The sequence below is a fragment of the Triticum aestivum genome, chromosome 2D (assembly GCF_018294505.1).
Source record: "Triticum aestivum cultivar Chinese Spring chromosome 2D, IWGSC CS RefSeq v2.1, whole genome shotgun sequence".
NCBI classification, from domain to species: domain Eukaryota; kingdom Viridiplantae; phylum Streptophyta; class Magnoliopsida; order Poales; family Poaceae; genus Triticum; species Triticum aestivum.
In genome coordinates this window covers 579343129-579414225 of record NC_057799.1, presented here as the reverse complement: position 1 = coordinate 579414225, position 71097 = coordinate 579343129, and the positions used below count along the sequence as shown (strand labels likewise).

The 71097-nt window shown below is 49.1% G+C and overlaps 4 protein-coding genes across 4 annotated transcripts; all 4 read right to left on the bottom strand.

Annotated features, from left to right (window-relative positions):
* Nucleotides 1-14901: 14901 nt before the first annotated feature.
* On the bottom strand, nt 14902-16183 carry LOC123050117 (BTB/POZ and MATH domain-containing protein 2-like). Its single transcript, XM_044472954.1, has one exon. The coding sequence runs from the start codon at nt 16128-16130 to the stop codon at nt 15060-15062; it is 1071 nt and encodes a 356-aa protein (XP_044328889.1). The 5' UTR covers nt 16131-16183; the 3' UTR covers nt 14902-15059.
* Nucleotides 16184-30094: 13911 nt separating this feature from the next.
* On the bottom strand, nt 30095-32257 carry LOC123050116 (BTB/POZ and MATH domain-containing protein 1-like). Its single transcript, XM_044472953.1, has 2 exons — nt 31311-32257; nt 30095-30396 (listed from the first exon to the last, which is right to left on the bottom strand). The coding sequence occupies exons 1-2, from the start codon at nt 32191-32193 to the stop codon at nt 30149-30151; spliced, it is 1131 nt and encodes a 376-aa protein (XP_044328888.1). The 5' UTR covers nt 32194-32257; the 3' UTR covers nt 30095-30148.
* Nucleotides 32258-38259: 6002 nt separating this feature from the next.
* Nucleotides 38260-49512, bottom strand: LOC123055965 (BTB/POZ and MATH domain-containing protein 2-like). Its single transcript, XM_044479756.1, has 3 exons — nt 49169-49512; nt 48661-49048; nt 38260-38325 (listed from the first exon to the last, which is right to left on the bottom strand). Exons 1-3 carry the CDS (start codon nt 49510-49512, stop codon nt 38260-38262), a joined length of 798 nt encoding a protein of 265 aa, XP_044335691.1.
* A 6164-nt stretch (nt 49513-55676) lies between these two features.
* Nucleotides 55677-67077, bottom strand: LOC123055964 (BTB/POZ and MATH domain-containing protein 1-like). Its single transcript, XM_044479755.1, has 2 exons — nt 66132-67077; nt 55677-55742 (listed from the first exon to the last, which is right to left on the bottom strand). Exons 1-2 carry the CDS (start codon nt 67011-67013, stop codon nt 55677-55679), a joined length of 948 nt encoding a protein of 315 aa, XP_044335690.1. The 5' UTR covers nt 67014-67077.
* Between the last annotated feature and the right edge of the window lie 4020 nt (nt 67078-71097).

Sequence of the window (71097 nt, the reverse complement as noted above, 5' to 3'; positions counted from 1 at the left end):
TTATAGTTACGTTGGAGACATATCAGTGGGCGCGTACACGAGTGACTCCATCGCCATGCCTATTACCGTCCACATTTGTCTTGAGAAGACGCACTGAAGAAGTAGGTGGTTGATTGTCTCATCTTGTTGATCATAGATTGGGCACTTGTCCTGGCGGGGGAGACCTCTTCGTGCTAGGCGGTCTGCCATTCAACATCTATTTTTGATGGCTAACGAGGAGAAAAATTTGCACCGGAGGGTGGCTCGCGATTTCCATCTAAAGCTTGCAGTCGGGGAAACTTCCTTTCCCCAGAACTTGGCGGCATGTGCTGATCTTATTGAGAAACATTTGTCCTTCTCCCATGCCCAAGATACTGTGTCTGGGATCTCGTCGTGTAGCTGCACCATGGCCGTGCGGTCCCATATATCAAAGAACTCGAGCAGCTGCTCCTCCGTCAACTTGAGGCCAAAGTCATGTGCCCAGGACCCCTGCGCTAGCGCGTCTTGTACGGTTCTCGTCTTTCTAATTCTGTTCGGCACGCCGCCGTAAATCCCTGGCGCAAGTTCTTGCACCCGGTACCCCTGCAGCCAACGATCCTCCCAGAACAAGGCCGTGTGTCCATTCCAAATAGTAGTGCTGGCAGCCGCCCTGAACAATTCCGTGGATTCCTTGGGCACTTTGATTGGGAATTCGCTCCAAGGCTGCGATGGGTCTATATGTTGCAACCACGGCCATCTTGCCTGCATAGCACAGTTTAACCATCCGAGGTTTGGTAGTCCTGGTCCTCCTGCCCACTTGGGTGTGCATACGGTGTCCCAAGCCACCGCGCAGTTTCCACCATTGGCCTTGCCTTTTCCACACCACAAGAATCCTCTGCATAGTTTCGTCATTTCCATAAGCGTTTTTGGCAGGATGTCCAGTGCCATCATCGCATGGATCGGGATTGCGCACAAGATTGACTGCACCAACAGCAAACGTCCACTTTTGGGTAGGGATGATGCATGCCAAGTGGGCAAGCGCGCGGCTAGATGGTCCACTAGATCATGCAGCTGCGATGTTGTTTGCTTCCTGAGTGTTAATGGTAAACCGAGGTACTTGCATGGGAAGGATCCAATTTGGCATCTCATGGTGTTTTGGACTGCCGCTACGTCATCACCTGAGCAGCGAATTGGAATTTCCGCACTCTTCAGTAGATTGACCTTGAGGCCCGATGCTTCCCCAAACATCTTCAATATTCTCGAGCAAGTCCTTAATTCCACTTCATGCGGCTTGATGAAGATCATCACATCGTCTGTGAACATAGATACCCTTTTCCTTGCCAGGGGGACAGTAGGCCTCGTGTCGTGGCAAGGTCAAACATTTTCTTGAGGGGCTCCATGATCATGATGAAAAGCATTGGGGATACCAGATCACCATGGCGTACCCCTTGACAGTTGTAGATATTCCTCCCTAGTATACCATTGACTGTGATCTTAGTGGTTGTGGTTACTAGCAGTCCACAGATCCACGATACCCATCTACCACCAAAGCCAAGTTGTGTCATTGTCTCGATGAGGAATGGCCATTGTACCGAGTCAAATGCCTTGGTGATGTCCAGCTTTACCATTACTGAGGATTGGCTCATAGCATGTAACTTACTTGTCATGCTTTGGATCAACGTGAAGTTGTCATGCAGTAGTCTTCCTTTGACGAAAGCGCTCTGATGTGTTCCCATGATGGATGGCATATCTTCCACAAGTCTTTCCGCAAGTACCTTGTGGAGATCTTGATGGCCCTGTGGACTAGGCCCACCAGCCGGAAGTCCTTTAGTTCTGTGGCGCCATCCCTCTTGGGTAGTAAAGTGACTATGGCTTTGTTAATTGTGCCTAGGCCTCCCACGTTAGTGCGCTGGAACATGTCCATAGCGCACATGAAATCATCCTTGATGATGTGGCAACATGTAGCATAAAACCGACCGGTGAATCCATCCGGCCCTGGCGCCTTGTCAAGTGGCATCGCTTTTACTGCCCCCTCCACTTCTTGTGCCAGAAACGGCCTCTCCAGGTGCTCTAGTTCCTTGCATGGCATATCCAGCTTGTCTAGGTCCAAGGAATGCGCCCTCACCGACACGTGTCCGAAGAGGTTGTCGTAGAAATTGTCCACCACTTCGGTCAGCTCCTCCTGGCTCGTGATGATCCGGTCATTGTGTTTGAGAGTGAGAATCATGTTTTCCTGGTCCAGTGGCATGCATGCAGTTGGAAGAATGAAGTATTGGCATCCCCCTCACGCAGATCAAGCAATCTAGATCGCTGCCGTGCAATGGAGCGCTCCAGCGAGCACAAGCCGAGTAGTTTGTGCTTCAATGTTCTCCTTAATGCGATTTCCCCAGCCGTCAGTTGCCGCAAGTCCATGGCCACGTCCAGTCGCGCGATAATCTCTAAAGCTATGGAGATTTGTACTTTGATGTTGCCGATCCACCTATCGCTCCAGCTTTGCAGTTTCTTGGTTGTCGCTCTTAGCTTGTTATCCAGCACAATAAATGGGTTTCCAACAGAAGGGATGGAATTCCACGCTTTTGTGACCGTGTCAAAGAAGCCCTCGTCCTTGGTCCAGCAAGCCTCGAAGCGAAAGCACTTGCCGAATCTGAAGTCTGCGTCGATGTCTAGGAGGAGAGGGCAGTGGTCAGATATCGCAGATCCCAATGCTGCTAGAAAACTCAAGGGATGGTCCTCCTCCCAAGAATTGGTGCAAAAAATATGATCAATCTTCTCAAGGGTCGGCCTCTCCCTTTCGTTCGACCATGTGAATTTAGGCCCACTTAGATGAATCTCCTTGGGCTCAAGCTAGTTTAGTTTTGTACGGAATTTGGACATCATCCGCCTAATGATTGTCGCGTTGTTCTTCGTTAACCATGAGGTTAAAGTCCCCCACGAGCACCCAAGGGCATGCCAGCAGTTCACGCACCTCCACGATGTCCTGGAGGAACTCGATATTCTCTCTATCGCCCTGCGGGCTGATGGCAGCTGGAACTACGTCGGTATTTCCCCAGAGAGGGAGGGATGATACAGCACAGTGGTGGTAGGTATTTCCCTCAGTTATGAAACCAAGGTTATCGAACTAGTAGGAGAACCAAGCAACACAACGTAAACAGCCCCTGCACACAAATAACAACACCTCGCAACCCGACGTGTTAAAGGGGTTGTCAATCCCTTTCGGGTAATGGCGCCAGAAATTGGTGCGTGACGATAAAAAGGTTGTAATAGATTGGATAAATAGATCACAAATAAAATAAAGTGCAGCAAGGTATTTTTGTATTATTGGTTTAATAGATCTGAAAATAAAAGCAAGGAAAAAGTAGATCGCAAAGGCAAATATATATGAGAAATAAGACCCGGGGCCGTAGGTTTCACTAGTGGCTTCTCTCAAGAAAAATAGCAAACAGTGGGTAAAAAAATTACTGTTGGGCAATTGATAGAACTTCAAATAATTATGACGATATCCAGGCAATGATTATTACATAGGCATCACGTCCAAGATTAGTAGACCGACTCCTGCCTGCATCTACTACTATTACTCCACACATCGACCGCTATCCAGCATGCATCTAGTGTATTAAGTTCATGGGAAAACGGAGTAATGCAATAAGAATGATGACAAGATGTAGACAAGATCCGTTTATCTATATGGCGGTAGATATAGTTCTTGTCTTTTTATCCTTAGTAGCAATGATACATACGTGTCAGTTCCCTTTCTGTCACTGGGATCAAGCACCGTAAGATCGAACCCACTACCGGGCACCTCATCACATTGCAAGATAAATAGATCGAGTTGGCCAGACAAAACCCAAATATCGGAGAAGAAATACGAGGCTATAAGAGATCATGCATAAAAGAGATCAAAGAAACTCAAATACTTTCATGGATATAAAAACATAGATCTGATCATAAACTCGAAGTTCATCGATCCCAACAAACACACCGCAAAAGAGTTACATCATATGGATCTCCAAGAGACAATTATATTGAGAATCAAGAGAGAGAGAGAGATGAAGCCATCTAGCTATTAATAACAGACCCGAAGGTCTACAAAGAACTACTGACGCATCGTCGGAGAGGCACCAATGGAAGTGGTGAACCCCTCCGTGATGGTGTCTAGATTGGATCTGGTGTTTCTGGACTCTGCGGCGGCTGGATGAATATTTCGATGACTCCCCTAGGGTTCTGGGATTTTTGGGGTATTTATAGAGCAAAGAGATGGTCCGGGGGGTACCCGAGGTGGGCACAACCCACCAGGGCGTGCCAGGAGGCCCTGGCGCGCCCTGGTGGGTTGTGCCCACCTCGGGTACCCCCCCCCCCCAGGTGCAACGAGGGCCCATCTGCTTCCTTTTGGCCCATAAAAAATCAAAAATTATAGATATGTTGGAGATGTATCAGCATCCCCAAGCTTAACTCCTACTCGTCCTCGAGTAGGTAAGTGATAAAAATAGAATTTTTGATGTGGAGTGCTGTTCATCTAGTCATATCATATTCTTTTATTTATAGCATGGACATTTGGACTTTTATGTGATTCAAAGCAATAGTATAGTTTTGACATAAGAATTTAGATACTCAAGCATATCAACAAGCAACCATGTCTTTCAAAATATTAATGCTAAAATAAGTTATCCCTAGCCCATCATGCTCAAACATTGATCCATTCATGAAACACACTCAAATATTAACTACACCCAATACTTGAGCATGATCATATTGCCTCCTAGTTGGTGCTTTTTATGAGAGAAGATGGAGACTCAAATTTCAAAAAATAAAAATTGTATAAAGTAAAAGAAAGGCCCTTCGCAGAGGGAAGTAGGGATTTGTAGAGGTGCCAGAGCTCAAAGCGAAAAATTAGAGATAAAAACATTTTGGGAGGTGTATCCATCCCACCAACGAAAACGACTTAGAGTTTTGAACACTTTCCATGCTAGATATGCCATAGGCGGTTCCCAAACAGAAAATAAAGTTTATTCCTTTTTCCACCATAACTTGCACTTTCCATGGCTAACCGTATCCACGGGTGCCCTTCATACCAACACTTTCCAACGAATTTATTATTTAACAACATAAAGTAAATTCATTTCTTTCTTTTTTGCATTTAGGGACTGGGCATCCCTAGTACCTTTGCCTTACTCTCGTGCAATGACAAGTGAATAAACACTCATCTTGATAATAACACATCTAGCATGGAAAATATTTGCCACCCTCACCGCTCCGCGAGCGAAACAAACACACAAAAGAGAAGTTTATTTTAAAAATTAGAGATGGCACATGCAAATTTGCTTAGAATGGCAAAAGAATACCGCATATAGGTAGATATAGTGGACTCATGTGGCAAAACTGGTTTAAAGGATTTTGGATGCACAAGTAGAAGTCATACTTAGTGCAAAATGAAGGCTAGCAAAAGATTGGGAAGCGACCAACCAAGAAATGAGTAATCTCATAAGAAAGCATTAAGCATAATTAACACTGAATAATGCACCACAAGTAGGATATAATTTTCATTGCATGACTATTGACTTTCGTACTTGCATAGGGAATTACAAACCTTAACACCATATTCTTACTAGACCACAATTACTCATCAACATAACTCACATATCACATCATCATATCTCAAAACTATTACTAAGAATCAAGTTTATTTTGTCCAATGATCTTCATGACATTTTCTTTACTTTATCCTTCTTGGATATCTATCACTTTGGACTAATTTTCATGAGTTGCTTTTCATAAGCTCGAACAAATATAATTGAAGGTCATGAGCATAACAAATTTCTTTCTCTCAAAATAATTTAAGTGAAGCAAGAGAGAATTTCTTCAAAATTTTACTAACTCTCAAACAAATCTAAGTGAAGCAAGAGAGCATTTCTTCAAAAATAACAAAGCACGCCATGCTCAAAAAGATATAAGTGAAGCACTAGAGCAAGTCCTAGCTCATAAAAGATTTAAGTGAAGCATAGAGAGGAATTCTAACAAGTCATGACATAATTTTGGCTCTCTCAAATAGGTGTGTCCAGCAAGGATTGATAACTTAAAACACAAAATAAAACAAGCAAAGACACAGATCATACAAGACGCTCCAAGAAAAACACATATCATGTGACGAATAAAAATATAGTCTCGAGTAAAATACCGATAGTTGTTGGAAGAAAGCGGGGATGCCACTCGGGGGCATCCCCAAGCTTAGTTGGTTGCTCATTCTTGGATAATAGCTTGGGATGCCGGGGCATCCTCAAGCTTAGGCTCTTACATCCTTCCTTCATCCATCGTAAGATAACCCAAAACTTGAAAACTTCAATCACACAAAACTCAACAAAGCCTTCGTGAGATCCATTAGTATAAGAATAATAAACCACTACTATAAGTGTTGTATCAACCAATTCATATTTTGTTTTTGTATTATATCTACTGTATACCAACTTTTCTATGGCAAAAACTCATCAAAGAAAACCATAGAGCCATCAAAATAAGCACACAACACAAAGAAAACAGAATCTGTAAAAACAGAACAGTCTTTAGCAATCTGACTATTTTGATACTTCTGTAACTCCAAAAACTCTGAAAATTTAGGACGACCTGAAAAATTTGTATATTAATCTACTGCAAGTGGAATGGTTATTTTATTGCTCTCTGGTAAAAAATGAAAATTAATTTCGTGAGCATAAAAGTTTCTGTTTTCTTCAGCAAGATCAAACAACTGTTTCCCAAGAAGATCCTAAAGGCTTTATTTGGCACAAACACTAATTAAAACATAAATAACACAATCATAACAGTAGCATAATTGTGTAAACACACAAGAACAGGAAGCAAAAAGCAAAAATAAATTGTATTCATTGGGTTGCCTCCCAACAAGCGCTATAGTTTTACGCCCTAAGCTAGGCATATAGCGAGGATCTAAGTTTTTTCATCTTTGGTTCGAGATCCATAAGATGCCCTCATGATTGATTCATAAGGTGGCTTAATTCTAGTACTAGGAAAGTGTTCCATACCCTTACTCAAAGGAAATTGGAACTTAATATTGCCTTCTTTCATATCAATCACGGCACCAATAGTGCGCAAAAACGGTCTACCAAGAATAGTAGGACAAGACGGATTGCAATCAATATCAAGAACAATAAAATCTATGGGCACATAATTCATATTTGCAAGAATAAGAACATCATTAATTCTTCTCATAGGCTTTTTAATATTAGAATCCGCCAAGCGCAAATTCAAGGAACATTCTTCAAGATTGGTAAGACCAAGCACATCACATAAAGATTTCGGAATTGTGGAAACACTAGCACCCAAGTCACACAAAGCAAAACACTAATAATTTTTAATCTTGACTTTGATAGTAGGTTCCCATTCATCATACAATTTTCTAGGAATTGATACTTCTAATTCCAATTTTTCTTCAAGAGCTTTCATCATAGGATCAACAGTATGTTTAGTAAAAGCTTTGTTTTGTTCATAAACATGGGGTGAAGTCATCATGGATTGCAACAAAGAAATACAATCAATCAAAGAGCAACTATCATAATTAAAGTCTTTGTAATCCAAAATAGTGGGTGCATCACTAGCTAAAGTTTTGACCTCTTCAAACCCACTTTCACCAATTTTTTAACAAGATTTTCACCCTCCGAAATATTGGGACGCCTTCTACTTAAAGTTGACTCTTCTCCAGTCCCTTTTTCATCATTCTTAATTTTAGTAAACAAGGAATCAATAGAAGAAACACCAATCATTTTAAGATCTTCATCACTTTTATCTTCTGAAGAGATTGGTTTAGCAGCCATTTGATTTACTAAAGCAGCTTGTGCATCGGATATTTTTCCTAGCAAACTTTCAGCAAAAGCATACTTAGATTGGAGATCTCAAACTTCTCTACTAATATCATCAAGTTGTTTTGTGATAGCATCTAGCACAACAAAGTGCTCCTTAAGTTCTTCAGTAAAATACTTGTTATGCTCAAATTGTGTAGTCATATACTCCTTAGTACTTTTCTCAATTTCAAGCAAAATATTGGGGTAAGGAATATCATAATATTTTCTTTGAGTCATCATGACTACGCAAACAAGCAAGCACACAAAAATAGATCCGGCAAGAAAACGGCAAATGGAAAAAAATGAGGCGAATAAAACGGCAAATATTGTGAAGTGAGGGAGAGGAAAACGAGAGGCAAATGTCAAATAATGTAAATTGCAAGGAGATGAGATTTGTGATTAGGAACCTAGTTATGATGAAGATCCTCCTCGGTAACGGCGCCAGAAATTGCGTGTTGACCGGAGGCTATCTTGACTTGATTCTCCCCGGCAACGGCGCCAGAAACTCTCCTTGATGGAAGCTGGAACTACGTCGGTATTTCCCCGGAAAGGGAGGGCTGATGCAACACAGCGGTGGTAGGTATTTCCCTCAGTTATGAAACCAAGGTTATCGAACCAGTAGGAGAACCAAGCAACACACCGTAAACAGCCCCTGCACACAAATAACAACACCTCGCAACCCGACGTGTTAACGGGGTTGTCAATCCCTTTCGGGTAACGGCGCCAGAAATTGGTGCGTGACGGTAAAAAGGTTGTAATAGATTGGATAAATAGACCGCAAATAAAATAAAGTGCAGCAAAGTATTTTTGTATTTTTGGTTTAATAGATCTGAAAATAAAAGCAAGGAAAAAGTAGATTGCAAAGGCAAATATATATGAGAAATAAGACCCGGGGACCGTAGGTTTCACTAGTGGCTTCTCTCAAGAAAAATAGCAAATGGTGGGTAAACAAATTACTGTTGGGCAATTGATAGAACTTCAAATAATTATGACAATATTCACGCAATGATCATTACATAGGCATCACGTCCAAGATTAGTAGACCAATCCTGCCTGCATCTACTACTATTACTCCACACATCGACCGCTATCCAGCATGCATCTAGTGTATTAAGTTCATGGAAAAATGGAGTAATGCAATAAGAACGATGACATGATGTAGACAAGATCCGTTTATCTATATGGTGGTAGATATAGATCTCGTCTTTTTATCCTTAGTAGCAACGATACATACGTGTCGGTTCCCTTTCTGTCACTGGGATCAAGCACCGTAAGATCGAACCCACTATCGGGCACCCCATCCCATTGCAAGATAAATAGATCGAGTTGGCTAGACAAAACCCAAATATCGAAGAAGAAATACGAGGCTATAAGAGATCATGCATAAAAGAGATCAAAGAAACTCAAATACTTTCATGGATATAAAAACATAGATCTGATCATAAACTCAAAGTTCATCGATCCCAACAAACACACCGCAAAAGAGTTACATCATATGGATCTCCAAGAGACCATTGTATTGAGAATCAAGAGAGAGAGAGAGAGATGAAGCCATCTAGCTACTAACTACGGACCCGAAGGTCTACAAAGAACTACTCACGCATCATCGGAGAGGCACCAATGGAAGTGGTGAACCCCTCCGTGATGGTGTCCAGATTGGATCTTGTGTTTCTGGACTCTGTGGCGGCTGGATGAATATTTCGATGACTCCCCTAGGGTTCTAGGATTTTTGAGGTATTTATAGAGGAAAGAGGCGGTCCGGGCGGTACCTGACGTGGGCACAACCCACCAGGGCGCGCCAGCGCCCTGGTGGGTTGTCCCCTCCTCGGAACTCACCCCAGGTGCAACCAGGGCCCATCTGCTTCCTTTTGGCCTATAAAAAATCATCGTAAAGTTCCGTTCCATTTGGACTCCGTTTGATATTGATTTCCTGCGATGTAAAAAACATGGAAAAAACAGGAACTGGCACTGGGCACTATGTCAATAGGTTAGTACCAAAAAATGATATAAAATGATTGTAAAACATCCAAGATTGATAATAAAATAGCATGGAACAATCAAAAATTATAGATAAGTTGGAGACGTACCACGGGTCGTATACCCCGGTGATCCACCATTCCGGGCCTTCCACAGGTTTGACCACCGCTGTTAGCGTGTTAGTTGTGGTGTGTGGGTTTGATAACTATACTACTTAGCATCCCAAGCAAGGAGGATGCCGCCTCTAGTACCCACCGCGGGCAAATAGTAAAAACTTTCGAATTTATTTCCAAGACATTGCCTTACAAGTTCCACATTGATGTTCTTCATCTTAGTCTCCTGGAAGCATATAATGCTAGGACTTGTCGAAAGTACCACTTGGTAGATAAAATGCCTACGCACCAGAGAGTTTAGTCCCCGGACGTTCCACACCAGTAACTTAAGGGGTTGTATTGCCATGGGTAAGGCCCACAGATCCACCATCCTTTGTAGGCACTAGGGGCCTAGCTCCACTCCGGCCGGCAGCTCCATGAGTGGCAGCACCGATGGTTCCCATCCAAACAGTGCTAGGATCGCTGCTATGTGGGAATCCGAAAGGGGTTTCTTGAAGAGCTCGACGTACGCTTCCAGGGCCTGATCGCCGATGATCTCTCCTTCATTGGCCAAGCAGAGTCTCTTGATGATTATTGATTGCTGCTTCGTGGCCTGTGACCCCCTGCCCTTTGCAAGACTCACACTTCTTCTTGGGTTAGAGACAGCAGCTCTTTTCTGTTGGGGCCTTCTGGATTGTGCAGGTGGCGTACGTGTGACCAGCCCATGCAGAATCGGAGCTAGCTCGCGTGTGATTTCAGTGCAGAATTCCTCCACCTGGGGGTGTACTGGTTGTTGTGGAGCACCTGACGTTTCCGCTGTGAGGCTCACCGCTACCATTCCCTCGTCGTGCATGGTCGCGTCGGCATCCTGCATGCGATGTGGGCCCTCTAAGCCCAATCCCGATAAGGAACTGAAATCCCCATCCAATCCACAGTCCTCAATATGCGCGGCATGCGGGGACAGGGGTGTGGAATCCACCTGCCCAGCATTCTTTTCTCCCCCACGTTCCTCGGGCCACGCGACAGAAAGGGCCAAGGGGGTGGGGCTGCGCGCTGGGCCTTGTTGTACTTGTTTTTTAATGCTGGCTAGGTTCGTATTTCTCTCTCTCCATGTAACACTGTCTAATACAGCCATTTTTTTTAATCAACAGTGTGTTCTTGTAAAAAAACAGTGTGTTCGTTTCTTGTGGGAAACACCGGAGTTGGGTTGCGTGAAACGAAACACAAAAAATAGGATGGAAATAGACATTAAAATGTTCTATAGAATGGGGAAAATGATAGAAAATCTACATATGTGATGCTAAGATAAAAAATAGACAAGTAGTAAACCGTTCATGCTCCCTATTTGCAGTCGCTTTGTGCACATATAGTTGCAGTCGGGTTACTATGTTTGCAGTTACATGTATTGTGATGGACATGCCATTAGACCAACAACTCTCCTTTTGACCTTAATTGCAGCCGCTTTGTGTCCGTGCATTTGGGGTAGAATGATTGCCATTGCATGTTCAGGGGTGAACATACAATTAACCCCAACAACTCCCCTCCCCACCCAGTAGTGGTCGCTTTGTGCATCTGCAGTTGCATGTCTAGTGGCGGGCATGCAACTGGAACGCCAACCCTCTTCCCCTACCTCAGTTGCAGTCACTTTGTGCCCATGTAGTTGCAGTCGGGTTACAACGCTTGTAGTTGCATGTCTACTGGTGAACATGCAACTAGCCGGACAACCCCCTCCCGACCCCAGTTGCAGTCACTTTGTGCCCATGCAGTTGCAGTCGGGTTACAACGCTTGCAATTGCATGTCTAGTGGTGGACATGCAACTAGTACAACAACCCCTCCTGACCCCAATTGCAATCGCTTTGTGCCAATGCAGTTGCAGTCGGGTTACAATGCCTGCAGTAGCATGTCTACTGGTCAACATGCAACTGGTGTAAGGGCATATTTCTCCCTAAGTTGTTTTGGTGATTGATGACAATGCATTTGCGGACTAATCGTGCGCAATGAGCATTTCAGATATCTCATGTATATGCACTAGATGATTGAATGCCCCTCGGAGACTTTCAAAGACAGCGGTTCTCTCTACGTTTCCTTTCGGTGGATTTGAGTCGTATGAAAGCCATACTATTAAGAGGGACTCCGCTTTGGAAAGGTATGGGTGGAATCAACACGTACACAGCCCCATATGCACCCACAACCTCCTTCCATCTCCGGAGCCTTTCCAATGTTTTCTGTGGTGTTTACAGCATCTTGCCAGCGGTAGTACCGCCAGTGTCCATGGTAGCACCGCATATGCGGTTGTACCGCTGGTACTTCCGTGGCGCTGCCGCTTAGTGCTTCCCTGAGCTTGCAACTTTCGGTTGTCTGTTTGTAATTCACGGTAGTAGTGCGGTAGTACCGCTCCGGCGGTACTACAGCCCGTACTACCGTCTCCACTACCGCTTGCGGGATTTTCTTTTGTGCAAGGTTCTGTTCCCACTTTCCCTCAAGCGGTAGTAGAGAGGCACTAGGACGGTAGTACCGCTTGGCACGGTACTGCCGCCCCTAGCACCCTCTACTACCGCTGCCTCTCTAGGACTAAAACCCAAGGCGGTAGTACCGCTCGGGTCAGCAGTAGTACCGCTCCAGCGGCACTACTGTAGGTGCACTCTATGTAGTCTTAGGCGTGTGCGGAGTAGTACCGCCTAAGCGGTAGTACCGCTCCTATGAGCAGTAGTACCGCTTAGCTGCGGGGTTGGGCAGAAGATAGTTGAATTTTGGTTCCCCTATATAAAGGGGGGGTCTTCTTCTTCCTAGGGTTGACCTCTTCCCCCGAAGCTCCATTGCCATTCAAAAGCTCATTCTTGCCCGATCTCTCTCCCTAGCCACTCAAACATGTTGATTTTTTTAGGGATTGGTGAGAAGGCCCCGATCTAAACTCCCACCAGGAGAAATTTGATCCCCCCCCACTAATCCCTCGCGGATCTTGTTACTCTTGGGTGTTTGAGCACCCTAGACGGTTGAGGTCACCTCGGAGCCATATTCCATTGTGGTGAAGCTTCGTGGTTTCGTTGGGAGCCTCCAATTCGGTTGTGGAGAGAGCCCCAACCTTGTTTGTAAAGATTTGGTCGCCGCCTTCAAGGGCACCAATAGTGGAATCACGGTTTCTCGCATCGTCTGAGGGCGTGAGGAGAATACGGTGGCCCTAGTGGCTTCTTGGGGAGCATTGTGCCTCCACACCGCTCCAACGGAGACGTACTTCCTCTCAAAGGGAAGGAATTTTGGTAACACATCCTCGTCTCCACCGGTTCCTCTCTTGGTTATCTCTTACCTTTACTTGTGCAAGCTTATATTGTGTTGTATCCCTTGCTTGCTTGTGTGCTTTTTGTTGTTGCATCATTTAGGTTGCTCACCTAGTTGCATATCTAGAAAACCTATTTTGATGCTAAATTTAATTTGGTAAAGAAAAGCTAAAATTGTTAGTTGCATATTCACCCCCCCCCCCTCTAGCCAACCATATCGATCAACTGGCCACGACAAGCCTCCTCCCTTCTGACCCCAGTTGCAGTCACTTTGTGCCCACGCAGTTGCGGTCGGGTTACAATGCTTGAAGTCATATGTCTGGTGGACATGCAACTTCCTAGGACAACCCTACCTCCGTGACCTCAGTTGGAGTCGCTTTATGCCCATGCAGTTGCGGTCGCTTTGTACTCATGCAGTTGCACTCAAATTACAACGCTTGCAGTTGCATGTCTAGTGGTGGACATGCAACTAGCCCAACAACCCCCTCGTGACCCCTGTTGCAGTGGCATTGTGCCCATGTAGTTGTAGTCGGGTTACAACCCTTGCAATTGCATGCCTAGTGATGGACATGCAACTGCCACGACAACCCATCCTCCCTTTAGACCCTAGTTGCAGTCGTTTTGTGCCCGTGCAGTTGCGGTCAGGTTACAATTCTTGCCGTCGCACAGATGTAAAAAACTGAACAACTCAACAAAAAAATTAGTGAGACAATACAGAAAACGCACAGGCCGACAAGGCGAGAAAGCAAGAATGTGAAAGTGTGAGCTAGCACGCGGGGCACATGAAAAAAACAAGCAACATATGCCCTAGGGTAGGTGTTGTTGCATCTCGTTGAAAGGTTGCAGTTGCGACCCATTTGAAAACTTGTAGTTACGATTTGTGAATACATGTAGTTGTGATCCCATTTGAAACTTCTTGCTGCGATTCCTTTTGAAAACTTGCAGTTGCGATCTATTTTTAAAGACTTGCGGTCGTGACCCGAGAAAACAAAAATGAAATGAAAAATAGATTTATCTAGTTGTACATTCCAAAATTAACAAAATCTCATCCAACTAGAATTAGTCACAAGTGTTTGCATATAAGAATGAAAAAACTAACAAAAACCAAATAAACAAATAAATAAAAAGGAGATCAAATGATAACAACAGAAAAAATGCAGCCAAAAAAAGAAAGAAAGAAAGATTAGTCACGAGAGTGAGGAACGACATGGTCGCTTTCCTATTAACACATAGACATAAAAAAGGTGACAAAAAGATAGACATGGGTGTGGTAATTTTTTTTTTGAGGCAATGGACTGTGGTAACTGGGTAGTGCGTTGGTGCATGTCGCTACAGCGTGGACAAGCGGGCCGACAAAACAAAACAACTTGGGCTGCCGTGCCCGCGTCGCTGCATGCAAAAAAACAGCACGCACGAGTTACTCAAAAGGGAAAAAATAAACAGCACGGACGAATCTCCGCACGTTTAGATCGGATGGCCAGGTGCGTGAATGAGACCAATTTGTTTCTCATCTAGCTGAGTTTTAGCAAAACTGTTCTTTAAATGTGCATGTACATCTTCGGGTTCTTTTGTTGTGTGCAATTTTCTGTGGAGAAACGACAAATATTGCGACATTGGGTTAAAATGGCAGATTTTTTCCATTTCGATGATTTCGGCCAGGAAAGAGCTTTTCGCACAAGGGTTCTGAATATGGTTATTATTTTCTTTCAACACCCAAAGGATCCAAGGAGAAATGCAATGGCTTGTATGCAGATTTCATAAGAAGGCAAACATAAACCTTCCACCAGTATCTTGTAAACAAATACCAAGGTTTTAGTACATCAATGTTCAGACATTTTCGGCTCACAAACGTTGAGGCACTTTTGGAATGGTTCAAAATGTTCATTGTGCATGCAGAAAAGAAAACCAACATCTATTTTGTACGAGTCCTTTTGAATTTCCTGCTGTGATCAACTTCTTCCTCTTCATGACCCCCCTCCAATGGCAATGGTCGGCAACGTGTCATGAAGCTCACGTAGGTCTCGAGGATGGCGGCCAACACTTCTTTTGACGACATAAATTCTACGCACGCATCCTTGAGTCGATTACAGTGGTGCTGATTCGCCAGCTCGTACGTGCTCATAACGGTCGCGGCATCCATAGTCTTGCACAGCTCATCTTCACACATGAGCTTCAGCCTCTCCAGCCCATACATGTCTGCCGCGACCATCAGGTGCTGCATCGCCGCGACGCTGTAGCCTTCAGCGGGCGGCGGCGGCAGCTTGTCTGTATAAAGGTAGCGAAGCATCATCTGGAAGATGGCTGGCTCCACGCCGACGACCTTGACGCGCGGCTTGTCCTTCTCCGCCATGGGGCCATAGAATTGAGCTCTGAACACCGGCGACTGCGCGGCCAGAACGCACCTGTGCCCGAGGAACTTGTGGCTGCCCACGCGGAACGAGACGTCGGCGCCTCTCCCGTCCTCGAGCATGCCCACGAGGTTGCTGGACAGTTGGCTGGGCAGCTCCGGAAAGGGCGACTCGTCGGTGACGACGGTGAGGACACACCGTATGGTGAAGCAGCCGTCCCCGAGTTGCGACAGCGCTTCCAGCTTGGACCTCTCCACGAATTTGTGGTGGCCACATGGCAAATTTGCAGCGAAGACGCGCCTCACCGCATCGAAGTTGGCTACGTTTGCCTGGCTCCTTTTCTCTCGGATGCTCAGCGTGAAGCTGCCGGTCACACCCGGATCCGTGTCCTTGCTGTGACGGTAGAGAAACGCCGAGGCGTGGTCGCCACAGTCCTCCTCGGCCCCACCCGGGTAGAACATGATGTCCCAACTGTAGCCGCCGACTTCAAGGGCGGGCGAAGCAACGAACTGGCCGACACCCATGCCCTTAAGCTGCAGGTAACTGGTCATCTCGAAATTCAGCGTTTCGGTCTGCTCCCAGATCCTGACACATCTCGACGTGATCTCCGGTGAGGTCGAGCTGCTGTTTGCCATGGCCGGCAGCCGTGGAGAACAGACGGGGCGTTAATTGGTGTTGAACTACTAAATAAAGTAGAACCGAATTTGCACCAGCCTACGTACCGTACCTTGGCGTCTTATATTGGATGATGAAGGGGAAATCCGAGTCCCGATGGGGAGCAGGATTTCGATGGCGTCCGACTTTGGAGAGGAATCGAAGAAAGGAAGAAGTTTGTTATCGGCCATGGAAAACAAACGATAATCCTACACCTACATAGTGCCTACGAAGGCCTACGTAATTTTCCATACAACTAACTCAGTTGACTTAGACTTCGCGAAGTCTAAGTCGACTGATGTCAGCATCCTGCAGATGCCCCGATCAATTTCCTTGTCATTCATTTGTTTTTCTTTGGGCTTGTTTAACTTGCACGGGGCTGCTTTTAGATGAGCTGTTTTTGTCCTTTGTTTTGAGAAATCACTAATTGAGGAGTACTCGTTGCAAAGATCACTCCAATTTCTCTGGCTGCTACAAGTGGCGCACATGCAGCGCGTCATTTGTCGCAACCCTGGAGTTTTTCCTTTTTTCGTAGATCCGTTTATTCAAAACGTTATATCTCTCAAACCGTGCGTCCAAATCTCGAACCGCTTTCACCGTTGGATTCCTCGCATTGAGATCTTCAAAACTAGATACCATGTTGATAGGTTTTGACAAACTTTTTTTTCACGAAAAAAACCGGACGACAAAACCGAACCGGGAGCACGAGTTTTTTCCCTTTTCGAAAGAGGCATGCCCGTGCCTCTCACGAAATCACAACCGTGCCTCTCGCGGAAGCAAAACCGTGACTCTCGCGGAAGGAAAGAAAAAAGAGAAAACGCGTTTTTTTTCGTTTCCGAGGAGGCACGACCGTGACTCTCGTGAAGCACACTCATGCCTCTTGCGGAAGCAAAACCGTGACTCTCGCGAAAGAAAAAAACAGAAAACGCGTTTTTTCATTCCGAGAGGCACCGCCGTGACTCTCCCGAAAGCACAACCGTGCCTCTCGCGGAAGCAAAACCGTGATTCTCGCGAAAAAATAGAAAACGCGTTTTTTTTGTTTTCGAGAGGCACGGTCGTCACTCTCGCGAAAGCACACCCGTGCCTCTCGCGGAAGCAAAACCGTGACTCTCGCGAAAATTAAAAAACAAAAAATGCGTTTTTTTCGTTTTCGAAGAGGCACGACCGTGACTCTCGCGAAAGCAAAACCGTGCCTCTCGCGGAAGCAAAACCGTGACTCTCGCGAAAGGGAAAAAAAAGAAAACGCATTTTTTCGCGTAATTTTTTTTTATTTTCTTTGATTGAAAAGCTAAGGAAGACCCGTGGAAAACCAAAACGTCGAAAAAGACCGGAAAAAAACCGTTTAAAAAACCGAAAACGCGTGCGGAAAAATTAAAAAAAAAAAACAAAATACGGAGGGAGCACCCAAAGCGCGACACGTGGCAAATGGCTGAGAGCGCGCCAAGGGGCGATGATCGTTTCAAGGCTCCCGAAGTTAACTAGTTGCTCTCTTTGTTTTGTTCTTGCAAATTGCTTGTCTCTTGTTAGTTTTTCTTTTCTTGCTTGTACGTGTGCAGCCTCCTATTGTTTTCTGTTGTTTTTCTTATAGATTGGTTTTTTTTCTTTGTTTGTATTTGGGTTGTCAAATATATGGGTGCCTGTGTCAGCTCTCCCAGCCGATTTGTACTGTAGTGTGTCTCAAACGAACATAATGCATAAAAAAGTGTACTTCTAAAAAAATGTAGTGTGTTTGTATTTCTTTAAGCACATATTTTTTACACAAAAAAGAAGGTAAACAAATTAAGAAAAAATGTGTGGTCGACGTGTGCGCAAAATCGAGTGGCATTATTTTTTAGATAAATATCCAAAACATCACTAATTTAGAAAAGAAACAAATAACACAAATCCAAAATACAAAAATAAATAGAAAAAAAAACAAAAACTACAAAAACAAAAATGAAAGATTGAAAATTGAAAATAAATTCACATACTGGAGTCTGGAGGGGCGCCCGCGTCGCCGAGCATCTCGTCGCCCGCGACTTCCGCCGCGGAAATCTTCGATGTGCCCGCCCCCGTGATGCGGCTTCCTTCCTCGCCCGTTCTCTGTCTTTGCTTGTCCCTCAGTTCAAACAGTACTGTTAGGGTGGCCTCTAGAAAGATGTTGAGCATGGGTCCACGTTCCAAAGACTTCAAACAGAAAAAAGAGAGCAGCACACCATCTATCGATACTGCATTCCACCACAACAAACATTTTATGTGTCCCTGGGTCTAGGCAAAAGTGATTGTTTCGGCTTTAATTTGCTCTTTTTTTTTCACAAAACAAATTAATATTTTTTTCTGGTTCCTTGGGAAAACAAAATCTTTTCGATGCAAAAATTTTTGTATATGATTTTTAAAAAACAATAAAAAGACCAAAATATCTTGAAACTGTCCACTCCCCGTTGTGAGAAAATAACAAAGCTAGTTGTGAGATTAGTTGCATGGCTATAGTTGGACATGCTTCTCTCTTGCCGCCGTCCCCTCCGGCAAAACAAAGGCGCTTACAAAATGCAACCAAGTTAAAAGACATGCAGTTGCGTGCCTATTCTGCGACATGCAACTCGCCCCTCACCTCATCCGACAAAAAAACAAAAAGGTCGTGTTGCAACCAAGTTAGAAGACACGTAGTTGCGACCATGTTGGAAGACATGCAATTGCATGATTACAATTGGGCCCCCCACTCTCTTGCAGCCGCCACCTCCGACAAAACAAAGGCGCTTACAAAAATGCAACCAGGTTAGAAAATGACATGCAGTTGCGTGCCTATTCTACGACATGCAACTGGCCCCTCACCTCATACGACAAAAAACAAAAAAGGTCGAGTTGCAGCCAACTTATAAGACATGCAGTTGTGACCATGCTCGTAGACATGCAGTTCTGTGCCTGGTGTGGGCCATGCAACTGGGCCCCCCTCTCTCTCTCTCTCTCTCTCTCTCTCTCTCTCTCTCTCTCTCTCTCTCTCTCTCTCTCTCTCTCTCTCTCTCTCTCTCTCTCTCTCTCTCTCGACGCCGTCCTCTCTGAGAAAACAAAGGTCCCCAGTTGCGACCAAGTTAGAAGACATGCAGTTGCATGCCTAGTGCGGGACATGCAACTGACGCCTCTCCCCGTACAACCAAAATGGAAGTCGAGTTGCAACCAAGTTATAAGACATGCAGTTTCGACCAAGGTAGAAGACATGCAGTTGCATGCCTAGCGTGGAACATGCAACTGGCCCCATATCTCTCGACGACGCCCCCACCGACAAAACAAAGGCGAAACTACTACATGTACGACTATGGCTTGTCCGATTTGGTACGATGCAACATCCAGCCGTCGCTGGACTTCGAGTCCAACTGACCTACGGTTTGATCTGCTCCATCGACATAATTCATATGTGAATTGTCGTACGTATAGTACGGTTGCAGTCCCCCCACTTGCGGCCAAGTTAGAAGACATGCAGTTGTGTGCCTAGTGTGGGACATGCAACTAGCGTCTATATCCGGACAAAAAATGGAAGTCGAGTTGCAAGGAAGTTATAAGACATGCAGTTGCGACCAAGTTAGAAGACATGCAGTTGTGTGCCTAGTGTGGGGCATGCAACTGGCCCCATCTCTCCCTCTCTCGCCGCCGTCCCCTCCAACAAAACAAAGGTCCTTAGTTGCGACAAAGTTAGAAGACATGTAGTTGCATGCCTAGTGTGGGACATGCAACTGGCGCCTCTCCCCGTACAACAAAATTAGAAGTCGAGTTGCAACCAAGTTATAAGACATGCAGTTGCGACCAAATCTAGAAGACATGTAGTTGCATGCCTAGCGTGGGACATGCAACTGGGCCCCATATCTCTCGACGCCGCCCCTCCGACAAAACAAAGGTACCCCCAGTTGCGACCAAGTTAGAAGACATGCAGTTGCGTGCCTAGTGTGGGACATGCAACAAGCATCTATATCCATACAAAAAAATTGGAAGTCGAGTTGCAAGAAAGTTATAAGACATGCACTTGTGACCAAGGTAGAAGACAAGCAGATGAATGCCTAGTGTGGGGCATGCAACTGGCCCCTCTTCTCTCGATGTCGCCCCCTCCGACAAAACAAAGGTCCCTAGTTGCGACGAAGTTAGAAGAGATGCAGTTGTGTGCCTAGTGTGGGACATTCAACTGGCCCCCTCTCTCTTGATGTCGCCCCCTTTAATACAACAAATGCCCCCCAGGTGTGACCAAAGTTAGAAGAGATGTAGTTGCGTGCCTAGTGTGGGGCATGCAGCTGGCCCCATCTCTCTTGATGCCGCCCTCTTCGACAAAAACAAAGGTCACTCATTGTGACTAAGTTAGAGAGACGTGCGGTTGCAACTGGCCCCTCTCCCCGTGCAACAAAAAATGAAAGTCGAGTTGCGACCAAGTTGTAAGACATGCAATTGCGACCATGCTGGAAAAAGACCTGCATTTGCGTGCATACAGTTGATCATGCACCTGGGCCGCTCTCTCTTGACACCACCTCCTTCGACAAAACAAAGCCCCCCCCCCCTAGCTGCGACCAAGTTAGAAGACATGCAGTTGCGTGCTTGTTGCGGTACATGGAACTGGGCCCCTCTATCTCGATGCCGCCACCTCCGACAAAACAAAGATCCCTCAGTTGCTCTTCTCTCCTTTAATATGCTCCCTTTTTCAGAAAATGAGCTCCTCTGTCAGAATTAGATACAAAAAACAAATTGATTTTTTCTTAATCCTTGGGAAAACAAAACAAATGCAAGAAGAAAAAGGGGGAAATGTATATTATTTTTTAAAAAAAATAAGAAAAAAGAAAAAAACTAATGGAACTACAAAAACCTCTAAAAAATGAACAGCACACATATGCATTGTTATTTTCGTTTCTAAACATCATCTGTGATTTGTTTCTCTTGTTCGTGTGGGCGTTTAGAAAAACTAATGAAACTACAAAACATAATAAATGCACATAAAAAGATATAAAAAAAGAAGATATAAATACAGACTTAAATATAGATGCTTCATCATTGGGGAAAGAAAAAAAAGATTTCAGACATGGATAGAAAAATACACATAGTTTTCCCACGAAAAGCATAACAAAGCATAGAGTGGGCATTAAAACATAAACACATAACATTGGATCTTGACATACAAGTTAACTAACAAAGAGTTCAACATAGCGTAAAAAAAGGGTATGTCGGGTCTTGACATATCATAGATGTACTTTTTTTCTTCCCCCTGGTCAAAGAGTGCCTAGCCAAGAATCTTGATCCTGAGCAAGACATCAACACCGACAGTTATGCTCTCCTTAAATCCAATGAGAACAACTGAATTGACCGCAAGGCCCCTGTTAGCTCCGAAGTCCTTCCACTTCTTGTTGTCCAACACATTGCGCTCTCTCTGGGCCCCTTGTGACACTTGACGGTGTATGTCCTTTTGTTTGCCTTAAACTTCAGTGTATCTCCTGTCAGGTCATTGAAACGAACTCTTTCGTTGCATGGCACAACCTTTTTGTGTTGAACACAAAAAAGAACAACAACAACAATGATCATCAAAATTGCCTAAAACATGAATTGAGCACTGATATAAAAGTAAAAAGATGCAACAACCTAAAATATCAGTCTAGAACTAGCATAGGTTAATACACATGACATAAACGCCCATCTAGTTCAAAACTCTGGGAGAGAAACAAAAATATCAACCTTCAACAAAAATAAAGTGTGATAAGTATAACCTGAAAAAGTAAAGATCAGAACAATGAAAACAACAAAAATATATATAAATATATAGGTTGCGGAGTTACCCCCTGCGTTTTTGAACTCCTTCCAAACATACATGCTCATCCCGCTTGTCCCGCTCTCGTGGTAGCAAGGGCTCAAACAAACTCTGCACACCATCTCCTGTGCCACATAAAAAAAAGCGATAAATTTGTGCTAGTGAGACACATACATATTCAGCTAAAAAATGATTTTTATAGCAAAAAACTTGTATCCTTCCGAAGAGAAGGATTTCGAGATAATGATGAGATATCATTGGCGTCGCCACTGATGACCAAAAAAGAAAATATTTACATTGGCAATGTGGGGATCCATCAAAAAGACTATATTATCTTGATTTCATATACAAAAAGAATGAACATCATACTGATTCATACGGGGTTTCGGCGGAAAAGGAAAAAGAAACTAAAAAACATACTGCTGCTGGAAACTTACTTTCATTAATCATTCCTTAATTAAAAAAGGATCAGCAAAAATAAAAAATAAACACAAGCCCACTCCCTAGTGATAGATTTCAGCAGTAATATGTACTATTTACATAGAAAAAGTTTCAGAAAAACATGCTACTGATTATATAGGGGCTATCAAAAACAAATGAACATACCTACTCCTACTGATACATTTAGTAAATCAGTATTAAAATCTTCTCTTGTTTCGATAGAAATTTTTTCAAAAACATGCTACTGATTAGCAAAAAGAGCCTAACACATCATCTCTATTGTCACCCGCGGATGTACAAAAAGGGTGTAAAAAAATGAACTATACTCTCTGTACAGAGGATGTTGATAAAACCTACTACCTACAAGCATAAAGAAGAAAGTGGTGTTGATAACCCTACTTCCAGTACAATCCAAAAGGATAGAACACTTCATCTCAGTCTCTTGGGCTACTAAAAGAGAAAATTAGTACTACTAGTTGTAAAACTAAACTTGACTGGATAGTCAAAAAACAAAGGAAAAAAAGCAAAAAAGTCTGAATTAGATAAGTGAATCTAGCTGTAACAAAAAAGAAACCAGTTTCATACTCACATCCGCCATACCGACATTGCCGATCGACGTGCGTGAGCGAGAGACACTATTGTGCATTCAATGCGCAAAAAAATAAACATAAAAAAGTACTCCCTCCGTAAACTAATATAAGAGTGTTTAGAACACTAGTTTAGTAATCTAAACGCTCTTATATTAGTTTACATAGGAGTATAAACTATGGACGCAATTCTCTGCTTCAAACTACTAATCAGATATTTAATACAGAAAAAGAAACGGCACCTCATCTTGCGGGGGAATTATGGACATACAAAAATCCTATCTACTCTACTGGATACATGGGCACAGTAACAAATTCCTACAGTGCAGCAGACATGCACTTAGCTTGGGCGAGGACGTCATGTTGCTGACTCACAACAAGCCCCTGGACTAAAAATCTATTATCAGACTAAGAAGCTAGCAAAAAAGGTGAAATTAAAAAGACTAAAAAGTGAGGTTAACTTGGCGTTAGGTCTGCACCACCTAGCAAAAAGGCCTAGCAGCCGCTCACTCTGGCCGCCCCCTTTGAGACACTACAAAAATACAACTTAAACTTGTTCGTATAAACTACCACCTCCAAAATCAATCCTCCAATCTGTTGATTGCTTGAACAAGTAAGGATAAAAAAAGGAAAACGTTTAAAAACAACCGGATGATTTCTCGTAGAAATCATCCGCGTCGCCTGGACGCCACGCGGCGCGATGGGACCATGTACGACACGGTTTTGTCCTCTAGAACCACTCATTTCCTATCCTTAGCTTTCTCTCTTTGACGGGTCGTCTCCTACCTTTCTTCTTCTTTAACCTCTCCGCCCAGCTCCTCCCACCAGGCCACCACCACACTTGCGAGGCTGCGTCGTCGTCGCGCCTGCTGCTGCAATAGAGCGCCGATGAGGTCGTTGAGCTCCGCCGCGGTTGCATTGAAGCGCCACCGGAGCTACATCGCAGCTTCCGTCGTCGTCATGCTGCATCGCAGATTCCACCATGGCTGCCGCGTGCTGCATCGCCGCATCCGCCGTCATCGCCGGTGCTGCAATGGAGTGCGCCCGGGGCTTCAATGGAGCACCATGGGGGGTCGTTGGAGCTTTGTCGCGATTGCAATGGAGCTTTGTCGGAGCTTCAATGGAGCCCGCCAGAGGCTGCAATGGAGCACCGCCGGGGTCGTTAGAGCTCGCGCGGCTGCAATTGAGCTTCGTCGGAGCTTCAATGGAGCGTGCCAGGGGCTGCAATGGAGCGCCGCTGAGGACATTGGAGCTCGCCGCGGCTGCAATGGAGCGCCGCCGGGGTCGCTGGAGCTTGTCGCGGCTGCAATGGAGCTTTCACCGGAGCTTTTTTTCGTGCTGCCGTGCAGGGTCCAGATACCCGCAGGCTGCAGGGGTGGTCCTTCCGCGAGCGCGAACAACGTTGCTGCAAGGCGAGGACGGCGCTAGGGCCGAGCCTGGTGCTGCGAGCGAGCGAGGCATGACCGGCTGCAATTGCGAGCTCGTCGGAGCTTCAGTACCTATCTAGGGATCCCATGTGCGGGGAGAATTTTTGCGTCGGCTGCAAATCGAGGAAGACAAGGCCACAGCGGCGCGTGAGAACGACGAGGCCACGGGGGGATTTTTGGGTTGACTTAATCCTACGTCCGTCGAGGCTTTAATCGAACGGCTGGGGACCCGGCTGATTTCCCCGAGAAATCAGTCGGGTGATTGGTAGTAGCCGCCCAAAAAAAAAGCCTATAAATCCTGGAGTCCATTGTAGACTTGAATCTACTATCTACACTTGATCCACAAACAAAACTAGCCCCCAATCCCCTACAGATCTACGGTGTAGCATCAGCAAAAACAAGACAAAAAGAAGGATGGAGAAGAAAAATTAGGGGGAACTCACTCCATCAGCAGCGGCGGCCATCCCCCTCTCTCGTCCTCTAGTTCGTCTTCTGATTTGAGATTGGGGAATGGAGAGAGACGATGTGGAATGAGCTTCAACTGCCCGTTCACCTCTTCTTAATCACCACGGGGGTGGCCGCTTCCCCTTCCTCTCTTTAATGCGGCTCAAAAAAACAAAACAGCAAAAAACAACAAACAAAAGCCCGCACGGAAGCGAACCAACTTGTGGTTGGATGGTTAGAGGGACTGTGGTATCCCCAGCCTACCAGGGCTCAAATCCTGGTGCTCGCATTTATTCCTGGATTTATTTCAGGATTTTCGGCGATGCGCATTCAGTGGGAGGAGACGTTCCCGTCGACGACGAGGCACCTATGGTGACTTTGTAAATCTCAAGATGATATGCCGGCTCGGTCTTTCGGAGGTGCTCATAGGGATAGGGTGTGCATGTATGCGTTCATAGGGGTGAGTGTATGCGCGTGTATATGAGCGCTTGTGTCTGTACTGATGTTCAAAAAAAAGCCCGCACGGAAACACAGCCCAGCCCACGAAAAAAGCAAACGCTCGCGCGGATCGCGGCTCGACATGAAAAAAGGAAAACGGGCCGGTCCATGCCATACACAGACCGAAACAAGGGACAACCAGCCCCAGCGCGAACCTACACGCTGCTCAAGATCGGACGGCTGAGCAGTCGAGTGAGACTTCGCAAAGTCTCGGTCGATTGATTTTTAGCAGCGCCATACAACTAAACCTATCGGCCCCTGATTCTAACGGTGGTGGGCCCGTGCCCTCCTATAGATCCAATAATCTCTCTCCACGTAACTGTTTACGTAAAACATGTAACATACCATACGTAGGTCTAGCATTGCCCCAAAACAAAATTAAAAAAATAAGAAATTTGTTACCAGCTACATGGGACCTGTGCGCTCAATTTCGAGGCTCTCCACTTCTGATCGATGGGCCGGCGCTGCGGAGACACTACGTCCCAACGCAGCACCCATGGCGGAGATTGGGGGGAAGATTGGTGACAGTACTACAACGGAGCATCCATGGTGTTGCTCGTCGGGGACGGTGCTGCAATGCAGCATCCATGGCACTACTCACCGGCAACGGTGCTGCAACGTAGAGTCCATGTTGATGCTCGCCGGTGACGGTGCTGCAATGCAACATCCATGGCGCTGCTCACCAGCGACGGTGCTGCAACGCAGAGTCCATGTTGATGCTCGCCGGTGACGGTGCTGCAATGCTGGTGCTTCAAAGGAACATCGCCGGGAAATCGGTGCTGTGACGAAGCATCTCGGAGCCGCCGGTGCTTCAATGGAGCATCATTGGGGCATGTTGCTGAAGGAAATATGCCCTAGAGGCAATAATAAAGTTATTATTTATTTCCTTATTTCATGATAAATGTTTATTATTCATGCTAGAATTGTATTAACCGAAAACTTGATACATGTGTGAATACAAAGACAAACAGAATGTCACTAGTATGCCTCTACTTGACTAGCTCGTTGATCAAAGATGGTTATGTTTCCTAGCCGTAGACAAAGAGTTGTCATTTGATTAACGGGATCATATCATTAGGAGAATGATGTGATCGACTTGACCCATTCCGTTAGCTTAGCACTTGATCGTTTAGTATGTTGCTATTGCTTTCTTCTTGACTTATACATGTTCCTATGACTATGAGATTATGCAACTCCCGTTTACCGGAGGAACACTTTGTGTGCTATCAAACGTCACAACGTAACTGGGTGATTATAAAGGTGCTCTACATGTGTCTCCGAAGGTACTTGTTGGGTTGGCGTATTTCGAGATTAGGATTTGTCACTCGGATTGTCGGAGAGGTATCTCTGGGCCCACTCGGTAATGCACATCACTTAAGCCTTGCAAGCATTGCAACTAATGAGTTAGTTGCGGGATGATGTATTACGGAACGAGTAAAGAGACTTGCCGGTAATGAGATAGAACTAGGTATTGAGATACCGACGATCGAATCTCGGGCAAGTAACATACCGATGACAAAGGGAACAACGTATGTTATTATGCGGTTTGACCAATAAAGACCTTCGTAGAATATGTGGGAGCCAATATGAGCATCCAGGTTCCGCTATTGGTTATTGACCGGAGACATGTCTCGGTCATGTCTACATAGTTCTCGAACCCGTAGGGTCCGCACGCTTAAAGTTCGATGACGGTTATATTATGAGTTTTTGTGTTTTGATGTACCGAAGGTAGTTCGGAGTCCCGGATGTGATCACGGACATGACGAGGAGCCTCGAAATGGTCGAGACATGAAGATTGATATATTGGACGACTATATTCAGACACTGGAATGGTTCTGGGGGTTATCAGATATATGCCGGAGTACCGGAGGGTTACCGGAACCCCCCGGGAGGTTATTGGGCCTCATGGGCCCAAGTGGTGGAAGAGGAGAGGCGGCCAAGGGGCAGCCGCACGCCCCTCCCCCCCCCCATGTCCGAATTGGACAAAGAGGGGGGCGGCGCCCCCCTTTCCTTTACCCCTCTCTCTCCTTCCCTCTCCTCTCCTACTCCAACATGGAAGGGGGAGTCCTACTCCCGGTAGGAGTAGGACTCCTCATGGGGCGCGCCAAGGGTGGCCGGCCCCCTCCCCCTCCTCCACTCCTTTATATACGGGGAGGGAGGCACCCCCTAGAGACACAACAATTGATCCCTTGGATCTCTTAGCCATGTGTGGTGCCCCCCTCCACCATAATCCACCTCGGTCATATCGTAGCGGTGCTTAGGCGAAGCCCTACGTCGGTAAAACATCATCATGATCACCACGCCGTCGTGCTGACGGAACTCTCCCTCAAAGCTCGGCTGGATCGGAGTTCGAGGGACGTCATCGAGTTGAACGTGTACTGAACTCGGAGGTGCCGTGCGTTCGGTACTTGATCGGTCGGATCGTGAAGACGTACGACTACATCAACCGCGTTGTGCTAACGCTTCCGCTTTCGATCTACGACGGTACGTGGACACACTCTCCCCTCTCGTTGCTATGCATCACCATGATCTTGCGTGTGCGTAGGAAATTTTTTAAAATTACTATGTTCCCCAATAGTTGCGAAGAAACATCATCAAGCCGCCGGTGTTTCAAAGGAGCATCGCCAGACCGCGGAGGTGCTTCAGCGTCACTGTGACCGAGAATTGATACTCCGGCGACAAGCGCTGCTACAGGGGATGCTGCTCCGACGAGTGAGGAGGAAGACGAGCACTGCCAGCCAGGGGAGGAAGACACAGCACGCTGCGTCGCTGCAAGCATGTGATCAAACGGCCACACGCACTACATCAGACGGCTAGTCAGTGGTTGATCTTTTTGTAAGATCAACCAGCTGATTTGTAGCAGCGCCCTATTTCTACTCCTTTTTTGGTGCTGTTAACAAGACCGAAACGTGCATCGACCGCCTCATCTGTTGGATCTTCTTTTGATCGAACGGCCCGCAGCAACGCTATCCATAGTTTAGCTTTTGCAACTGGGGTCTTGTTGCAATCCTACCGAGCGCAACAGGGGGGTCTATTGTAGACGCAACGTTGCTCCCCTCTCTCCACCTGACTCCTAAGTAAACGTGTTAGTCCACGCGAATTTTCCCCAAGCGATGATGTCCATCGCCTTCCTCCTCGGCGGTTTTACTTCTATTCCAAATCCTTACTCCCTCTCGCCCATCCAACTCCACTTGAAGCTGCAAGAGTTGCCGCCCGCCACATTTACGATAAGGCCATCACCGCCTTAGCATAGTGTAGCCTTGGAGCACACGTTGAGGTGTTGCAAGCGCTACAACCCACCGCAACTACTACGAGCATGACACCACCCGTCGCCGCTACTGCAGGCGGATCACCTGCTGCTTACGCAGCCGAGGCGGCGGAGAGCAGCATCGTTGCCTGAGAAGACGAGCCTGGCGCCGGGATCTTCGGGAAGTAGTTGATCTGAGTCGACGACGCTTATGATCTACAGGGAAGGCACGAAAGTTAGGGAAAGGTCTTATTGCAATTGTAAGATGGGCCTTGTTGCAATGGTGACAATCAAGGCTGAGAGCTAGAGGTCCTTTTTTGCAACAGGATCCATGTTGCAATGGTGGCGTTGACGACCGTGAGTCGGAGATGCTTCTCCAACAAGGGTCATGTTGCAATTGCAACAAAGGTCTTGTTGCAGTGGGGGGGGGGGGGGGGCAAAGAGAAGAGGGGTCGTAGAGTGAGTATCATAGATCGGACGGCTCACGAGTCATGACCCGGCCGATCCTTTCAAGACCAGCCAGACGATGCGTAGCATGACCAATAACAAAATGCGGGGAAATATAGTTCATATAGATGTTCTTCACATAATTCACTCTGTTTTCACCCATTGCGGACTACATTTTATCTATGAAAGATATTTTGCAAATCCTTCTACCGTTGAAGCTGCAAATAAAATCTGTGATACAGGGAGACACAATAACTTGCCTTTCTTTGAAAGTAAAGTAGCTTCTATTTGAAGTAGATCTTTTTTTCTGTCAAACTTCATTGCAACTACTAGAAAAGACAAATTGGCTATAGAAGGTATGTGCATTCTGACAAACTGGCCTTGCAAATAGTAAAGGCAAATTGACTATAACTGGTATAATGCACATGAGCATAATATTGACCTAAACGAGTTAACGACTTCTCGCTCAAGGAAGAAACCTGGCTACCGTTTGTTTTCGGGCAAAAAGGTGGAATGAAAAATGTTCACGGAAATCTAAAAATATTCGTGAATTAAAAATGTTCCCGAATTTGGAAAAAAAATCACATATTTTAAAAATGTTCATGAATTTGAAAAAACACAAATTTGCAAAATGTACATGAATTAAAAAATTGTTTGTGGAATAAAATGTTCACATATACCGCCCATGACCATATGAAAACAATTCTAAAAATTTAACTTATGACTACATGCATGATTTGACCCCCCCCCCCCCCCCTCTCCGACAAAAGATGGCATGGTTTGTATGAATATATTAATGTAAAATTGACTTGGGGATGTCACACAATGTAGACCGGACAAATATCAAAAACTGAGATTATGTGAAAGCACGTGGAGAGAAATGTAATAGTTTAGGCTAGTTATTTAGATATAAAAGATTCAGGAAAGGGTGTAGTAATTTGATTATTATTTTATTTCAGCACCTAAAGGATCTAAGAAGAAGTGCAAATTTCATAAGAAAGGCAACATGTTGATTTTCAAGGGTATTTCGATCAAATTCCAAGGTTTTAATAATTCCTAAAGCATCAAATAGTTTTGGCTTACAAACATTGTCCGGCGCGATAAATGCACTGGCACAAAAAATGCCGTTTATGTTTATGCAGAAAGAAACTCAGCATCAATATTTTGTACGTGTCCTTTTGAATTTCCTGCTTTGATCAAGTTCCTCGTCTTCATCACGGCCAGCTTTTGTCCCCAAGACTCCTCCCTCCGATGCTAGCGGCCGGCAACACGTCGAGATGATGAAGCGCTCCTTGAACTTCAGGACGGTGCCCAACTCTTTCTTTGGCGACTTAAACTCTAAGCGCACCCCATCCTTAGGTCGGATACAACTGTGTTGATTCGTCGGCACGTACGTGGTCACCAGGGCTTCTGTTGGAATATTAGGCAAGTTCATGATTAATTCCAGTAAATAATTCATGACTAGAAGAGATACTAGCATGCAAAAATCTAGCAAACTAGAAGAACAGCAAGACATGCATAACAGCAGCAAACACGTAACAATAGCTGTAGAAACAGACATGAACAGAGGATGTTGGACGTACTGATCGTTAGCTATTATGGGTGCGACAGGGTTGATGACGATGTTGGCAACGATCTGGTGCTGACGGCGATGAATATGACGATGAGTAGCACCGCCCGATTTGGACGGAAGACGACCCGTGATGACGAATTAGAGCAGTCGCGCACAGCGCTTCCCAAAAACCTAATTCGTCCTCTCCCGGTGCAGGATCGCAAAGACGAACGGTTCCGGAGACCTGCTCTCCCACGCGCCGATGCACGCCGGCGTTTGGGATGGAGTAGACTACGATGGCGGCGCAAGTTGTGAGATGAGGCAAAACCCTAGGTGTTTTTCGGTGTGTCTCTGGCCGCAGCCGGTAGCTGTATATATATTAGGACCAGAGGCGGTATTGTGTCGCGACCACAATCCCAAACCGACTCGGTTTCTAATTCGTATACTTACCGGACAAGAAATCAAAAACTTGTCTGCCAAGACATAAAAATAAAACAGCAAAAGGAAGCTGCGCTCCTGCAAGGAGACGGACCGGATTTCGGCGGACCATTCACGCGCATGTCGCATGTACGCGTCGCCTCGCCTCGCCTCGCCTCGCCTCGCCACGCCACGCCCCGGCCCGGCCCGGCCCGGCCAGGCCAGGCGAGGCGAGGCCAACTCTTCTTCAACTTCCAAGGTGGGACTAAACTTAGCACCACCACTTGCCATTTTACACATGGGTTTTGAGATTTCAGAAATTGCTATGGGCCTAGCCCATTAATTCTAACAGCTTCCTCGTCGATCCTTCTGCACAGCTCCTCTTCACACATGAGTTTCAACTTTTCCAGCCCGTACTTGCCTGCGGCTACGAGCAAATGCTCCATCACCATGGCATCATACCCTCCTTCGTCGTGGCACGCCGGTAGTGAGCCCGTGTAGATGTAGTGAAGGAGAATCTGGAAGATGGCTGGCTCCACGTCGACGACCTTGACGACGCGCCGCGTGCCCTTCTCCGGCATGGGGCCAAAGAGCTTAGCGAAGACCGGCGACCGCGCGGCCAGGAGGGCCCGGTGCGCGCGGAACTTCCGGCCTCCCACGCGGAACGTGACGTCGCTACATCGCCCGTCCCTGAGCATGCGCTCGAGGTGGCCGGGCAGCTCGGACGGAGACACGTCCCTGACGGTGAGGACGCACCGTATCGTGAAGCGGCCGTCTCCGAGCCGCGATAGCGATTCCAGCTTGGACTTCCCGACGAACCTGCGGTAGCCCCGGCCTGGCCCCGGAGTAAAGACGCATTCCGGCGTGTCGCGGCAGACCAGCGGTGGCTGGCCGTCATTCCCCAGCACGCTCACCGTGCACTTGGCTCTCACATCCGTGGCTTGGCCGAGATAATGTAGGTACAAGGAGGTGTAGCCGTCCTCGTCGTCTGGGTAGAAGGCGATCTGCCAATTGTAGCCGCCGACGCTGAAGCCGGGCGAAGTAACGCAGGCGTGGAAGCCCGCGTCCTTGAGCTGGAGGTAGTTGGTCACCTGGAAACTGTAGGTGGTGGGGACGTGCTCCGTGATGATGCGCCTCGATCTGGACGACGAGATCTTGGTGATCTGCAGCGGCAGCGGCAGGGAGGGGACGTGCCTAGGCATTGTAGATCCCACCGCCGCGAGCACTTCCATCCAGCAACAAGGACGACGAAGAAAAGCTCGGATCGATCCGGCCGTGCGTACAAAGCTGGCTCGAAACTTGCAACACGTAGGCGCACACACCAGATCACGGGGTTAATATTCTCCTTTATTTAAGGCCACTAATAGGCGCCGGCGCGCCGGCCCAATTTTGGGCCGGTCAGCCCGCAGCCGTACGATTTCTTTTGATTATAACAGTTCGATGCACTCTGTCTTTGTCAAAACACACGCGTACGAAAAGATTTCCTTCATCGCGTCGCTCTTTTCCGTCTGGCCGGCCGCACATGCTATCTGGTCGCTACCCTCGCGGCCGTCCTCGTCGCCCTCGTTGGCCTTCAACCTCGCCGGTTGTAGCATCAAATGGCGCTCCGGCGTCGCTCGCAGCCAATAGCGGTTGTAGCAAAAAGCTATGTCGATTCCAGCAAAACAAAACATGGTGGAAGCAAAAATGGGTCATCTATTCTGGCAAAAAACACAACACGGTGGAAGCAACTAAGATGAGACACCGGTTCCAGCAAAAACCCAACACGGTGGAAGCAAAATGAGACGCCGGATCCAACAAAATAAAGACGGTGGTAGCAAAACTTGGTCTGGTTCCAGCAAAATCTGAAGACGGTAATAGCAAAAATTGGGGATGATTGCAACAAAAATACAAACTGGTTCCAGCTGTGCTCGTTGCAATTGCAGCATCGCCATCGGCCGTGGTCACCACGCCGGGTCATGGTCACCACCACCATGGGATGGCTCCCGCTGGTAGCAGCTTCGCCATGGATGGTTGCAGCTAGTCGTACAGAGGTCGCAACCATCCCATGGCGTCGCCGTGGCTCAGGTGCAAAACGGATGCAGCTCCGTGCACCACCGGGTTGCAGCACATCGCGGCACACCGTCGTCGTCGTAGCAAAAACGGTTGGCTGGCTGCAGCTTTTGTGTTGCCGGTTGCAGCTCATCGCGGCAGCACTGTCGGCGCCGTAGCAAAACAGTTTGCCGGTTGCAGCTTTTTATTTTGCCGGTTCCAGCTGCTGGCGCAACCAATAGCAGCACGGGAGCTCACCGGTTCCAGCGGACGATGGGTGGACTGCAGCGGTGGTCCTATGGGGCAGCGACGGCGTGGGCTCGCAGCGTCACTGGTGGGCCCGACCTTGCCTTGGGCACTGATGGAAGAAGGGAGGCCAGAGGTAGAAGAAGAAATTGGGGACGAAGAGATACACAGGGTAAAGCCAGATGTGGACGAGAGAGGATAAGAGACGTGTGGATGTGGTTCTTCTGGAGAAAAGGAGAAGCGGTGCGCTTGGGGGCCCACAACTACATTGCGTGTGGCGTGTGACCGGCTGATGTTTCGGCCGGTGCGCCGTCTCCGAACGTTTTCCTTTATTTAAAGACCGATACGACTCGATCGGATCCTAACTTCACTGAAGTAGACTCCAACACGTACAGTACTACTAGTACCCTAACCTGGAATTTGGAATATCTCTTTTTTTTTGAAAGCTGGAATTTGGAATATCTAACACCACCACGGCCCGGCGATTAACTTTGTACAATAGTTTTGCTTTTTTTTTTTGCGGGTGAATCGTTTTGTTTGCTGTCGTGTACTTGTCTGTGCTGACAGGGTTTAATGTAACACAACCAAATTGTGATTAACGATTGTACAGGCTACACGTGAATGTTACAAGAATAATACCAGAGCTATACTTGCAACAAAACATGACATTCATAACAGCAAGATCACACTTGCAAGATGGAGAAGAAGAAAAGGGGGCCACTTCATTATCTTACTCATTTACATTGTTTCACGGTACATACTGCTCTGCAAACGCAAAAGAACACGTAAAATGTGTTGCCGCCAAGGCAGTCAAAGAATCGCTTCAATCTCCTCTCTATTTTCATATCAAGTCCTCCCATGAACTCTCCCGAAAAATTAAACCATAAGCCACACCTATGGCTTATGGCAAACATTTGTTTTTAGATGAACAGGGAGGCTTCTCCCAGGTTGCATTAGCTAGAATGAAACCATCGAATACAGCCCAACTTATGCCTGAGGGTTCCTTATTACAAGCACACACGCGCAACAGCTGAGCTGATGCAAAACGGTAGAAAAAGGAACAGCCCAACTTATGCCTGAGGGTTCCTTATTACAAGCACACACGCGCAACAGCTGAGCTGATGCAAAACGGTAGAAAAAGGAAAACAAAGGACAATAGAGTTATAACCCCCAGCGGTCTGCCAGAGACTGTTACAGGTGCATGGGGACCGGAGTACAGCGAGTGCCCGCTTTATCTCACATCGTGATCATGTCTTCACCCTTTCTGAACTTGAATGGTGGTGCCAATGCAGCTTGGGGTGACCAGCAGATCGCGAGGGTGGACACCGGGCTGGTCATGGCGACTTTGTCATTGGTGTCTCGCTTCTTGGCAGGAGAGTGGAAGCATCCTTTTTCTTCTGAGATCCTGAGGTTACTCCAACCGGCATCAACTTCAAATTTTGTGGCCTTCATCTTCAGCTACTCAAGATCCTCAAGGGTTGTTGGAGAAGTTTTGTCAGAGCGCTCAACAACGCCTCCATCTTGGGCTTGCCAGCCTCTGGGGTCAGCATCACCCAGAATTTGAGCATTCTGAGGATCAAACTCCACACCTGAATAATAGAGGTCCAGATGGTGTGGTTAAAAATCATAGAGTTCCTATATTTCCACAAACACCATAGGACAGAGAGCTAACAATGTTCAAAGCTAAGTTCTTTTTGTTAGAAACCCAAAGTCGAGCAACAGACTCGAAATTTGTGCCTATCTCGATTTCAAAGTGATGGCTGACAAAGGACCATACACTCGTGGCAACTATGCAATCAAACAATAAATGATGATTTGTCTCATTTTCAGCACAGAACACACAATCTAGGGGTTTGATTATGTGCCTTTTCCCACCTTGCTCTTCGCCGGGGATCCCCACTTTTGCCCTCCATCCTCGCCCAATCGACGAACGCAGCTGGAGAGGCAGTCGGATGAGGCATCGCCCTCTTCACTTCCCTGGTGCCCTCGAAGTAGATCCGTCGTGCCAGGTTGAGGAGCTCCTGATCTGCTCTGTAGCTGTACATCTCGGATCTCCTCGCTTGCCATTCCCTCGTCACTGGACCTGATTCCGCCTCCGCCTCCCGATCAGCACACAAAGGATCCACGAGGTTGCGTCGTCACGGATCCGCACGGCCCGCTCCATCCATCTCCTCGCCCTTGTCGCCCGCAGCGTCGCCAATGACACGGACCCAATTGGGGGGGGGTGTTCCTAAGAGGCCCCGGCGAAATTTTTGGCACGGGGACGTGCATTTTTCTAGTCATCCCCCTTATAAGTAGTCATTTTTCTTTTTTTTCTCCGGTCATTGCAACAAACGCCTTCTGTGCATACCCAACACGCCGGACTCGAGCTCACCGGCGACGACCCCAGGCCACCCCGTCCTTCGGGACCAGCCCGGCCGCCCCACGCACCGCCTGGCCGCCGTCGTGGCCGGGGCGCCCGTGGCCTCCGCGCTCGGGGACGGGGCCGCAAGCTTCGCCGCCCGCGCCCGCCCACAGCGTCGCCGGAGGAGACGACGAGGAGGTCGAGGGCGTCCGCCGCCTCCCCGCACGAAGGAGAGAAGGTGAAGCACGCACCCTGCTGCCTGCCCCGCTGCCCGCCCTGCTGCGTTCGTCGGTCGCAAGGCACAGCGACGGGGGCTTGGCCGCCAGTGCATGCTCCGGGTACTGCGGCTCCTGGGCCACGGAAGACGGCGCGAACATGCTGCCGAGGAGGCTCTGCGACGTGGCCGAGTTGCTGCTGGTGCTGGCACGCGGAGGGGCGACGCAGCCGGCCGGGGACGCCCCCGTACCAACAAGTCTCCCTTAGAGCATCTCCCCTAGAGCATCTCCAGCCGTTGTGCCCCCAGGAGGCGTTTTTTTGGCCTCCTGAGAGGCCCCGGCAAAAATTTTGGTACGGGGGCGTGCATTTTTCCAGTCATCCCCCTGATAAGTAGTCATTTTTCTTTTTTTTCTCCGATCATTGCAACAAACGCCTTCTGTGCATACCCAACACGCCGGACTCGAGCTCACCGGCGACCCAAGGCCACCCCGTCCTTCGGGACCAGCCCGGCCGCCCCACGCACCGCCTGGCCTCCCACCCTGGCCGCCGCTCTCGTGGCCGGGGCGCCCGTGGCCTCCGCGCTCGGGGACGGGGCCGCAAGCTTCGCCGCCCGCGCCCGCCCACAGCGTCGCCGGAGGAGACGACGAGGAGGTCGAGGGCGTCCGCCGCCTCCCCGCATGGAGGAGAGAAGGAGAAGCACGCACCCTGCTGCCTGCCCCGCTGCCCGCCCTGCTGCGTCCGTCGGTCGCAAGGCACAGCGACGGGGGCTTGGCCGCCAGTGCACGCTCCGGGTACTGCAGCGCCTGGGCCACGGAAGACGGCGTGAACATGCTGCCGAAGAGGCTCTGCGACGTGGCCAAGTTGCTGCTGGTGCTGGCGCGCGGAGGGGCGACGCAGCCGGCCGGGGACGCACGCGGGAGCGATGGGACGGGCGCGGATGTGGAACCTGCTGACGCGCGTGGCCCTGGACGTGGAGTGGCGGTGCCAGAGCGAGGCCTCTGAGTCGGAGCTGTCACGGGAGGAGCGGCGCCGAGGCGAGGTCCGACGCGGTGCCCGTGGACGCCCGAGCAGTTCGCGCCAGCGGCTCGAGCCTGGCGAGGCGAGGGCGGCGGTGTTCCGTGGCCACGCAGAGGCGGGCACGGGCGAGCTCCGCCATGCACAGCCGGGCGCGTGCGTGGGCCGCCCCGGCCACGCAGAGGCGGGCGCGGGCGAGCTCCGCCCCGGCCACGCAGCGGCCATGTACTCGTCCAGAGCGTGTGGCGGCAGCGGCGTCTTCCCCTCCCTCCCGAGTGCAGCGAGGCAGGCGGGGCCTTGGACGGCGAGTGCAGCGAGGTAGGCACGCTGCGAGGAGAGGAGCAAGGCGGCGAGGCAGGCGCGCGGCGAGGAGAAGAGCAAGGCGACGAGGCAGGCGCGCGTGGAGGTGAGAAGGAAAAGAGAGAGTGCACGTGGGTGGGGCCCGGAGAAAAAGGGTGAAGAGAGGCTGACTGTGGGCCAAAAGACATGCAAAGCCTTCTCTCTCCTCCCCCAAGAGCCCCCCGGTAGGCTGGGTTTCGCCTGCGCGCGCCGGCGCTAATTTTGGCTAAATCCGGCGAAAACTGAGCTCTTGGGGTCTCGGCTGGGAGAAAAATTAAGCGCCGGCGTCCAAAAAGTGCTCGTGGGGGCATCCTGGGGGCCCGGCTGGAGATGCTCTTAGCCTCCACCAGCTTATGGCAAACGTTGCAAGTCCTCCCAATAAAAAGACGGACAATGACCAGCAACCAATAGGTGAATTGACAGGTAGGAAAAACTGTGAGTCCTCTTAGATGTATACCCCGGAAAACCAAAGGGGTAGAGCCAAGATCCTTCTTCTAAAGAAATAAGAAATCACAGCGGTATGACAAGTTTACATGTATTTGCCTCTGCTAGAATAAATCCGAGATGTATAGTCGATCATCCGAGAAAAGGCAATCACACGGGCACGAAACCAAGATTTGTTAACGAGGTTCACCGATATGGCTACGTCCCCAAGGACTGACTATGGGCGTTCCTCCCCATGACGCCACTACAATACCGCACCCAGTCACCCTGGACGCCGGCACGTGCCGCCGGCTTCCCTTGCGTTCCTGTGCTATTATGTTGGCATAGATCACATCGTGTGCCTACCCCCGCATTATATGAGAGGCCTAGGATACAAGTGTCCTACTTGACACAACTCCATATCCCGTCTAAACACAATACAACTCGGAGTCCAACTATAAACGACCTTGTACACAATATTCGACACAACTCTAACAAACTCCACCTTGGCGAATATTCTTCACCACCTTGGATTCGTCCAAGTGTCAAACTTCCATGTAAATTGGACTTGAGCTTATACCATGAGACCGCTGCTACTCCAAAGACTCCATGTGACTCCACGTGCAACTTGTAGTCCCTTCCTTTCTTGACCATAGTCAACACTCGAGCGAAATTAAGTTCATCTTCACTCTACTTTGTGCTCCCAACTTTCAGAGTATCCGTTCAGCATCATCACACACTGATCACTGACCTGCATGAAATTGAACAACTCACATATTGGGTGTCACACATAAGAGTACCTGAACTCAACATCACCGCTCCTTTCTTGACAGCCCGTCTGAAACTTGAAGAAATTCCACCGTTACTTGTATTCATCCCGAGTTAAATTCGCAGTTGTCTCACCACATGTATGACCACCAGAGCCCTGGCCTGTCTCCATGTTCCGTGTTAACCGCACGCCTCGCCGTTATTACCGCGTCGAGCCTCCGCTGTCCCGGTTCGAGTCTCAAGGGTTGCGAACCCACACCACTCAACCCCCACTGCAGAGTATCACCGATCATCACCGACCGATGACGAGTTTCACGCTTCCATCGAACCACTAGGCTCCAGTCCGAACTACGTGTCACTCGCTTTTTCCCCCCGCTGAATAGGCACCGACTCTCTTTGCGCTTACGCCGTAGCCCCTCAATCAACACCGAGTGAAGTCTTCCAGACTCCAGCTCCACCTTCAACATGACTCTATGATAGATGATCAATCCACCCCTGTGCCCCGTCGACTCCAAGCTCCGTGAGTAAACCATCTTGAATCAACCAGCGCCATAGTCTAGTCCAAACCACATAAGCCATCGGGGCCGCGACACGTGTTTCCACACCCAGAAGTCGGTCACCATCAGCATCACGCTCCTATGTCATTGTCACCGATCCCACCACTGTCTTCTGTACCAACCAACTCACGTCAATCCGTCAGAGTGTTCAGTCCGACTCAGCCGAACATATCCGACTGCAACCATGTTTCTGCTGGAATTTAGTCTATTTTGGGACAGCCCAATAGCAATTTCAGAAATTCCTAATAAATCCTAGAGGCCCACTAAGCCCATTTGTGCAAGCCAAGGGATGCTACTAAAGTCTAGTCCCACATTGCTAGTTTGGTGGGAGTTGGACCTCTTTATAAGGGACGTTGTTTCCCCACCTGTATGAGCATGAGAACAAGAGGGACATTCACGCGCGCTCCTCCTCCGCCGCCCGCCTCGCCACGCCACGCCATGCCCCGTCATGCCGCGCCGCGGGTTGCGGGAATGAGACGATGTCTAAATTTTTGCCACACACGACAGGTATACGAAACGTCACTCGGGAAATGGAAAGTTTTGCTGCAGTGGATATTGAATACGAATGTTGCACCCTTCGGCTGCTGTCTGTTCGTTTCGTCTCCCTCTCTCTCTTCAGCTCCCGACGCAGCCTATTCGCCTCCTCTTGTGCTTATAAAAGAGAGGTCGTTCCTCCTAGAGGGACACACCAGAAGATCATCTCCCTCTCGCCACCGAGTTCCAATCTCTGAGCTGCTGCTACGATCTTCCCCATCCCGGCTTGCAGCATGCACGGCAGGTCGGGACAGTAGGCCTCCGAAACCCCACCTCTTTGAGTCCTGTACGAGAGAAGGGTGATAAGGCTTTTGGAGAGCGCTTTGCACGACTACTGGCCGGTTCATTACGGACGCTCCGCATACCGACGAGCACTTCCCCAATGATGACTTCTTACCCGACGTCGACAACCTCTTCGACGACATGGCTGGCAAGGATATCGACCCCAAGTCCAGTGCTTGTGCAGCTGCTGCTATCCCGTATGTGTTCTTGCTCTTTCTTTTAGAGGTTCTGCCACAGTTCCTTGTTCTAGTGTCTGCCCTAGATATGTTATGTTCTACTTCATATATGCAACTAGCTCTATCGTTAGCTCTAGATATGTTTGGTTACAGTTCATATTTGCAGATGCTACTTACCTTCTCACTGTCAGATTGCATGACTTGTTTCTCAGCTCTAGATATGTTTGGTTACAGTCATGTTTTATCTAGTATTCCTGTTAATAAAATCATATGGTAAATTGCTCATATTTCCAACAATCCAAAAACCTTATTATAGGCAATTTACCCCGAGTGGTTTTGCTGCTTCCATGAGACCTCCTATGTTTGAGGGTATCCACTATAAGAGGTGGCGCGTGAGAGCAGTCATATGGTTACAAACCATGAGTTGCTACGACACCACCCTTGGCAAACCTGAAGGAGACTGTGATGCTCAACAAGAACAAGCTTTTCAAAAAATGGATACCCTATTTAAGGCTGCTCTCTTGAGTGTTCTTGGGGAGAACATAGTTGATGCTTATGCATCAATTGACAATGGAAAAGATATGTGGGATGCACTCGGGGCCAAGTTTGGGGTCTCGGATGCCGGCACTGAGCTGTACATCATGGAGCTATTCTTGAAGGAAATATGCCCTAGAGGCAATAATAAAGTTGTTATTTATGATTCTTTTATCATGATAAATGTTTATTATTCATCGTAGAATTGTATTAACCGAAAACTTAGTACATGTGTGAATACATAGTCAAAACAGAGTGTCCCTACTATGCCTCTACTTGACTAGCTCGTTGATCAAAGATTGTTATGTTTCCTGACCATAGACATGTGTTGTCATTTGATGAACGGGGTCACATCATTAGAGAATGATGTGATGGACAAGACCCATCCGTTAGCTTAGCATAATGATCGATTAGTTTTATTGCTATTGCTTTCTTCATGACTTATACATGTTCCTCCGACTATGAGATTATAAAACTACCGAATACCGGAGGTACACTTTGTGTGCTATCAAACGTCACAACATAACTGGGTGATTATAAAGATGCTCTACAGGTGTCTCCGAAGGTGTTTGTTGGGTTGGCATAGATCAAGATTACGATTTGTCACTCCGTGTATCGGAGAGGTATCTTTGGGCCCTCTCGGTAATGCACATCACTCTAAGCCTTGCAAGCAATGTGACTTATGAGTTGGTTACGGGATGATGCATTACGGAACAAGTAAAGAGACTTGCCGGTAACGAGATTGAACTAGGTACCGATCGAATCTCGGGCAAGTAACATAACGATGACAAAGGGAACATCATATGTTGTTATGCGATTTGACTGATAAAGATCTTCGTATAATATGTAGGAGCCAATATGAGCATCCAGGTTCCGCTCTTGGTTATTGGCCGAAGATGTGTCTCGGTCATGTCTACATAGTTCTCAAACCCGTAGGGTCCGCACGCTTAACGTTCGATGACGATTTGTATTATGAGTTATGTGTTTTGGTGACCGAAGTTTGTTCGGAGTCCCGGATGAGATCACAGACATGACGAGGAGTCTCGAAATGGTCGAGAGGTAAAGATTCATATATTGGAAGGTTGTATTCGGACATCGGAATGGTTTCGAGTGATTCGCGTATTTTATCGGAGTACCGAGGGGTTACCAGAACCCCCCGGGGGAAATCATGGGCCTCATGGGCCATGGGAGAGAAGAGGGGACAGCCCACAAAGGGGAGGCGCGCGCCCTCCCCCCCCCCCCAAGGGGAGTCCGAATAGGAAGGGGAGGGGACGCGGCCCCCCTTTCCCTCTTCCTCTCCTCTCCTTCCCTCTTTCCCCCTCCGTTGGAAGGAAGGAGGGGGGTCGAATCCTACTTGGACTAGGAGTCCAAGTAGGACTCCCCCCTTAGCGCGCCCTCCTTGGCCGCCGGCCTCCTCCTCCCCCTCCTTTATGTACGTGGCCAGGGGGCACCCCAAAGATACAACAATTGTTTCTTAGCCGTGTGCGGTGCCCCCCTCCACAGTTTACCCACTCGGTCATATTGTCGTAGTGCTTAGGCGAAGCCCTGCGCGGATCACATCACCAACACCGTTGCCACGCTGTCGTGCTGACGGAACTATCCCTCGACCCTCTACTGGATCAAGAGCTCGAGGGACGTCATCTTGCTGAATGTGTGCTGAACACCGAGGCGTCGTATGTTCGGTACATGGATCGTGAAGACATTCGACTACATCAATCGCGTTACTAAATGCTTCCGCTTTCGGTCTACGAGGGTACACGGACACACTCTTCCCTCTCGTTGTTATGCATCTACTAGATAGATCTTGCGGGATTGTTGGATTTTTTTGAATTACTACGTTCCCCAACTGTGGCATCCGAGCCAGGTCTATGCGTAGATGATATATGCACGAGTAGAACACAGTGAGTTGTGGGAGATAATAGTCATACTGCTTATCACCAATGTCTTACTTTGATTCGGTGGTATTGTTGGATGAAGCGGCCCGGACCGACATTACATGACCGCATTCATGAGATTGGTTCTACCGACGTGCTTCGCACACAGGTGGCTAGCGGGTGTCTGTTTCTCCAACTTTAGTTGAATCGAGTTTGACTATGGCCGTGTCGGTGTACAAAAGTAGGGGCCCTCTTTGTACCCCTGTACTTGTGCACGGGCAGTCAGAGCCATGCCTTTGGCCACACTTAGCAAGGCAGAGGAGGGAAGCAGAAGTACAAGACTACCAGAGCAGCGCTCCAACCAGGGGCGCAGAGAACGAGGCAACAAGATCGGCTTCCCCCGGCAAGACCTTGCCGGGGGAAGCCTACACAGCCCCGGCAAGGGCCTTGCCGAGGCAGCTCACCTAACACCAGCATCGCAGCCACCCTTGTGCCTGAGAGTTCCGACACCATCGACAACGTTGGAATCAAGGCTCGGGAAGCGCCGGCATGATGGCATGCAAATATTTGTGAAGACAAAGCGCCAATAAGGCCTAGATGAGAACCAGAAGACAAGACAATGGCGAGGCTCCTTGCCGAGGATGCCCACGAGGCCCCGACAAGGCTCCTGCCGAAGATACCCACGAGGCCCCGGCAAGGCTCCTGCTGGGGGCGCTCACAAGACCCTGGCAAGACCCTTGCCGGGAACATCCACAAGACCGCGGCAAGGCCTTGCCGCCCCGTCGCTGATCTAGCTCAGCGGCCGACCCACCAACTGAAGCAAGTACTCACGTGGCAGTACGTGGCTCCTAAACCAACTGGTCAAGCACCTACGTGGTGGCATGCGGATCTTCGTGAAGACCCTGCCACCACACCAGCTTAGCAGCCAGCCAGCCTACATGGTGCTGCATGCTTCGTTGGCCTGGACGCGTGTCGGAGCAAGGGGAAGCTACGACGGACGGGACAGGCTTCGTTACCATCCCCGATAAAGCAAGAGGACACCTAAGTAGTGCATTTAATGTGTTTTGTCCTTTAATGTCAGGCGATATACTTGACTACTGTACAACTTTCCACCTCCTGTGTGCCACTGTGGCAGCCCCTTTGACTATAAAAGGAGGCCCGCGGCGTACTGTGAGAGGATTCGGACTTTTTGGACTACGCACACACCATAGCTAGTTCAAGAACCCAAGAACACTCAAATATACACCAAAGTAGGACTAGGGTATTACACATCTTCGCGGCCCGAACCTGGGTAAAATCCCCTAGTGCTGATTACCAGACCCGCTCTTTGCACAACCCCGCGCCCGCCAACCGCAGAAGGGATCCTCGTGATCCCATAGGTGTCGTTTCCGCCGATATCTTTGGCGCGCCGGGTAGTGGGTGCAGTTGTGAAAATCTGGTCTGGTCAGTATGATGGCTTGATCGTGGTCGTGATTCCAAGGAAGAAGATGACCGAATGAGCGGCATCATCTACAGACGCAACAACTGTCCGCGTGGTGACGGAAAAGCTAAGTCACATAAAACTTTGAGTAATTCCTTTATATATAACACTACAGGAAACAACTATTTTGCCGTCTGCCACGGCGGACGGCAAAGGCTCGAACGACGGACGGCAAAAGGCTCCGGCAAAGTAGGCCACGGTAAACAGCTACTTTGCCGTCCGCTTCCTGGCGGCGGACGGCAAAGGCTCTTTGCCGTCTGCCGCGGACGGCAAAGAGGGCGGACGGCAATAATTGCGCTGTCAGTCCGTTAAGTGGCTAACGGCACACCTTTGCCGTCCGCCGCTGACGGCAAAATTTCTCTGGTCTTTGCCGTCCGCCGTGTGATGTCATCTACACGTCAGTAGATGGCAGGTTCTTTGCCGTCTGCCGCTGATGGCAAAGTGCAGGTTCTTTGCCGTCTGCCACTGTAGGGAAACTGACCAAATGGGTCAGCTCCCAGGAAGCACAGTTGGCTGCCACGTGGCTTCTTTGCCGTCCGCGGCAGACGGCAAAGAGCCCGTTGCCGTCGGTGGCAGACGGCAAAGAGCCTGCATATTGGCTCTTTTTTCTGTTTTTTATTAAATCCAACAATTTTCGCAGCAAATATATATGACATATAGATATATTTCACAGGCATTCATAAGCAAGTCCATAAGCAAGTTCATGTATTTCACAGGCATTCATAAGCAAGTCCATAAGCAAGTTCCATCCGTACATATTACATAAGCAAGTTCCATCCATCAATTCATACATAAACAAGTTCCATCCATACATAAACAAGCACTCCATAGCTAAGGCGACTAGAATGAGAAGACAAGAACAAGAAGAGTAGAACAAGCACTCCATCCAGCACATAATGAAATCTGCAAAATGGCAAAATAAGAAAGTTAGAAATAGGTGACTAGAATAAGAAGACTAGAACAAGGAGAGTAGAACAAGAAGAAGACTAGAACAAGAAGAAGACTAGAACAAGAAGAGTATGTCATTTATGAGCTAACTTACGTGAAATGGATCATATATGAGCTAACTAAGTTGAAATGGGTCGTTTATGAGCTAGCTAAGGTGAAATGGATCTTTTTTAGGTAACTAAGGTGAAATGGATCGTTTTTTAGCTCACTTAGGTCAAATGGATCGTTTTTGAGCTAACTTAGTTGAAATGGATCGTTTTTGAGCTAACTTTGTTGAAATGGATCATTTTTGAGCTAATTTAGTTGAAATGAATTGTTTTTGAGCTAACTTAGGTGAAATGGATCATTTAAGAGCTAATTTAGGTGAAATGGATCGTTTTTTAGCTCACTTAGGTCAAATGGATCGTTTATGAGCTAAATTAGTTGAAATGGGTCGTTTATGAGATAACCTAGGTAAGATGGGTCATTTTGGAGTTAACCTAGGTGAAATGGGCCATTTTTAAGCTAACGTAGGTAAAATGGATCATTTAGGAGCTAATCTAGGTAAAATGGGTCATTTTCGAGCTAACTTGGATGAACTGCATCATTTATAAGCTAACCTAGGTAAAATGGGTCATTTTGGAGGAAAAGAAGCTAACTCTAGGTCATTATGGTAAGCATATTGGAGGAAATAAAGCTAAGTCTAGGTCTTTATGCATTTGTTAAGCAAAACACTAGAGAAACTTACCGTGATCAGGGAGGTGTAGGAGCGGGGTGGCTAGTGCCGCTACCTGGAGAAGGATCGTGCGATGCGTTTCTGGAGTTAAGCTGCACCAAAGATCATTTCCAATGTCTCATAGGAAATATGTTCTCAAAAAATGTTGCATCACGAGATTCCATTATAGTATCAACATGCATATCAGGTACTTCAGATTTTACCACTAAAAACCTATATGCAATGCCCCGTTGAGCATACCCTAGAAAGACACAATCCACTGTCTTTGGTCCAAGTTTGCGTTTCTTAGGAATAGGAATATTGACCTTTGCCAAACATCCCCAAGTGCGCAAATAAGAAAGTGATGGTTTTCTCCCAACCCACTCCTCATAAGGGGTTTTCTCTTTATTATTGTTGGGAACTCTATTCAGGACATGACATGAAGTCAATAGAGCCTTCCCCCCACCATGCCTTAGATAAACCAGCAGTGTCTAACATGGCATTCACCAAGTCAGTCAATGTGCGGTTTTTCCTCTCGGCCACTCCATTTGATTGAGGTGAATAGGGAGGCGTCCTCTCATGAATAATACCATGTTCCTCACAAAATTCATCAAAAACTTTTGGAAAAAGCTCTCCACCACGATCGGACCTAAGACGCTTGATCTTTCTCTCTAGTTGATTTTCAACTTCAGCTTTATAGATTTTAAAGTAGTCTAACGCTTCATCTTTAGTTTGCAACAAATAAACATAGCAAAATCTAGTCGCATCATCAATCAAAGTCATGAAATATCTCTTTCCACCTTTTGTCAACACACCATTCATCTCACAAAGATCAGAATGTATGAGTTCTAGAGGTGCCAAGTTTCTCTCCTCGGCAGCCTTATGAGGCTTTCGAGGTTGCTTAGATTGCACACAACTATGGCACTTAGAACCTTTGGCAACTGTGAAGTTCGGAATTAAACTCATGCTGGATAGCCGAGACATTAAACCAAAATTAATATGACATAAACGAGAGTGCCAAATACTTGCATCATCATTAACACTAGCACAAATTTGGTTTATTGACTTATTGCAAAAATCTGAAAGAGAAAAGCGGAACAAGCCTCCGCACTCATAGCCTTTTCCTATAAATTATCCAAATCTTGACACGATTACTTTATTGGACTCTAAAACTACCTTAAATCCATCTCGACATAGAAGGGAGCCGCTAACTAGATTCTTGTTCATAGTAGGGACATGCTGCACGTTCCTTAGTTGCACGATCTTTCCCGAAGTAAACTTCAGATCCACCGTGCCAATGCCACGAACAGAAGCATGTGACCCATTCCCCATTAGGACGGAAGAATCCCTTGCGACCTGATAAGAAGTAAACAGGGAGATGTCAGCACACACATGAACGTTAGCACCCGAATCAATCCACCACGAAGATGATTGAAATACTGAAAGCACAATAGGTAAATTACCATACCCATCAGTTTTGCTAGCGGTCACCATGTTGATAGTCTTGGAGCTTGTTTTCCCTCTGCGGTCTGCATGTTCAGGGCATTCCTTGGAAAAGTGTCCAGGCTTCCCACAGGCGTAGCACTCTAGCTCAGCCTTGTTGAACTTCTTCTTCTTGAAGGTAGTAGTCTTGGTAGGCTTGTTGAAAACAGGTTTGTTCTTCCCTTTGTTCTTGTTCTGTGGGTACCTCTGCACCATGTTAGCAGTAGGCTGAACCTCACCTCCTTTTTCAGTAGTATCTTTAGCCCGAGCTTTTTCCTCAACATCAAGAGATGCAATCAGATTTTCAACTGATATCTCCTGTCTCTTATGCTTCAGAGTTGTGGCGAAATTCCTCCATGAAGGAGGCAACTTTGCAATCATGCACCCAGCCACGAATTTGTCGGGTAGAACACATTTAAGGAGTTCAAGTTCCTTCACAATGCACTGTATCTCATGAGCTTGTTCAACCACAGAACGGTTATTCACCATCTTGTAGTCATGAAAACTCTCCATGATGTACAGTTCACTGCCTGCATCTGTTGCACCGAATTTTGCATTCAGTGCATCCCACAGAATCTTTCCGTCATTTATGTGCATGTACACATCACACAGACGGTCAGCAAGAACACTCAGAATGCATCCCACAAACATAGTATTGGCTTCCTGGAATTTTCTCCGATCTTCGTCGGTCATTCCCTCTGGAGCACCAACACTAGCATGGAAAACTTTCAGAGCAGTAAGCCAGAGCGTGGTCTTCACCTGCCACCTCTTAAAGTGCACACCGGTAAACTTATCCGGCCTCAGTGCATCAGCGAATCCAGCCATAGTTAACTCAGTAAATTGCCTATAATTAGGTTTTTGGATTGTTGGAATATTAGGCAAGTTCATGATTAATTCCAGTAAATAATTCATGACTAGAAGAGATACTAGCATGCAAAAATCTAGCAAACTAGAAGAACAGCAAGACATGCATAACAGCAGCAAACACGTAACAATAGCTGTAGAAACAGACATGAACAGAGGATGTTGGACGTACTGATCGTTAGCTATTATGGGTGCGACAGGGTTGATGACGATGTTGGCAACGATCTGCTGCTGACGGCGATGAATACGACGATGAGTAGCACCGCCCGACTTGGACGGAAGACGACCCGTGATGACGAATTAGAGCAGTCGCGCACAGCGCTTCCCAAAAACCTAATTCGTCCTCTCCCGGTGCAGGATCGCAAAGACGAACGGTTCCGGAGACCTGCTCTCCCACGCGCCGATGCACGCCGGCGTTTGGGATGGAGTAGACTACGATGGCGGCGCAAGTTGTGAGATGAGGCAAAACCCTAGGTGTTTTTCGGTGTGTCTCTGGCCGCAGCCGGTAGCTGTATATATATTAGGACCAGAGGCGGTATTGTGTCGCGACCACAATCCCAAACCGACTCGGTTTCTAATTCGTATACTTACCGGACAAGAAATCAAAAACTTGTCTGCCAAGACATCAAAATAAAACGACAAAAGGAAGCTGCGCTCCTGCAAGGAGACGGACCGGATTTCGGCGGACCATTCACGTGCATGTCGCATGTACGCGCCGCCTCGCCTCGCCACGCCACGCCCCGGCCCGGCCCGGCCCGGCCAGGCCAGGCGAGGCGAGGCCAACTCTTCTTCAACTTCCAAGGTGGGACTAAACATAGCACCACCACTTGCCATTTTACACATGGGCTTTGAGATTTCAGAAATTGCTATGGGCCTAGCCCATTAATTCTAACAGCTTCCTCGTCGATCCTTCTGCACAGCTCCTCTTCACACATGAGTTTCAACTTTTCCAGCCCGTACTTGCCTGCGGCTACGAGCAAATGCTCCATCACCATGGCATCATACCCTCCTTCGTCGTGGCACGCCGGTAGTGAGCCCGTGTAAATGTAGTGAAGGAGAATCTGGAAGATGGCTGGCTCCACGTCGACGACCTTGACGACGCGCCGCGTGCCCTTCTCCGGCATGGGGCCAAAGAGCTTAGCGAAGACCGGCGACCGCGCGGCCAGGAGGGCCCGGTGCGCGCGGAACTTCCGGCCTCCCACGCGGAACGTGACGTCGCTACATCGCCCGTCCCTGAGCATGCGCTCGAGGTGGCCGGGCAGCTCGGACGGAGACACGTCCCTGACGGTGAGGACGCACCGTATCGTGAAGTGGCCGTCTCCGAGCCGCAATAGCGATTCCAGCTTGGACTTCTCGACGAACCTGCGGTAGCCCCGGCCTGGCCCCGGAGTAAAGACGCACTCCGGCGTGTCGCGGCAGACCAGCGGTGGCTGGCCGTCATTCCCCAGCACGCTCACCGTGCACTTGGCTCTCACATCCGTGGCTTGGCCGAGATAACGTAGGTACAAGGAGGTGTAGCCGTCCTCGCCGTCTGGGTAGAAGGCGATCTGCCAATTGTAGCCGCCGACGCTGAAGCCGGGCGAAGTAACGCAGGCGTGGAAGCCCGCGTCCTTGAGCTGCAGGTAGTTGGTCACCTGGAAACTGTAGGTGGTGGGGACGTGCTCCGTGATGATGCGCCAAGATCTGGACGACGAGATCTTGGTGATCTGCAGCGGCAGCGGCAGGGAGGAGACGTGCCTAGGCATTGTAGATCCCACCGCCGCGAGCACTTCCATCCAGCAACAAGGACGACGAAGAAAAGCTCGGATCGATCCGGCCGTGCGTACAAAGCTGGCTCGAAACTTGCAACACGTAGGCGCACACACCAGATCACGGGGTTAATATTCTCCTTTATTTAAGGCCACTAATAGGCGCCGGCGCGCCGGCCCAATTTAGGGCCGGTCAGCCCGCAGCCGTACGATTTCTTTTGATTCTAACAGTTCGATGCACTCTGTCTTTGTCAAAACACACGCGTACGAAAAGATTTCCTTCATCGCGTCGCTCTCTTCCGTCTGGCCGGCCGCACATGCTATCTGGTCGCTACCCTCGCGGCCGTCCTCGTCGCCCTTGTTGGCCTTCAACCTCGCCGGTTGTAGCATCAAATGGCGCTCCGGCGTCGCTCGCAGCCAATAGCGGTTGTAGCAAAAAGCTATGTCGATTCCAGCAAAACAAAACATGGTGGAAGCAAAAAATGGGTCATCTATTCTGGCAAAAAACACAACACGGTGGAAGCAACTAAGATGAGACACCGGTTCCAGCAAAAACCCAACACGGTGGAAGCAAAATGAGACGCCGGATCCAACAAAATAAAGACGGTGGTAGCAAAACTTGGTCTGGTTCCAGCAAAATCTGAAGACGGTAATAGCAAAAATTGGGGATGATTGCAACAAAAATACAAACTGGTTCCAGCTGTGCTCGTTGCAATTGCAGCATCGCCATCGGCCGTGGTCACCACGCCGGGTCGTGGTCACCACCACCATGGGATGGCTCCCACTGGTAGCAGCTTCGCCATGGATGGTTGCAGCTAGTCGTACAGAGGTCGCAACCATCCCATGGCGTCGCCGTGGCTCAGGTGCAAAATGGATGCAGCTCCGTGCACCACCGGGTTGCAGCACATCGCGGCACACCGTCGTCGTCGTAGCAAAAACGGTTGGCTGGCTGCAGCTTTTGTGTTGCCGGTTGCAGCTCATCGCGGCAGCACTGTCGGCGCCGTAGCAAAACAGTTTGCCGGTTGCAGCTTTTTATTTTGCCGGTTCCAGCTGCTGGCGCAACCAATAGCAGCACGGGAGCTCGCCGGTTCCAGCGGACGATGGGTGGACTGCAGCGGTGGTCCTAAGGGGCAGCGACGGCGTGGGCTCGCAGCGTCATTGGTGGGCCCGACCTTGCCTTGGGCACTGATGGAAGAAGGGAGGCCAGAGGTAGAAGAAGAAATTGGGGACGAAGAGATACACAGGGTAAAGCCAGATGTGGACGAGAGAGGATAAGAGACGTGTGGATGTGGTTCTTCTGGAGAAAAGGAGAAGCGGTGCGCTTGGGGGCCCACAACTACATTGCGTGTGGCGTGTGACCGGCTGATGTTTCGGCCGGTGCGCCGTCTCCGAACGTTTTCCTTTATTTAAAGACCGATACGACTCGATCGGATCCTAACTTCACTGAAGTAGACTCCAACACGTACAGTACTACTAGTACCCTAACCTGGAATTTGGAATATCTCTTTTTTTTAAGCTGGAATTTGGAATATCTAACACCACCACGGCCCAGCGATTAACTTTGTACAATAGTTTTGCTTTTTGTTTGCGGGTGAATCGTTTTGTTTGCTGTCGTGTACTTGTCTGTGCTGACAGGGTTTAATGTAACACAACCAAATTGTGATTAACGATTGTACAGGCTGCACGTGAATGTTACAAGAATAATACCAGAGCTATACTTGCAACAAAACATGACATTCATAACAGCAAGATCACACTTGCAAGATGGAGAAGAAGAAAAGGGGGCCACTTCATTATCTTACTCATTTACATTGTTTCACGGTACATACTGCTCTGCAAACGCAAAAGAACACGTAAAATGTGTTGCCGCCAAGGCAGTCAAAGAATCGCTTCAATCTCCTCTCTATTTTCATATCAAGTCCTCCCATGAACTCTCCCGAAAAATTAAACCATAAGCCACACCTATGGCTTATGGCAAACATTTGTTTTTAGATGAACAGGGAGGCCTCTCCCAGGTTGCATTAGCTAGAATGAAACCATCGAATACAGCCCAACTTATGCCTGAGGGTTCCTTATTACAAGCACACACGCGCAACAGCTGAGCTGATGCAAAACGGTAGAAAAGGAACAGCCCAACTTATGCCTGAGGGTTCCTTATTACAAGCACACACGCGCAACAGCTGAGCTAATGCAAAACGGTAGAAAAAGGAAAACAAAGGACAATAGAGTTATAACCCCCAGCGGTCTGCCAGAGACTGTTACAGGTGCATGGGGACCGGAGTACAGCGAGCGCCCGCTTTATCTCACATCGCGATCATGTCTTCACCCTTTCTGAACTTGAATGGTGGTGCCAATGCAGCTTGGGGTGACCAGCAGATCGCGAGGGTGGACACCGGGCTGGTCATGGCGACTTTGTCATTGGTGTCTCGCTTCTTGGCAGGAGAGTGGAAGCATCCTTTTTCTTCTGAGATCCTGAGGTTACTCCAACCGGCATCAACTTCAAATTTTGTGGCCTTCATCTTCAGCCACTCAAGATCCTCAAGGGTTGTTGGAGAAGTTTTGTCAGAGCGCTCAACAACACCTCCATCTTGGGCTTGCCAGCCTCTGGGGTCAGCATCACCCATAATTTGAGCATTCTGAGGATCAAACTCCACACCTGAATAATAGAGGTCCAGATGGTGTGGTTAAAAATCATAGAGTTCCTATATTTCCACAAACACCATAGGACAGAGAGCTAGCAATGTTCAAAGCTAAGTTATTTTTGTTAGAAACCCAAAGTCGAGCAACAAACTCGAAATTTGTGCCTATCTCGATTTCAAAGTGATGGCTGACAAAGGACCATACACTCGTGGCAACTATGCAATCAAACAATAAATGATGATTTGTCTCATTTTCAGCACAGAACACACAATCTAGGGGTTTGATTATGTGCCTTTTCCCACCTTGCTCTTCGCCGGGGATCCCCACTTTTGCCCTCCATCCTCGCCCAATCGACGAACGCAGCTGGAGAGGCAGTCGGATGAGGCATCCCCCTCTTGACTTCCCTTGTGCCCTCGAAGTAGATCCGTCGTGCCAGGTTGAGGAGCTCCTGATCTGCTCTGTAGCTGTACATCTCGGATCTCCTCGCTTGCCATTCCCTCGTCACTGGACCTAATTCCGCCTCCGCCTCCCGATCAGCACACAAAGGATCCACGAGGTTGCGTCGTCACGGATCCGCACGGCCCGCTCCATCCATCTCCTCGCCCTTGTCGCCCGCAGCGTCGCCAATGACACGGACCCAATTGGGGGGGGGGGTGTTCCAACAAGTCTCCCTCCCTTAGAGCATCTCCAGCCGTTGTGCCTTCAGGAGGCATTTTTTCGGCTTCCTAAGAGGCCCCGGCGAAATTTTTGGTACGGGGACGTGCATTTTTCCAGTCATCCCCCTTATAAGTAGTCATTTTTCTTTTTTTTCTCCGGTCATTGCAACAAACGCCTTCTGTGCATACCCAACACGCCGGACTCGAGCTCACCGGCGACGACCCCAGGCCACCCCGTCCTTCGGGACCAGCCCGGCCGCCCCACGCACCGCCTGGCCGCCGCTCTCGTGGCCGGGGCGCCCGTGGCCTCCGCGCTCGGGGACGGGGCCGCAAGCTTCGCCGCCCGCGCCCGCCCACAGCGTCGCCGGAGGAGACGACGAGGAGGTCGAGGGCGTCCGCCGCCTCCCCGCACGAAGGAGAGAAGGTGAAGCACGCACCCTGCTGCCTGCCCCGCTGCCCGCCCTGCTGCGTCCGTCGGTCGCAAGGCACAGCGACGGGGGCTTGGCCGCCAGTCCATGCTCCGGGTACTGCGGCTCCTGGGCCACGGAAGACGGCGCGAACATGCTGCCGAGGAGGCTCTGCGACGTGGCCGAGTTGCTGCTGGTGCTGGCACGCGGAGGGGCGACGCAGCCGGCCGGGGACGCCCCCGTACCAACAAGTCTCCCTTAGAGCATCTCCCCTAGAGCATCTCCAGCCGTTGTGCCCCCAGGAGGCGTTTTTTCGGCCTCCTGAGAGGCCCCGGCAAAATTTTTGGTACGGGGGCGTGCATTTTTCCAGTCATCCCCCTGATAAGTAGTCATTTTTCTTTTTTTTTTCTCCGATCATTGCAACAAACGCCTTCTGTGCATACCCAGCACGCCGGACTCGAGCTCACCGGCGACCCCAGGCCACCCCGTCCTTCTGGACCAGCCCGGCCGCCCCCCGCACCGCCTGGCCTCCCACCCTGGCCGCCGCTCTCGTGGCCGGGGCGCCCGTGGCCTCCGCGCTCGGGGACGGGGCCGCAAGCTTCGCCGCCCGCGCCCGCCCACAGCGTCGCCGGAGGAGACGACGAGGAGGTCGAGGGCGTCCGCCGCCTCCCCGCACGGAGGAGAGAACGAGAAGCACGCACCCTGCTGCCTGCCCCGCTGCCCGCCTTGCTGCGTCCGTCGGTCGCAAGACACAGCGACGGGGGCTTGGCCGCCAGTGCACGCTCCGGGTACTGCGGCGCCTGGGCCACGGAAGACGGCGTGAACATGCTGCCGAAGAGGCTCTGCGACGTGGCCGAGTTGCTGCTGGTGCTGGCGCGCGGAGGGGCGACGCAGCCAGCCGGGGACGCACGCGGGAGCGATGGGACGGGTGCGGATGTGGAACCTGCTGACGCGCGTGGCCCTGGACGTGGAGTGGCGGTGCCAGAGCGAGGCCTCTGAGTCGGAGCTGTCACGGGAGGAGCGGCGCCGACGCGAGGTCCGACGCGGTGCCAGTGGACGCCCGAGCAGTTCGCGCCAGCGGCTCGAGCCTGGCGAGGCGAGGGCGGCGGTGTTCCGTGGCCACGCAGAGGCGGGCACGGGCGAGCTCCGCCACGCACAGCCGAGCGCGTGCGTGGGCCGCCCCGGCCACGCAGAGGCGGGCGCGGGCGAGCTCCGCCCCGGCCACGCAGCGGCCATGTACTCGTCCAGAGCGTGTGGCGGCAGCGGCGTCTTCCCCTCCCTCCCGAGTGCAGCGAGGCAGGCGGGCCCTTGGACGGCGAGTGCAGCGAGGTAGGCACGCGGCGAGGAGAGGAGCAAGGCGGCGAGGCAGGCGCGCGGCGAGGAGAAGAGCAAGGCGACGAGGCAGGCGCGCGTGGAGGTGAGAAGGAAAAGAGAGAGTGCACGTGGGTGGGGCCCGGAGAAAAAGGGTGAAGAGAGGCTGACTGTGGGCCAAAAGACATGCAAAGCCTTCTCTCTCCTCCCCCAAGAGCCTCCCGGTAGGCTGGGTTTCGCCTGCGCGCGCCGGCGCTAATTTTGGCTAAATCCGGCGAAAACAGAGCTCTTGGGGTCTCGGCTGGGAGAAAAATTAAGCGCCGGCGTGCAAAAAGTGCTCGTGGGGGCATCCTGGGGGCCCGGCTGGAGATGCTCTTAGCCTCCACCAGCTTATGGCAAACGTTGCAAGTCCTCCCAATAAAAAGACGGACAATGACCAGCAACCAATAGGTGAATTGACAGGTAGGCAAAACTGCGAGTCCACTTAGATGTATACCCCGGAAAACCAAAGGGGTAGAGCCAAGATCCTTCTTCTAAAGAAATAAGAAATCACAGCGGTATGACAAGTTTACATGTATTTGCCTGTGCTAGAATAAATTCGAGATGTATAGTCGATCATCCGAGAAAAGGCAATCACACGGGCACGAAACCAAGATTTGTTAACGAGGTTCACCGATATGGCTACGTCCCCAAGGACTGACTATGGGCGTTCCTCCCCATGACGCCACTACAATACCGCACCCAGTCACCCTGGACGCCGGCACGTGCCGCCGGCTTCCCCTGCGTTCCTGTGCTATTATGTTGGCATAGATCACATCGTGTGCCTACCCCCGCATTATATGAGAGACCTAGGATACAAGTGTCCTACTTGACACAACTCCATATCCCGTCTAAACACAATACAACTCGGAGTCCAAATGTAAACGACCTTGTACACAATATTCGACACAACTCTAACAAACTCCACCTTGGCGAATATTCTTCACCACCTTGGATTCGTCCAAGTGTCAAACTTCCATGTAAATTGGACTTGAGCTTATACCATGAGACCGCTGCTACTCCAAAGACTCCATGTGACTCCACGTGCAACTTGTAGTCCCTTCCTTTCTTGACCATAGTCAACACTCGAGCGAAATTAAGTTCATCTTCACTCTACTTTGTGCTCCCAACTTTCAGAGTATCCGTTCAGCATCATCACACACTGATCACTGACCTGCATGAAATTGAACAACTCACATATTGGGTGTCACACATAAGAGTACCTGAACTCAACATCACCGCTCCTTTCTTGACAGCCCGTCTGAAACTTGAAGAAATTCCACCGTTACTTGTATTCATCCCGAGTTAAATTCGCAGTTGTCTCACCACGTGTATGACCACCAGAGCCCTGGCCTGTCTCCATGTTCCGTGTTAACCGCATGCCTCGCCGTTATTACCGCGTCGAGCCTCCGCTGTCCCGGTTCGAGTCTCAAGGGTTGCGAACCCACACCACTCAACCCCCACTGCAGAGTATCACCGATCATCACCGACCGATGACGAGTTTCACGCTTCCATCGAACCACTAGGCTCCAGTCCGAACTACGTGTCACTCGCTTTTTCCCCCCGCTGAATAGGCACCGACTCTCTTTGCGCTTACGCCATAGCCCCTCAATCAACACCGAGTGAAGTCTTCCAGACTCCAGCTCCACCTTCAACATGACTCTATGATAGATGATCAATCCACCCCTGTGCCCCGTCGACTCCAAGCTCCGTGAGTAAACCATCTTGAATCAACCAGCGCCATAGTCTAGTCCAAACCACATAAGCCATCGGGGCCGCGACACGTGTTTCCACGCCCAGAAGTCGGTCACCATCAGCATCACGCTCCTATGTCATTGTCACCGATCCCACCACTGTCTTCTGTACCAACCAACTCACGTCAATCCGTCAGAGTGTTCAGTCCGACTCAGCCGAACATATCCGACTACAACCATGTTTCTGCTGGAATTTAGTCTATTTTGGGACAGCCCAATAGCAATTTCAGAAATTCCTAATAAATCCTAGAGGCCCACTAAGCCCATTTGTGCAAGCCAAGGGATGCTACTAAAGTTTAGTCCCACATTGCTAGTTTGGTGGGAGTTGGACCTCTTTATAAGGGACGTTGTTTCCCCACCTGTATGAGCATGAGAACAAGAGGGACATTCATGCGCGCTCCTCCTCCGCCGCCCGCCTCGCCACGCCACGCCACGCCCCGTCATGCCGCGCCGCGGGTTGCGGGAATGAGACGATGTCTAAATTTTTGCCACACACGACAGGTATACGAAACGTCACTCGGGAAATGGAAAGTTTTGCTGCAATGGATATTGAATACGAATGTTGCACCCTTCGGCTGCTGTCTGTTCGTTTCGTCTCCCTCTCTCTCTTCAGCTCCCGACGCAGCCTATTCGCCTCCTCTTGTGCTTATAAAAGAGAGGTCGTTCCTCCCAGAGGGACACACCAGAAGGTCATCTCCCTCTCGCCACCGAGTTCCAATCTCTGAGCTGCTGCTACGATCTTCCCCATCCCGGCTTGCAGCGTGCACGGCAGGTCGGGACAGTAGGCCTCCGAAACCCCACCTCTTTGAGTCCTGTACGGGAGAAGGGTGATAAGGCTTTTGGAGAGCGCTTTGCGCGACTACTGGCCGGTTCATTACGGACGCTCCGCATACCGACGAGCACTTCCCCAATGATGACTTCTTACCCGACGTCGACAACCTCTTCGACGACATGGCTGGCAAGGATATCGACCCCAAGTCCAGTGCTTGTGCAGCAGCTGCTATCCCGTATGTGTTCTTGCTCTTTCTTTTAGAGGTTCTGCCACAGTTCCTTGTTCTAGTGTCTGCCCTAGATATGTTATGTTCTACTTCATATATGCAACTAGCTCTATCGTTAGCTCTAGATATGTTTGGTTACAGTTCATATTTGCAGATGCTACTTACCTTCTCACTGTCAGATTGCATGACTTGTTTCTCAGCTCTAGATATGTTTGGTTACAGTCATGTTTTATCTAGTATTCCTGTTAATAAAATCATATGGTAAATTGCTCATATTTCCAACAATCCAAAAACCTTATTATAGGCAATTTACCCCGAGTGGTTTTGCTGCTTCCATGAGACCTCCTATGTTTGAGGGTATCCACTATAAGAGGTGGCGCGTGAGAGCAGTCATATGGTTTCAAACCATGAGTTGCTACGACACCACCCTTGGCAAACCTGAAGGAGACTGTGATGCTCAACAAGAACAAGCTTTTCAAAAAATGGATACCCTATTTAAGGCTGCTCTCTTGAGTGTTCTTGGGGAGAACATAGTTGATGCTTATGCATCAATTGACAATGGAAAAGATATGTGGGATGCACTCGGGGCCAAGTTTGGGGTCTCAGATGCCGGCACTGAGCTGTACATCATGGAGCTATTCTTGAAGGAAATATGCCCTAGAGGCAATAATAAAGTTGTTATTTATGATTCTTTGTATCATGATAAATGTTTATTATTCATGGTAGAATTGTATTAACCGGAAACTTAGTACATGTGTGAATACATAGTCAAAACAGAGTGTCCCTACTATGCCTCTACTTGACTAGCTCGTTGATCAAAGATTGTTATGTTTCCTGACCATAGACATGTGTTGTCATTTGATGAACGGGGTCACATCATTAGAGAATGATGTGATGGACAAGACCCATCCGTTAGCTTAGCATAATGATCGATTAGTTTTATTGCTATTGCTTTCTTCATGACTTATACATGTTCCTCCGACTATGAGATTATGAAACTACCGAATACCGGAGGTACACTTTGTGTGCTATCAAACGTCACAACATAACTGGGTGATTATAAAGATGCTCTACAGGTGTCTCCGAAGGTGTTTGTTGGGTTGGCATAGATCAAGATTACGATTTGTCACTCCGTGTATCGGAGAGGTATCTTTGGGCCCTCTCGGTAATGCACATCACTCTAAGCCTTGCAAGCAATGTGAATAATGAGTTGGTTACGGGATGATGCATTACAGAACAAGTAAAGAGACTTGCCGGTAACGAGATTGAACTAGGTACCGATCGAATCTCGGGCAAGTAACATAACGATGACAAAGGGAACATCATATGTTGTTATGCGATTTGACTGATAAAGATCTTCGTATAATATGTAGGAGCCAATATGAGCATCCAGGTTCCGCTCTTGGTTATTGACCGGAGATGTGTCTCGGTCATGTCTACATAGTTCTCGAACCCGTAGGGTCCGCACGCTTAACGTTCGATGACGATTTGTATTATGAGTTATGTGTTTTGGTGACCGAAGTTTGTTCGGAGTCCCGGATGAGATCACAGACATGACGAGGAGTCTCGAAATGGTCGAGAGGTAAAGATTCATATATTGGAAGGTTGTAATCGGAGATCGGAATGGTTTCGAGTGATTCGCGTATTTTATCGGAGTACCGAGGGGTTACCAGAACCCCCCGGGGGAAATCATGGGCCTCATGGGCCATGGGAGAGAAGAGGGGACAGCCCACAAAGGGGAGGCGCGCGCCCTCCCCCCCCCCCAAGGGGAGTCCGAATAGGAAGGGGAGGGGACGCGGCCCCCCTTTCCCTCTTCCTCTCCTCTCCTTCCCTCTTTCCCCCTCCGTTGGAAGGAAGGAGGGGGGGTCGAATCCTACTTGGACTAGGAGTCCAAGTAGGACTCCCCCCTTAGCGCGCCCTCCTTGGCCGCCGGCCTCCTCCTCCCCCTCCTTTATGTACGTGGCCAGGGGGCACCCCAAAGACACAACAATTGTTTCTTAGCCGTGTGCGGTCCCCCCCTCCACAGTTTACCCACTCGGTCATATTGTCGTAGTGCTTAGGCGAAGCCCTGCGCGGATCACATCACCAACACCGTTGCCACGCTGTCGTGCTGACGGAACTATCCCTCGACCCTCTACTGGATCAAGAGCTCGAGGGACGTCATCTTGCTGAATGTGTGCTGAACACGGAGGCGCCGTTCGTTCGGTACATGGATCGTGAAGACATTCGACTACATCAATCGCGTTACTAAATGCTTCCGCTTTCGGTCTACGAGGGTACACGGACACACTCTTCCCTCTCGTTGTTATGCATCTACTAGATAGATCTTGCGGGATTGTTGGATTTTTTTGAATTACTACGTTCCCCAACTGTGGCATCCGAGCCAGGTCTATGCGTAGATGATATATGCACGAGTAGAACACAGTGAGTTGTGGGAGATAATAGTCATACTGCTTATCACCAATGTCTTACTTTGATTCGGTGGTATTGTTGGATGAAGCGGCCCGGACCGACATTACATGACCGCATTCATGAGATTTGTTCTACCGATGTGCTTCGCACACAGGTGGCTAGCGGGTGTCTGTTTCTCCAACTTTAGTTGAATCGAGTTTGACTATGGCCGTGTCGGTGTACAAAAGTAGGGGCCCTCTTTGTACCCCTGTACTTGTGCACGGGCAGTCAGAGCCATGCCTTTGGCCACACTTAGCAAGGCAGAGGAGGGAAGCAGAAGTACAAGACTACCAGAGCAGCGCTCCAACCAGGGGCGCAGAGAACGAGGCAACAAGATGGGCTTCCCCCGGCAAGACCTTGCCGGGGGAAGCCTACACAGCCCCGGCAAGGGCCTTGCCGAGGCAGCCACCTAACACCAGCATCGCAGCCACCCTTGTGCCTGAGAGTTCCGACACCATCGACAACGTTGGAATCAAGGCTCGGGAAGCGCCTGCATGATGGCATGCAGATATTTGTGAAGACAAAGGGCCAATAAGGCCTAGATGAGAACCAGAAGACAAGACAATGGCGAGGCTCCTTGCCGAGGATGCCCACGAGGCCCCGACAAGGCTCCTGCCGAAGATACCCACGAGGCCCCGGCAAGGCTCCTGCTGGGGGCGCTCACAAGACCCTGGCAAGACCCTTGCCGGGAACATCCACAAGACCGCGGCAAGGCCTTGCCGCCCCGTCGCTGATCCAGCTCAGCGGCCGACCCACCAACTGAAGCAAGTACTCACGTGGCAGTACGTGGCTCCTAAACCAACTGGTCAAGCACCTACGTGGTGGCATGCGGATCTTCGTGAAGACCCTGCCACCACACCAGCTTAGCAGCCTGCCAGCCTACATGGTGCTGCATGCTTCGTTGGCCTTGACGCGTGTCGGAGCAAGGGGAAGCTGCGACGGACGGGACAGGCTTCGTTACCATCCCCGATAAAGCAAGAGGACACCTAAGTAGTGCATTTAATGTGTTTTGTCCTTTAATGTCAGGCGATATACTTGACTACTGTACAACTTTCCACCTCCTGTGTGCCACTGTGGCAGCCCCTTTGACTATAAAAGGAGGCCCGCGGCGTACTGTGAGAGGATTCAGACTTTTTGGACTACGCACACACCATAGCTAGTTCAAGAACCCGAGAACACTCAAATATACACCAACGCAGGACTAGGGTATTACACATCTTCGCGGCCCGAACCTGGGTAAAATCCCCTAGTGCTGATTACTAGACCCGCTCTTTGCACAACCCCGCGCCCGCCAACCGCAGAAGGGATCCTCGTGATCCCATAGGTGTCGTTTCCGCCGATATCTTTGGCGCGCCGGGTAGGGGGTGCAGTTGTGAAAATCTGGTCTGGTCAGTATGATGGCTTGATCGTGGTCGTGATTCCAAGGAAGAAGATGACCGAATGAGCGGCATCATCTACAGACGCAACAACTGTCCGCGTGGTGACGGAAAAGCTAAGTCACATAAAACTTTGAGTAATTCCTTTATATATAACACAACAGGAAACAACTATTTTGCCGTCTGCCACGGCGGACGGCAAAGGCTCGAACGGCGGACGGCAAAGGCCATTGCCGTCAGCCGCGGACGGCAAAAGGCTCCGGCAAAGTAGGCCACGGTAAACAGCTGCTTTGCCATCCGCTTCCTGGCGGTGGACGGCAAAGGCTCTTTGCCGTCTGCCGCGGACGGCAATAATTGCGCTGTCAGTCCGTTAAGTGGCTAACGGCAGACCTTTGCCGTCCGCCGCTGACGGCAAAATTTCTCTGGTCTTTGCCGTCCGCCGTGTGATGTCATCTACACGTCACTAGATGGCAGGTTCTTTGCCGTCTGCCGCTGATGGCAAAGTGCAGGTTCTTTGCCGTCTGCCACTGATGGCAAAGTCTTTGCCGTCTGCCACTGTAGGCAAACTGACCAAATGGGTCAGCTCCCAGGAAGCACAGTTGGCTGCCACGTGGCTTCTTTGCCGTCCGCGGCAGACGGCAAAGAGCCCGTTGCCGTCGGTGGCAGACGGCAAAGAGCCTGCATATTGGCTCTTTTTTCTGTTTTTTATTAAATCCAACAATTTTCACAGCAAATATATATGACATATAGATATATTTCACAGGCATTCGTAAGCAAGTCCATAAGCAAGTTCATGTATTTCACAGGCATTCATAAGCAAGTCCATAAGCAAGTTCCATCCGTACATATTACATAAGCAAGTTCCATCCATCAATTCATACATAAACAAGTTCCATCCATACATAAACAAGCACTCCATAGCTAAGGTGACTAGAATGAGAAGACAAGAACAAGAAGAGTAGAACAAGCACTCCATCCAGCACATAATGAAATCTGCAAAATGGCAAAATAAGAAAGTTAGAAATAGGTGACTAGAATAAGAAGACTAGAACAAGAAGAGTAGAACAAGAAGAAGACTAGAACAACAAGAAGACTAGAACAAGAAGAGTATGTCATTTATGAGCTAACTTACGTGAAATGGATCATATATGAGCTAACTAAGTTGAAATGGGTCGTTTATGAGCTAGCTAAGGTGAAATGGATCTTTTTTAGGTAACTAAGGTGAAATGGATCGTTTTTTAGCTCACTTAGGTCAAATGGATCGTTTTTGAGCTAACTTAGTTGAAATGGATCGTTTTTGAGCTAACTTTGTTGAAATGGATCATTTTTGAACTAATTTAGTTGAAATGGATTGTTTTTGAGCTAACTTAGGTGAAATGGATCATTTAAGAGCTAATTTAGGTGAAATGGATCGTTTTTTAGCTCACTTAGGTCAAATGGATCGTTTATGAGCTAAATTTGTTGAAATGGATCGTTTATGAGATAACCTAGGTAAGATGGGTCATTTTGGAGTTAACCTAGGTGAAATGGGCCATTTTTAAGCTAACGTAGGTAAAATGGATCATTTAGGAGCTAATCTAGGTAAAATGGGTCATTTTTGAGCTAACTTGGATGAACTGCATCATTTATAAGCTAACCTAGGTAAAATGGGTCATTTTGGAGGAAAAGAAGCTAACTCTAGGTCATTATGGTAAGCATATTGGAGGAAATAAAGCTAAGTCTAGGTCTTTATGCATTTGTTAAGCAAAACACTAGAGAAACTTACCGTGATCAGGGAGGTGTAGGAGCGGGGTGGCTAGTGCCGCTACCTGGAGAAGGATCGTGCGATGCGTTTCTGGAGTTAAGCTGCACCAAAGATCATTTCCAATGTCTCGTAGGAAATATGTTCTCAAAAAATGTTGCATCACAAGATTCCATTATAGTATCAACATGCATATCAGGTACTTCAGATTTTACCACTAAAAACCTATAAGCAATGCTCCATTGAGCATACCCTAGAAAGACACAATCCACTGTCTTTGGTCCAAGTTTGCGTTTCTTAGGAATAGGAATATTGACCTTTGCCAAACATCCCCAAGTGCGCAAATAAGAAAGTGATGGTTTTCTCCCAACCCACTCCTCATAAGGGGTTTTCTCTTTATTATTGTTGGGAACTCTATTCAGGACATGACATGAAGTCAATAGAGCCTCCCCCCACCATGCCTTAGATAAACCAGCAGTGTCTAACATGGCATTCACCAAGTCAGTCAATGTGCGGTTTTTCCTCTCGGCCACTCCATTTGATTGAGGTGAATAGGGAGGCGTCCTCTCATGAATAATACCATGTTCCTCACAAAATTCATCAAAAACTTTTGGAAAAAACTCTCCACCACGATCGGACCTAAGACGCTTGATCTTTCTCTCTAGTTGATTTTCAACTTCAGCTTTATAGATTTTAAAGTAGTCTAACGCTTCATCTTTAGTTTGCAACAAATAAACATAGCAAAATCTAGTCGTATCATCAATCAAAGTCATGAAATATCTCTTTCCACCTTTTGTCAACACACCATTCATCTCACAAAGATCAGAATGTATGAGTTCTAGAGGTGCCAAGTTTCTCTCCTCGGCAGCCTTATGAGGCTTTCGAGGTTGCTTAGATTGCACACAACTATGGCACTTAGAACCTTTGGCAACTGTGAAGTTCGGAATTAAACTCATGCTGGATAGCCGAGACATTAAACCAAAATTAATATGACATAAATGAGAGTGCCAAATACTTGCATCATCATTAACACTAGCACAAATTTGGTTTATTGACTTATTGCAAAAATCTGAAAGAGAAAAGCTGAACAAGCCTCCGCACTCATAGCCTTTTCCTATAAATTGTCCAAATCTTGACACGATTACTTTATTGGACTCTAAAACTACCTTAAATCCATCTCGACATAGAAGGGAGCCGCTAACTAGATTCTTGTTCATAGTAGGGACATGCTGCACGTTCCTTAGTTGCATGATCTTTCCCGAAGTAAACTTCAGATCCACCGTGCCAATGCCACGAACAGAAGCATGTGACCCATTCCCCATTAGGACGGAAGAATCCCTTGCGACCTGATAAGAAGTAAACAGGGAGATGTCAGCACACACATGAACGTTAGCACCCGAATCAATCCACCACGAAGATGATTGAAATACTGAAAGCACAATAGGTAAATTACCATACCCATCAGTATTGCTAGCGGTCACCATGTTGACAGTCTTGGAGCTTGTTTTCCCTCTACGGTCTGCACGTTCAGGGCATTCCTTGGAAAAGTGTCCAGGCTTCCCACAGGCGTAGCACTCTAGCTCAGCCTTGTTGAACTTCTTCTTCTTGAAGGTAGTAGTCTTGGTAGGCTTGTTGAAAACAGGTTTGTTCTTCCCTTTGTTCTTGTTCTGTGGGTACCTCTGCACCATGTTAGCAGTAGGCTGAACCTCACCTCCTTTTCAGTAGTATCTTTAGCCCGAGCTTTTTCCTCAACATCAAGAGATGCAATCAGATTTTCAACTGATATCTCCTGTCTCTTATGCTTCAGAGTTGTGGCGAAATTCCTCCATGAAGGAGGCAACTTTGCAATCATGCACCCAGCCACGAATTTGTCGGGTAGAACACATTTAAGGAGTTCAAGTTCCTTCACAATGCACTGTATCTCATGAGCTTGTTCAACCACAGAACGGTTATTCACCATCTTGTAGTCATGAAAACTCTCCATGATGTACAGTTCACTGCCTGCATCTGTTGCACCGAATTTTGCATTCAGTGCATCCCACAGAATCTTTCCGTCATTTATGTGCATGTACACATCACACAGACGGTCAGCAAGAACACTCAGAATGCATCCCACAAACATAGTATTGGCTTCCTGGAATTTTCTCCGATCTTCGTCGGTCATTCCCTCCGGAGCACCAACACTAGCATGGAAAACTTTCAGAGCAGTAAGCCAGAGCGTGGTCTTCACCTGCCACCTCTTAAAGTGCACACCGGTAAACTTATCCGGCCTCAGTGCATCAGCGAATCCAGCCATAGTTAACTCAGGAAATTGCCTATGATTAGGTTTTTGGATTGTTGGAATATTAGGCAAGTTCATGATTAATTCCAGTAAATAATTCATGACTAGAAGAGATACTAGCATGCAAAAATCTAGCAAACTAGAAGAACAGCAAGACATGCATAACAGCAGCAAACACGTAACAATAGCTGTAGAAACAGACATGAACAGAGGATGTTGGACGTACTGATCGTTAGCTATTATGGGTGCGACAGGGTTGATGACGATGTTGGCAACGATCTGCTGCTTACGGCGATGAATACGACGATGAGTAGCACCGCACGACTTGGACGGAAGACGACCCGTGATGACGAATTAGAGCAGTCGCGCACAACGCTTCCCAAAAACCTAATTCGTCCTCTCCCGGTGCAGGATCGCAAAGACGAACGGTTCCGGAGACCTGCTCTCCCACGCGCCGATGCACGCCGGCGTTTGGGATGGAGTAGACTACGATGGCGGCGCAAGTTGTGAGATGAGGCAAAACCCTAGGTGTTTTTCGGTGTGTCTCTGGCCGCAGCCGGTAGCTGTATATATATTAGGACCAGAGGCGGTATTGTGTCGCGACCACAATCCCAAACCGACTCGGTTTCTAATTCGTATACTTACCGGACAAGAAATCAAAAACTTGTCTGCCAAGACATAAAAATAAAACGGCAAAAGAAAGCTGCGCTCCTGCAAGGAGACGGACCGGATTTCGGCGGACCATTCACGCGCATGTCGCATGTACGCGCCGCCTCGCCTCGCCTCGCCTCGCCTCGCCACACCACGCCCCGGCCCGGCCCGGCCCGGCCAGGCCAGGCGAGGCGAGGCCAACTCTTCTTCAACTTCCAAGGTGAGACTAAACTTAGCACCACCACTTGCCATTTTACACATGGGTTTTGAGATTTCAGAAATTGCTATGGGCCTAGCCCATTAATTCTAACAGCTTCCTCGTCGATCCTTCTGCACAGCTCCTCTTCACACATGAGTTTCAACTTTTCCAGCCCGTACTTGCCTGCGGCTACGAGCAAATGCTCCATCACCATGGCATCATACCCTCCTTCGTCGTGGCACGCCGGTAGTGAGCCCGTGTAGATGTAGTGAAGGAGAATCTGGAAGATGGCTGGCTCCACGTCGACGACCTTGACGACGCGCCGCGTGCCCTTCTCCGGCATGGGGCCAAAGAGCTTAGCAAAGACCGGCGACCGCGCAGCCAGGAGGGCCCGGTGCGCGCGGAACTTCCGGCCTCCCACGCGGAACGTGACGTCGCTACATCGCCCGTCCCTGAGCATGCGCTCGAGGTGGCCGGGCAGCTCGGACGGAGACACGTCCCTGACGGTGAGGACGCACCGTATCGTGAAGCGGCCGTCTCCGAGCCGCGATAGCGATTCCAGCTTGGACTTCCCGACGAACCTGCGGTAGCCCCGGCCTGGCCCCGGAGTAAAGACGCACTCCGGCGTGTCGCGGCAGACCAGCGGTGGCTGGCCGTCATTCCCCAGCACGCTCACCGTGCGCTTGGCTCTCACATCCGTGGCTTGGCAGAGATAACGTAGGTACAAGGAGGTGTAGCCGTCCTCGTCATCTGGGTAGAAGGCGACCTGCCAATTGTAGCCGCCGACGCTGAAGCCGGGCGAAGTAACGCAGGCGTGGAAGCCCGCGTCCTTGAGCTGCAGGTAGTTGGTCACCTGGAAACTGTAGGTGGTGGGGACGTGCTCCGTGATGATGCGCCTCGATCTGGACGACGAGATCTTGGTGATCTGCAGCGGCAGCGGCAGGGAGGGGACGTGCCTAGGCATTGTAGATCCCACCGCCGCGAGCACTTCCATCCAGCAACAAGGACGACGAAGAAAAGCTCGGATCGATCCGGCCGTGCGTACAAAGCTGGCTCGAAACTTGCAACACGTAGGCGCACACACCAGATCACGGGGTTAATATTCTCCTTTATTTAAGGCCACTAATAGGCGCCGGCGCGCCGCCCCAATTTTGGGCCGGTCAGCCCGCAGCCGTACGATTTCTTTTGATTCTAACAGTTCGATGCACTCTGTCTTTGTCAAAACACACACGTACGAAAAGATTTCCTTCATCGCGTCGCTCTCTTCCGTCTGGCCGGCCGCACATGCTATCTGGTCGCTACCCTCGCGGCCGTCCTCGTCGCCCTTGTTGGCCTTCAACCTCGCCGGTTGTAGCATCAAATGGCGCTCCGGCGTCGCTCGCAGCCAATAGCGGTTGTAGCAAAAAGCTATGTCGATTCCAGCAAAACAAAACATGGTGGAAGCAAAAAATGGGTCATCTATTCTGGCAAAAAACACAACACGGTGGAAGCAACTAAGAATAGACACCGGTTCCAGCAAAAACCCAACACGGTGGAAGCAAAATGAGACGCCGGATCCAACAAAATAAAGACGGTGGTAGCAAAACTTGGTCTGGTTCCAGCAAAATCTGAAGACGGTAATAGCAAAAATTGGGGATGATTGCAACAAAAAATACAAACTGGTTCCAGCTGTGCTCGTTGCAATTGCAGCATCGCCATCGGCCGTGGTCACCACGCCGGGTCGTGGTCACCACCACCATGGGATGGCTCCCGCTGGTAGCAGCTTCGCCATGGATGGTTGCAGCTAGTCGTACAGAGGTCGCAACCATCCCATGGCGTCGCCGTGGCTCAGGTGCAAAACGGATGCAGCTCCGTGCACCACCGGGTTGCAGCACATCGCGGCACACCGTCGTCGTCGTAGCAAAAACGTTTGGCTGGCTGCAGCTTTTGTGTTGCCGGTTGCAGCTCATCGCGGCAGCACTGTCGGCGCCGTAGCAAAACAGTTTGCCGGTTGCAGCTTTTTATTTTGCCGGTTCCAGCTGCTGGCGCAACCAATAGCTGCACGGGAGCTCGCCGGTTCCAGCGGACGATGGGTGGACTGCATCGGTGGTCCTAAGGGGCAGCGACGATGTGGGCTCGCAGCGTCACTGGTGGGCCCGACCTTGCCTTGGGCACTGATGGAAGAAGGGAGGCCAGAGGTAGAAGAAGAAATTGGGGACGAAGAGATACACAGGGTAAAGCCAGATGTGGACGAGAGAGGATAAGAGACGTGTGGATGTGGTTCTTCTGGAGAAAAGGAGAAGCGGTGCGCTTGGGGGCCCACAACTACATTGCGTGTGGCGTGTGACCGGCTGATGTTTCGGCCGGTGCGCCGTCTCCGAACGTTTTCCTTTATTTAAAGACCGATACGACTCGATCGGATCCTAACTTCACTGAAGTAGACTCCAACACGTACAGTACTACTAGTACCCTAACCTGGAATTTGGAATATCTCTTTTTTTTTGAAAGCTGGAATTTGGAATATCTAACACCACCACGGCCCGGCGATTAACTTTGTACAATAGTTTTGCTTTTTTTTTGCGGGTAAATCGTTTTGTTTGCTGTCGTGTACTTGTCTGTGCTGACAGGGTTTAATGTAACACAACCAAATTGTGATTAACGATTGTACAGGCTACACGTGAATGTTACAAGAATAATACCAGAGCTATACTTGCAACAAAACATGACATTCATAACAGCAAGATCACACTTGCAAGATGGAGAAGAAGAAAAGGGGGCCACTTCATTATCTTACTCATTTACATTGTTTCACGGTACATACTGCTCTGCAAACGCAAAAGAACACGTAAAATGTGTTGCCGCCAAGGCAGTCAAAGAATCGCTTCAATCTCCTCTCTATTTTCATATCAAGTCCTCCCATGAACTCTCCCGAAAAATTAAACCATAAGCCACACCTATGGCTTATGGCAAACATTTGTTTTTAGATGAACAGGCAGGCCTCTCCCAGGTTGCATTAGCTAGAATGAAACCATCGAATACAGCCCAACTTATGCCTGAGGGTTCCTTATTACAAGCACACACGCGCAACAACTGAGCTGATGCAAAACGGTAGAAAAAGGAACAGCCCAACTTATGCCTGAGGGTTCCTTATTACAAGCACACACGCGCAACAGCTGAGCTGATGCAAAACGGTAGAAAAAGGAAAACAAAGGACACTAGAGTTATAACCCCCAGCGGTCTGCCAGAGACTGTTACAGGTGCATGGGGACCGGAGTACAGCGAGCGCCCGCTTTATCTCACATCGCGATCATGTCTTCACCCTTTCTGAACTTGAATGGTGGTGCCAATGCAGCTTGGGGTGACCAGCAGATCGCGAGGGTGGACACCGGGCTGGTCATGGCGACTTTGTCATTGGTGTCTCGCTTCTTGGCAGGAGAGTGGAAGCATCCTTTTTCTTCTGAGATCCTGAGGTTACTCCAACCGGCATCAACTTCAAATTCTGTGGCCTTCATCTTCAGCCACTCAAGATCCTCAAGGGTTGTTGGAGAAGTTTTGTCAGAGCGCTCAACAACACCTCCATCTTGGGCTTGCCAGCCTCTGGGGTCAGCATCACCCAGAATTTGAGCATTCTGAGGATCAAACTCCACACCTGAATAATAGAGGTCCAGATGGTGTGGTTAAAAATGATAGAGTTCCTATATTTCCACAAACACCATAGGACAGAGAGCTAACAATGTTCAAAGCTAAGTTCTTTTTGTTAGAAACCCAAAGTCGAGCAACAGACTCAAAATTTGTGCCTATCTCGATTTCAAAGTGATGGCTGACAAAGGACCATACACTCGTGGCAACTATGCAATCAAACAATAAATGATGATTTGTCTCATTTTCAGCACAGAACACACAATCTAGGGGTTTGATTATGTGCCTTTTCCCACCTTGCTCTTCGCCGGGGATCCCCACTTTTGCCCTCCATCCTCGCCCAATCGACGAACGCAGCTGGAGAGGCAGTCGGATGAGGCATCCCCCTCTTCACTTCCCTGGTGCCGTCGAAGTAGATTCGTCGTGCCAGGTTGAGGAGCTCCTGATCTGCTCTGTAGCTGTACATCTCGGATCTCCTCGCTTGCCATTCCCTCGTCACTGGACCTGATTCCGCCTCCGCCTCCCGATCAGCACACAAAGGATCCACGAGGTTGCGTCGTCACGGATCCGCACGGCCCGCTCCGTCCATCTCCTCCCCCTTGTCGCCCGCAGCGTCGCCAATGACACGGACCCAATTGGGGGGGGGTGTTCCAACAAGTCTCCCTCCCTTAGAGCATCTCCAGCCGTTGTGCCTTCAGGAGGCATTTTTTCGGCTTCCTAAGAGGCCCCGGCGAAATTTTTGGTACGGGGACGTGCATTTTTCCAGTCATCCCCCTTATAAGTAGTCATTTTTCTTTTTTTTCTCCGGTCATTGCAACAAACGCCTTCTGTGCAAACCCAACACGCCGGACTCGAGCTCACCGGCGACGACCCCAGGCCACCCCGTCCTTCGGGACCAGCCCGGCCGCCCCACGCACCGCCTGGCCGCCGCTCTCGTGGCCGGGGCGCCCGTGCCTCCGCGCTCGGGACGGGGCCGCAAGCTTCGCCGCCCGCGCCCGCCCACAGCGTCGCCGGAGGAGACGACGAGGAGGTCGAGGGCGTCCGCCGCCTCCCCCGCACGAAGGAGAGAGGTGAAGCACGCACCCTGCTGCCTGCCCCGCTGCCCGCCCTGCTGCGTCCGTCGGTCGCAAGGCACAGCGACGGGGGCTTGGCCGCCAGTGCATGCTCCGGGTACTGCGGCTCCTGGGCCACGGAAGACGGCGCGAACATGCTGCCGAGGAGGCTCTGCGACGTGGCCGAGTTGCTGCTGGTGCTGGCACGCGGAGGGGCGACGCAACCGGCCGGGGACGCCCCCGTACCAACAAGTCTCCCTTAGAGCATCTCCCCTAGAGCATCTCCAGCCGTTGTGCCCCCAGGAGGCGTTTTTTCGGCCTCCTGAGAGGCCCGGCAAAATTTTTGGTACGGGGGCGTGCATTTTTCCAGTCATCCCCCTGATAAGTAGTCATTTTTCTTTTTTTTTC

Excerpts from the sequence above, each read along its gene's own strand:
- LOC123055965 (XM_044479756.1), bottom strand. The coding sequence starts at position 49,512 with ATGCCTAGGCACGTCTCCTCCCTGCCGCTGCCGCTGCAGATCACCAAG. Across the intron at positions 49,049-49,168 it reads GTCTGCCGCGACACGCCGGA|GGACGTGTCTCCGTCCGAGC; the intron begins GTGCGTCTTTAC and ends CCTCACCGTCAG. Across the intron at positions 38,326-48,660 it reads GAAGGATCGACGAGGAAGCT|GTCAGTGATCAGTGTGTGAT; the intron begins GTTAGAATTAAT and ends AATTTCATGCAG.
- LOC123050116 (XM_044472953.1), bottom strand. The coding sequence starts at position 32,193 with ATGGAAGTGCTCGCGGCGGTGGGATCTACAATGCCTAGGCACGTCCCC. Across the intron at positions 30,397-31,310 it reads AAGGATCGACGAGGAAGCTG|TGGTGACCACGTACGTGCCG; the intron begins TTAGAATTAATG and ends CAACAGAAGCCC.
- LOC123055964 (XM_044479755.1), bottom strand. The coding sequence starts at position 67,013 with ATGGAAGTGCTCGCGGCGGTGGGATCTACAATGCCTAGGCACGTCCCC. Across the intron at positions 55,743-66,131 it reads GAAGGATCGACGAGGAAGCT|GTCAGTGATCAGTGTGTGAT; the intron begins GTTAGAATTAAT and ends AATTTCATGCAG.
- LOC123050117 (XM_044472954.1), bottom strand. The coding sequence starts at position 16,130 with ATGGCAAACAGCAGCTCGACCTCACCGGAGATCACGTCGAGATGTGTC.